This window comes from Phocoena phocoena, chromosome 11 (genome assembly GCF_963924675.1).
Source record: "Phocoena phocoena chromosome 11, mPhoPho1.1, whole genome shotgun sequence".
In the NCBI taxonomy this organism is placed as follows: Eukaryota; Metazoa; Chordata; class Mammalia; order Artiodactyla; family Phocoenidae; genus Phocoena; species Phocoena phocoena.
The window spans coordinates 97948463-98020072 of NC_089229.1; the positions used below are offsets into that span (position 1 = coordinate 97948463).

At 45.5% G+C, this 71610-nt stretch overlaps 3 protein-coding genes and 1 non-coding gene across 4 annotated transcripts in view; 2 read left to right on the top strand and 2 right to left on the bottom strand.

Moving 5' to 3' along the window:
- The first annotated feature begins 4354 nt into the window (after positions 1-4354).
- Positions 4355-12098, top strand: FGF23 (fibroblast growth factor 23). The gene is made up of 3 exons (XM_065888231.1): positions 4355-4550; positions 10202-10305; positions 11664-12098. Exons 1-3 carry the CDS (start codon positions 4355-4357, stop codon positions 12096-12098), a joined length of 735 nt encoding a protein of 244 aa, XP_065744303.1.
- A 9735-nt stretch (positions 12099-21833) lies between these two features.
- TIGAR (TP53 induced glycolysis regulatory phosphatase) lies at positions 21834-45987 on the bottom strand. The gene is made up of 6 exons (XM_065888047.1): positions 45946-45987; positions 39772-39809; positions 36151-36272; positions 26846-26923; positions 23461-23571; positions 21834-22648 (listed from the first exon to the last, which is right to left on the bottom strand). Exons 1-6 carry the CDS (start codon positions 45975-45977, stop codon positions 22220-22222), a joined length of 810 nt encoding a protein of 269 aa, XP_065744119.1. The 5' UTR covers positions 45978-45987; the 3' UTR covers positions 21834-22219.
- TRNAG-UCC (transfer RNA glycine (anticodon UCC)) lies at positions 26981-27053 on the top strand. Its single transcript has one exon. It is a non-coding gene; the product is annotated as a tRNA-Gly (tRNA).
- A 23790-nt stretch (positions 45988-69777) lies between the features above and the next one.
- The window catches only part of CCND2 (cyclin D2), a 22641-nt gene continuing 20808 nt past the window's right edge, over positions 69778-71610 (bottom strand). The window contains exon 5 of the mRNA XM_065887019.1: positions 69778-70113. Coding sequence (XP_065743091.1) covers positions 69964-70113 — 150 coding nt within the window. The 3' untranslated portion in view covers positions 69778-69963. The remainder of the gene's footprint in view (positions 70114-71610) is intronic.

Genomic DNA, 71610 nt, shown 5'->3' on the forward strand with positions numbered 1-71610 from the left:
CCTCTTCGTCTTTATCCATTCATTCAAATGTAGACGGACATTTGGGTTGCTTCCATGTCCTGGCTATTGTAAATAGTGCTGCTATGCACATAGGGGGGCATGTATCTTTTTGAATTGTAGTTTTCTCTGGATATATGCCCAGGAGTGGGATTGCAGGATCATATGGCAGCTCTGTTTTTAGTTTCTTGAGGAATCTCCATACTGTTCTCCCTAGTGGCTGTATCAATTTACATTCCCACCAGCAGTGCAAGAGGGTTCGCTTTTCTCCACACCCTCTCCAGCATTTATTATTTGTAGACTTTTTAATGACGGCCATTCTGACCCGGGTGAGGTGATACCTCATTGTAGTTTTGAGTAGTGAAGTTCTTGAAGTGACCTGCTAGCACTCCTCACAGGACTGTCAGAGCATCAGATGGGATACTGGGTGTGTGTATGCATCGTAGGTTGGGAAGAGCCAGACAGAAGCAATCGGTCTTCTGCCCAGAGCATCGTCAGCGCCTCGAAGAACAGGACTGTGCTTTTTCATTCTTAGGCTTCCCTAAAGACTTTCTGCAAAGCACTAGCCATAGAATAGACTTTCCATAAACAGTTACGTGTGGGTTGATTGGATGCATTAGAGGAAGAGAGAATAGGATTGGATATTAGGAATGGAGCTTTAATCGTCAGGAGAAGAAGACACAGGGTGGCATTTTCAGGAAGGCTGTAGCTCTTCCCCTATGACCCTTCATCCTGGAGGCTTAGACATCCATCTGCCTGACGCCAGGGATTGGATGGGCAAGATGCCAGGGAAACCACTGCTTAAATGATGGAGCCAGAATCATAAAGAGGTGGGAATAGGGAGCAGAGACCTCCATCTGCAGACGGAGCCTTTAGACAGGGTCCAACAAAGCAAAGAAAACTGTGGTCCATCCTGAAACCACCGCCCCATTCCCTGGTCTTTCTTTTACCAAGATTCCTCGAAATTTTTTTCATCATAGTTTAACAACAGTCAAAACAACAATTTTGTTTTTGGAAAATTGTTGAAAACCTTCACATGGAGAGAATACGACCTTGGGAGAGAATTCTCTGCACCTTCTCAGAGAGGATTCTGAGAAGTCAGGGGATGAGGGGAAGGAACGAGCTTGTGGGAATACAGATTTGTCTAGTCCCCAGGCCATATTCAGAGCCTCTATTCTATGACTGTACAGGCAGGGTCTGGACCGGAAGTCCTGCACAGAGCTCCCGGGGCAAATTCTCCCAACGCCAGGGCAGGTGTCCCCCACCTGCTGCATCCCAGGCAGCCACGTGGGATCCATGGACAGAGATATCCAAAACCCACAAGCCACCGGTCTTGTCCTGAGCTTCCTGTTCCCATCTGGTACCAGGGTTTCACACCTGGTTCCCAAGGTCACAGGCTCCCAGATCCTCCGACCTGTGCAGTGACGGTTGATGCCCTCGAGGGGCCAAGAAAAGGAGCACACTTACCCTGGGCTCTGTCATCCTCGCCCTCGGAAGCTTCTGAGGAGATGACACAACTACAAGGCTCCGAGCACTGTACGGACTTAGCATTCCGTGCTAGGACTCCCCAGAAAAGCCCATGTACGTCTTAGGCTGGAATCCTGGAAGGGGATGGACAGTGAGATGTGGCTTGGTCCCTGTGTATTGACCCCAGTGCACAGGAAGGGTGCAAAACCTGTTCCTTGGTAAGAACTGTAGAGTCGGGCTTAGGGGTTACAATCTCTCGGGGAGCTTTGGAAACAAGTGCAAAGAGTCTCACCTTCATTCAGCAGGGCGAAGGATGGTCCTGGGGGAGTTATGGTTGTTCTCTCGGGCAGCCAGGTTGGGAGCCCCCCGCAGGAAGTCTAGCCAGGAGCTGGAAGGTCTGCCATCCCTGCTACTGGGCAAATCCGTACCTCCAAGCTCAATGGTTCCTTATCTCAGGTGGGAAGAATTACTCTGAGATGCTTGCACCTTCCTTCACTCTCACCAAGTGGGGGATCCTTCCTCTCCCCGAGATCAGCCTACTCCCCTGGGCGGTCCTCTGCCTTCAGATGCACCTGCCAGGCATTCAGGGCTGGTGGGGAGTCTTTGGAAGTGACGTAGGCCGGCACATCAGTTCTGTCTCCTAACAGGACACACGGAAGTGGCCAGGGAGGTTCCACCTCCAACCAGTCTGGGACCAGAGCGCATGACCGCATCCTTCTCGCAAGACACCTGCCCTGCCTCCTGCAGCACCTTGGCAGCTGCTGGGAAACCCCCTCTCTGACCCACCCTGCAAGTCTCCCTCAAGCCCCTTTGCCCCCAAGTCCCCCTTGACCACCGTGTCCACCACCGAGGTCTGTCCGTCCTCTGGATGCTCTGGTATGTCGCACCCGTCCTGGTCACCCGACGCCTCTCACGTGGTGGTGCCTTGTATGGAACAAGGTCTTCTCCGCTCACTTGCATCGTGGGCCCCTTGAGGATAAGTTTGCTCTGCTTTGTATCCTGTGGTGAACACACGTACGAACCATTCTGTGACTGTTATGAAAGAAAGCTGTCTCACACATAGCACTGAAGTGTCCTAAATCTTCTCTCTAACCCGGGGGGACCAGCACCCTGTGTCTTAGAGACACATCCTGGGTCCAGGCAAGGAGCACTGTGCCCCTTTGTCTCTCCTGCTCTTGTGGCTTCAGCCCCAACACGGGGACGGCTCAGGACACCCGGATTCAACTCCAACCTCTCCCGGTATGAGCGGCACGTCTTCGGGTGCGTTATTTAAACTGTCTACATCGGCCTCCTAATCTATACGGAGGAAGTACCTGTACCTCTCCAAAGGGTTATTATGAAAAGCGAATGAGTTACTACAAGTAAAGCACAGCATAAATTCCATAAGTGCCAGGTGTCTCTGAGATCGTCGGAGGAGCAGTGGAGGGACCCGGAAGACCCTGTCCCGGCTCTCCTGTTTATTTGTTTTGTGACTCTGGACGTGTGAACCCCAAGAGCTCCATTTCTTCGTGTCGAAACTTAAAATATGGATGACACCTCGGGAGTCTACCTCACAGAGTGGCAGCGAGGTTCAGATGAGCTCATACACGTGAAAATGCTTTGTAAACGATAAAAACACGTTATGGGCAGGATAACAAATGCCACTCCTTTGTGCCTGTGTCTGTGTGACCACCCTTCCCGTGGTGCCTTCTGCGTTAGCTGGGAGCGCCTGGGGCGGGGATCACATCGCTCCCCTCTGCCAGCAGCCCCGATCTCTAGCCTGCCGTCCGCACACGGTCTGCACTCAGTAGAGGGGACGTGGGAGGCGCAACAGTCCCCTCGCAGGTATGTTTTTCTAGAAGGCGTGCAGTGGCTTGCCCCCCAGGGGTGGCCCGTGATAGGACTGTCGCCCCACACGAGAGGGCACATCTAGTCCCAGGAGCCAGGCCCCCCACAGACACTAAACGTGGGGACGCCTGGCCTGCGGCTCTGCTCCCGGGACCCTCCCGGGCTCCGGTCCCTGGGCTTAGCCAGCAGACGTCATCTTCATGAGGTTTCTGAATTCACCTCCACGCTATTGGAGAGACCACAATACCAGTGGGGTCGCCCTCGGCAGTTCAAATCAGGGAAACCGAGCGATCAGACCTCGGCATTCCGTAAAGGAGCAGGGACTCTGAGGCCTTTCTCCTTTCCTCCCGTCTCAAAACCCTCCCCAGGTTGCAACTTTGCTTTTGTGCCTCTGACTCGGTCTCCCACATCTTCACGAAGAGGGGGTCTCAGAGGACGCCACTGCCTGGTACTGACCTGGATTCCTTCTGTATCCCTCAAAACACCCACTTAGGGCTGTGCATAGACAAAGCTCTGGGTGCTTAGTTCCGGATTGGAATTAAAAAGACTGAGAAAAACAAAATGAGTGACTTGATGGGAGATTAGTTGCACAGGCATCTGTTGACTGCATGAGTGAAGCTGGATTTTTTCGGAACCACTGGCTGCCTTCGCATTTCCTGGTGGAAGTGGGGCAGGTCAGCAGACAACCCAGTGTCGTAGATAACTTTTGCCCACACATCATTCACTTTTGGGAGCGTTGGCTTGAAATTGAGGGGTGTGTGTGTGTGTGTGTGTGTGTGTGTGTGTGTGTGTGTGTGTCTGGAACCGACGTGCCTTCCGTGAGCCTCAGAGATCCCTGTATTCTCTTCAAATGGGCTGATTACAACACAGAGGATGTGGACGGTGGAGTTTTTCCTGTTTGATGTCACACTGCTACCCTTTAAAAGTCCGAGGGAAAAAAAGGAGGGAATGCAGCCTAGGAGCCTCAGGCCAGAAACCAGCAAGGAAGAGGAGAAACAGTCCAGGGAGGCCAGGGGCAGAGCCAGGGTCGGGTTTCAGACTCCACACCAGCCAGAGAGCCGCGATGCTGGGGGCCCGCCTGGGCCTCTGGGTCTGCACCCTGGGCTGTGCGGTCCACGCCTATCCCAACACCTCCCCGCTGCTGGGCTCCAGCTGGGGCGGCCTGACCCACCTGTACACGGCCACGGCCAGGAACAGCTACCACCTGCAGATCCACAGGGACGGCCACGTGGATGGCTCACCCCAGCAGACCATCTACAGTAAGTTGGGGCTCCGTCTAGGCTGGGAAGAGGGGGGACTGATCTGTGCCTCCACCTGCAGGGACTTGGGGAGGCCTTGGCTGGACCAGAGGGCTAATCCAGCCTCCTAGCTTCTCGCCCAGGATCCGTGAGTGCATGTGTGTGTGTGCGCGCGTTTAAACCTTGGGAGAAGATTCTGCCACCTCCCCAATTACTGTGTATTGGTTTCTCCCAACCAGAATCATCTCCATCTTAACTAAAGTCCATCTTCCCACAATAGCAGCCACTTTCTCTGTGCCCTGTCCAAAGAGTCAAAAAAACGTACAAAAGACAGGCAAGGAGGCTGGGAGCCAAAGAAGTCAGATCGGTCAGTAGACGCTGAGTTTTGGCTCATGAACTTTGGACTGGGTTAACGGTAGAGGTTGTGAAGATTTCTGTACCAGACCAGGGCTTGGAATAGATAAACCCAGAGGCTCTTTCCAACTCAGAGCTTCTAGTATGCTGGCCTTATAAAAGTTCTCAGGGAAAATGTATTAAAGACTAGACTGTCCAGGAATCCTGTCTTGATGAGTCTGACCCAGTGCATCCATCCATCCGTCCATCCAACAAGCTTACTAGGGGCTTCAGTGGAACCCAGGATGCTATGAGCTGGGGAGTCTTCTCTGTGGAGCTGAAAGGTCCACTTATTAGCAAATTAATCTGGTTGGGAACTCACTGAAAACATGAGACAACCGGAATGTTTTTAAAGATTAGGTTTGTGGAAAGTTGGACCACAGTCCACAATAGTCAATCAATTAGCTGTGTTTCTGATGTCCCCAGAAGGAATAATGGGGTGGGGGGGATGACAGATACTGAAAAAGACAAGGTCTTCTATTTTAGGAAAACCTGTAAAAATTAAGGATCCAGAAAAATGCCAAATGATTCAAAATAGATCCAATCAGAGAAAGGAAAGAGTAAGCACAGTCTCTGTTTAATTAAAGACAATTTCTTATAGGAATAATGACTGGCCCTTTATTGGTGCACTAAATTATTCTGTAATTTTGCTGTGGCCTTGCTATACGCAAGACATTCATTCTGCTAAGAGTCAAAGGACCTTAAACCTGGTAGTGAGAGAGATGCATGTGCAAAGCCAAGAGTTCAGACCTCTTCAGGTGCCCAGTGGATGGTGACAGGGGGTGAAAGAAAGGAGGAAGTTCTCCCCAAATACCATACAGGTTCCAGAACTTAGGGGCACACAGTGGATTCAGGAGTCAACATCCTGGAAGCCAAGTTTGAGTCCCATGGCAAAAATTCTGAAATAAATCTGGATACAGTTGATGCATCCAAAGTATTGCCCGTTTTATTCAATGGATATTTAGCAGAACCTACAACGTGTCTGACGTCGTGAAAAGCTCTGTGGCTTCAAAGGAAGACCAGCCCTTCACGCACCTCCAGGTTTCCAACCTTCGTGTCTCCCAGCTCATGATCAGCTTTGAGGAAACACAGTTTTGCCCTCTCCTGGAAGGCCGCCCTCACTTCAAGATGAGAGGTGATTTAAAACGCAGGACGGTAGATTATGGTAAATTATTTTGATTCCCCTACATGGAAAGGGCTGCAGACAATTAGAGAATGCTTATAAAATTTCTCTATAATCACAGAATCCTTTTGATGAAAGGAAGCCCCCGAAGACACGGCCTGGTGGGGGGAGAGGGAGGGCTGTGAGCGGTGCCCGGAGTGGGTAGGGCTCAGCCCACTGAGTTTGCAGCATGAATCATAGAATTTTCCCTCTTATATCCACCGACCTCAGGCCCCGAGAAGGCACAGAGCGCTAGCTGGAATGAATTAAAATGACTGAGAGGAAGCAAAGTGAATTGAACTGATTTCAGACTTTTTTTTTTTTTACAGAAATGTGATTTTGTTTTGTCATATAAGGAACCTACTAAGCCTTGTGTCTCTGGCAATTAAGGAACCTGGGGAGGGACTGAGTCAGGGGCGGGAGAGAGACACTTCTGCTAGTTTATATAACATTTATACTATTCAGATCAGTTATCATGAGCATTATATATATAGATAGACAGACAGATATACACACTAAGATAAAAAGTTACCCAAAAAGGAAAGAAGAAACACGGATGCCTGTAGCTCCATAGGACAACTAAGTAACAGGCTGGAGAAGGATTTGTAATGACCTCCCCAATGAACGCAAAGCAACGGTTTTACATTGATGGAAAGGTGTGGAGTGTTTCTTCCCCTCCTAATTAGTTACAGATTTCCAGTGAAATGTGGTTCACTTGATTACTGTGCTTTACTGAATTCTTGATTAGTAGTTGAGTGCTCAGCCCATCTTTGGTTTGCTGATCGCTGTAAAATTATCTGCCTACAAGATTCTATATCCTCGTGACTTGCAGCTGGTGTCAGGGAGTGTGTCTCCAATGTCTGTCTCCTTCCTACTATAAACAAGGCTACCCTCCCACTCTCCATGAGCCCCACTTTGTGGCAACAGCAGCAAAGAGATGCTTATTACCCCTGGTTAATATTACTCCCTGGCTTCACTTTACTTCACTTTAATATTACTTCACTTTAATATTCACTTTACTTCACTTTAATATTACTTCACTTTCTTGAAGCCGAACTATCCTTGGGCTCTCTAACCCTTCAAAACGTTATCTTTCTTTTGGGGAGCTCAAAGTCCTTTACACCCATCATCTGATTTATCATTTATTGACCATGAGACTAGAATAGGGCAGATAATTTTCTACTTTTATAGCAGAGATTGAGGCAAAGTGGTAATAGTAACAACCACCGGCATTTAGAAAGTGGGTTTATAGCAGATAAAAATATTATCTCCTTACACCCCGAAGAAGACCAAATGAAGTAAATGATTCTACTCCATATGAGAAAACAGAGGTTCAAGGACTCAGATAACTGGCTTGTGGTCACATAGGCGGTAACTGACGTAGGGGAGACCTGGACCCGGGTCCCCTGCTTCTTCTGTATCATGTGCACAGACACGAAAGGAAATGTCCTTTACACCTGCCGGGCTCCAACAGGTGTGGTCCCAGCGGCCAGTGGTTCGTGCCTTCTTTCTGCCAAATGCTGCCCTTGGGTTGGTGCAGACCTGCCTCAGTCACCTGCACAGGGAGGACAACTGGCTCTTCCATTTGCTGGACTTTTGCACCGGCTCCTGTGCGTTTGATTCAAGCCTGTGCGTCCTCACGGCAGCAGCTCCCGGTGCCCCTGAAGGCTGTCTTCTGTCCTCGACAGCCCTGGAGACAACGCACACTGCTCACAGGGACCCAGGCATCGGCTGGCAGCTGGCAGGGTGTGGGCTTATCGTCAGGGGCAGGCCAGCCATCCTCCACAGGGCCTTCCACCTGCTAAATGTTTTCAAGGCACTTTTTTACAGCATCATCCCATTTGATCCTAGTTGCAACCCCGGGAAGCAGGCAGGAGAGCTGTGATTCTTCTCTCTTCCCAGCTGAGGACTCTGAGGCTTGAGCGATGAGTTGCCCAATGCTACAGAGTTAGTACAGGGCATAACAGGGACCAGAATCTTAGCGCCCCAGTTCCGGGCTCCTGGCTCAGCACCTCTCTCCTGACGCCCTCGGGGGTACCGTGACCTGGGGGCCTCACGGCCGTGGCCTGGATTTCAGCCCTTGATTCCATCTTCTGAGGTTTGTCGTGATGTCAGCTGGAGATGAGCTCCAGGGTTGTGGGCAGAAGATGTTAGGGTCACTCCCCTGAGTTTGAATCTTGCCTTGGTTTCCTCATGATTTAAATTGGGAGGCTGCTACTTCCAATACTAATACTGGTGACGTTAACAACATAGCTGGTTTTGTGGGGGGGGGGGATTATTTTCTTATTTATTTATTTAGTTATTTTTGGCCGCGACCCATGGCATGTGCGATCTTAGTTGCCCGACCAGGGACTGAACCTTCACCCCCTGCAGTGGAAGTGCAGAGTCTTAACCACTGGACCACCAGCAAAGTCCCATAGCAGCTATTTTGAGAGTTTAAAAATGTGTCAGATACTCAGAGTGCAACATCTCAAAAACAGTTACGAAGTGTAATTTTTTTTCCCCCAAGTAGACTGAAAATTCATCAGGCTGGAAACAATTTCTTACATGTTCCTTATGTCTCTCTCAGGCCTTCTCTCAACATCAGCCATAGATCTGAGACTCACAGGCAGACCCCGTTATGGAGCATTTAATATCCTCTGCACCTCCCATGCCCCACCCCACTTCCAGAAGCTTCCCTCAAGCCTAATCCTTAGCCAAACTTGGAAACCGATGACCTCTCCTCTTTGGCCCTCTGCCTGGGCTTGTTCCCAGCCTCATGGCCTCTGCCCCACATCATTCTGACTTCTCTGTGCTCAGCTAGTGTCTAGTACTGCCTGCTGCTTTTGGAGGGCTCTGTACTGAGCCTCCATGGGGTAGATCTGGGCTATGAGTCACCCCACGAGGCACCATCACTTACTGGGCACAGATGCCTGGCGTTTCCACCCTCTCCAGGCTACATTTCTAGAAGACTCGACCCCCTGCCTGGGCTACCTGCCTGGGAACCATGAGGCCAAATGAGATGTGTGGGGAAATTCTGTGGTCGGCAAAGGGAAGAGGCCCCAAGACCTAAAGAGATGATGCTAGTAGAAAATGTCAGGTAATTAAACAGCCTCTGGGGAGGACATCTTGCTGAACTGGCACTCATATCACACCTTTTATGGTCTCATTGTACCCTTGCTACAAAACAGAAACTTTAACTACTCACTGGTACTCGTTAGAATTGCACATACCCATGGGGGTGGGGGGGTCACACTTAAAACTGTTGTCAGTTCCTCAGGGTGTAGGTAGTGTGAATGGGTTTCAGGCCTTCGTCCAGGGCTAGTTTTTGAGAGGGGCTGCACCTGGGGTCACCACCAAGTGAGAAAAGGACCAGGAATAGCGATGAAGAAGCAAGAAGTAATTCCTTGCATCCCAGGATCTACTCGACATGGAAAGATAAACCATCTGCTTCTAAGTGGCTCACCCTAGGGAGGCACTAGACATGTGAACTTATTAAAGCAGGTGAGGAGATACATGCTCTGAGAGAGGCGAGTCGGAGCGGCTGAGAAGAAAGAACAGGTCATTTTGATTAGGGAGATTAGGAAAGTCTCCATAAAATAGTGACATCCGAGCCTGGCCTTGAAGCGTGAGTGACCTCGATAAGCAGAGGGGGGAGGAGAAGATCCATCCGAATACTTGTTCTTGACACATGAAGGGTGCTGACTGCTGTATCACTGACTCCTGCACGGCTCCCTGGGTGGAGGGTCAAGCTGGATGCTTGAAAGACGTCTGGGCGTAGATTTAAAAATCACAAAAGCAGAAGGCTTGGGAGGATGTGACCACCACCACAGACATTAAGAAGTATAAGCCAGGCAAAGGGGAAAATAAAGAGAGTCCAAGCACAGAGAGAAACGTGTTGGTACAGGTGGAAGCAAGCTGGGAGTTCAGGGCGCTCCTTACAGGCAGGAGGAGACGCAGGAGGAAGGTGGGGAGGGGAGAGGGGCGGGGGAGGGGCGGTCAGAAGAAAGAGGCTGAACAAGGACCAGAGGAGGCTTCTGTGAAATCATCACCACCCTTTAGATCAATCAAGGGAGGGTCCTTGGAGGTAGGGGCTGGATGTGAAGCCAGGTTTTGACTTGAATGATTTTCTCCATAGGTGCCCTGATGATCAGATCTGAGGATGCAGGATTCGTGGTGATAACAGGGGTGGTGAGCCGGAGATATCTCTGCATGGACTTCAGAGGCAACATTTTTGGATCTGTGAGTTTCTTTTTGTGCTGGGTAATTCTTTGCAAATAATTATCTCATTGCTCTGGCAAAATGTAGAATTTTATAGCTTAAAGATTCCACTTGCACATTACCTGGGTGATGTTTTCACTGAGTACTTTTTTCCATCTAAGTATCCAATGCTCAGGCTTATACAGCTGAGGTCTGAACCCAGGCCATCACCTGGCTTTGGAGCATCTGGGCTCTCAGTCCCTAGTCCTACCTGCCTTTTGGTCCCCATTTTTTAACTAGCACAGCACCTTGTCTGCAGCCCAGGTCCTCAAGTCACATACGTTCGTGTCGGAAAGTCCATTAGAAAGAAAGGGTGAGAGGCCACTGGGGTCTCATGATCTTGTTACTAGACATCCTTGACCTTGGGCAAGTCCCCTATTTCTCTCAACTTCACTTTCCTCACCTGGAAAGAGTCAAGTGGGATGGACCATGTGCCCTGTGGGGCTCCCCCAAATCAAGATCTGTAACGAACTCCCTCGGCCCCAGCTGTGATGGCTGGTCTTTTGGACTGGTGAGCAAGGGCTTTCCCAAACTACAGGACGCAGCATATCCCAAAGTACGGGGGGGGGGGGGGGGGGGCACTGGACAGAAGCAGGGCTGTGCATCTCAGAAGCTCCTCCCACCAGAAATTCCAAGAGAGCAATTACTTCCTGTTTTACTTCCTGCTGTGTCCCAGCACCCACCATAGTATCTGGCCCAGAGTAGGTAAGTATCTGTTGAACAAATACAGATAAATAAGTACATAAATACCTGTTGACCGCATACAGGCATATGCAGAGTCCTCATCTGTAAGATACTTACTTCGTGGACTTCTGAGGATTAAAGGACATCCTACGTAAAGGCCCTAGCAGGCACTTAGCAAAACGCAGCACCAGTTAGTGGCAGAGTGAGGGCTCACGTAGGTCACCTGGTGATGAAGTTCATGTCCCTTAATTCCCAAACTCTGTTCTGCCTCCGAGGGGGAGTCTCCTTACTTATGTGCGGTCCTACAAACCCCAGCCCACCTTTGTCCAGGTGAGGAGACAGACCGAAGCCACCTCTGAGCCAAAAACAAAAGGCAGAGAGAGGGCAGGCCTCTCCGTCCAGCCCGGCCCCGGGCAGCCAAGTGCCGCCGGCGGGTCCCCAGGCGGCGCCGCGAGCTCCCCAAGCCTGTCCCCACCTGCCAGTCGTAACCGCAGTTTGGAAATGAGTGGAAATCACTTTTGCTCAGCAGGGCACGACGGGGTTAAAGGCAAGGCCCGAGGAGAGTGGGTGGGAGGATTGGGGTCCCGGGATGGAGCTGGTCCCATCCAGCCCTCCGAGGACTTCGGCCTCACCCGGTCGCCCCGCCCCGCTTTCAGCATCACTTCAGCCCCGAGAGCTGCAGGTTCCGGCAGCGGACGCTGGAGAACGGCTACGACGTGTACCACTCGCCGCAGCACCGCTTCCTCGTCAGCCTGGGTCGGGCCAAGCGGGCCTTCCTGCCGGGCACCAACCCGCCCCCGTACGCGCAGTTCCTGTCGCGCAGGAACGAGATCCCGCTGCTGCACTTCGCCACCGCGCGGCCCCGGCGCCACACGCGCAGCGCGCACGACGGCGGGGACCCGCTGAGCGTGCTCAAGCCGCGCGCCCGCGCCACGCCCGCGCCCGCCTCCTGCTCGCAAGAGCGGCCCAGCGCCGAGGACAGCGGCCCTGCGGCCAGCGACCCGCTGGGGGTGCTCCGCGGCCACCGGCTGGACGCGCGCGCCGGGCCGGGGGGCGCCGAGCGCTGCCGGCCCTTCCCCAGCTTCGCTTAGGGCGGCCCAACTCGGAAAGCCAAACCGTCTGGGGCGCGGGCAGGAGGTGGGGCGAACCGGCCCCCCCCTCCCTTAGCGGGAGGTCCCCGGGGATTGCCCTTGGAGGCTGGAGCGGTGGCGCCCCTCGCCTTCCTCCTCCCACCTGGACGCGCTCCTTTGGGAGAGAAGGGGTTCCCTCACCCCCGGCCCTTCCTCTTCCCTCTCCTCTCCTCTCCATCAGTCTAACATTAAGAACAGGGGCTTAGCGAGTTGACCAGCCGGGAGGTGAAGCAGGGAGCCCAAGCCAGCGGCTTCTCCACCGCCACATGCTTTGTGCCATCTGCCTGGACCCTGTTGGCAGGGTTTGAGTTTGCAACCTTGACCTGGGCGATTAACAGCTCGACTGAGCAAAACCCATGAAAATCCTAACCTCAAGCCTTCATTCTTCCTTAAGCATCTCTGGAGAAGGGCCGTCAACAAGACTGGGGGTAGGCTGGTCAAAACTTAGCCAGAATGAGCACCCGGAGGACGGAGGCAGGGATCAAGCTAGAGACACGAGCTCCTTACAGGATGGCCCCTTGCCCTGCTCTGTCCCTCTGTGCAGCCAAAGCCCGGCCCAGAGTGACGATGCGCTTCCCACGTGGCCCCTGCGTCTTGGCCCTACCTTTGGCTTGAGTGAATTGGGCCTGAGGAGGAGTTTTGGTCTTGGCTCCTGAAAATCTACCCTGCTAGGATTTGTTTTTCAAAATGGAAATAAATTCAAACTCTCCCAAGAGGCCCTTAATTAAGCCTCTGCTTTCAGGTTGAGTGGTGATCCATTCTGGATGAATCAGACAAATGTAGCAAGGAGGGTCCTTGTGACAACGGGACTGCTCTGGGTTGGGTTTTTTTGCCAATTGTGTCTTTTTTTTTTTTTTTTTTTTGCGGTACGCGGGCCTCTCACTGTCGCGGCCTCTCCCGTTGCGGAGCACAGGCTCCAGACGCGCAGGCTCAGCGGCCACGGCTCACGGGCCCAGCCACTCCGCGGCATGTGGGACCTTCCCGGACCAGGGCACGAACCCGCGTCCCCTGCATCGGCAGGCGGACTCTCAACCACTGCGCCACCAGGGAAGCCCCAATTTTATCCTTTTGTGAAGTGGCATCGGGGATTCCGGGGAAAGAAGCCCAACCACCAGGGATCACAGTGTAGGAGTCAGGAAAAGCCAGCGCTGTCAGCTCTTCACCATGACCGCAACCCGCCCTGTAGCCGTGGCTAGAGGCTTAGCTAAAACACTCCTAGGCGGGCGTGTCTGGGTCTTACTCCACTTGGGCGTTCTGGGGGCACCAAATGAAGACAGCTTTCAGTCCCAGGAACCCCAGCGCTACCCTGAGGAAAACCAACCCTCGCTTACAGAACAGCTGAGCACCAGGCAGAGGGAGGCTGATACCTTAGTCATCCTCAGGGGCCCCATTTCCTACCTCTATTTAAATGGTCACCTGAAGAGAATATGCACGAGCAGCAGCTCCCTCCCAGTCACCTTCTCCCCCTGCTGCCATCACGCACCCGACCTTAGAAACGGATCCATTCTTTTACTTATGAGAGAAACATTGGCCGACTGCTCTCACCTATGGTTTCAGGCTGATCTTGAAGGATGAGTTCCTATTTCAAAACACTCAGACTGTGTATAATAACTATATAACAGTGCATGGCAACTATTTTCTTTATAGTTTTCATTTTCCGTTCGAGATATTATAGTGTATAAAAGCTACTGGAAACCTAAACGGAGAGGACTTCGGCAGAAAACTGGTTCCTTGGGGTTTTCTCTTTGGCAGAGCTAAGAGGGCCTCACAATGTCTTACGTCACTTAGCACGTGGCAATATTTATTTATTTATTTGGAAGATTTCTGCCTATCGCTCTATATTTATGGATATTTATAAAAATGTAACACCATCTTTTTCCTTTCTTCTTTTAAAAAAATAAAATTTATCTCAGCTTCTCTTAGCTTTTCCTTTTTGTATTACTACACAAAAGTACATAGAACTATGAGAATAAAAGGAATTACAGGAGGAATTATGGGAGGGGAGCGCTGGGAAAATCTAGAGGGAGCAAAGTTGACAAATTTCAGAATTTTAAAATATTCAAGGTTTTCTCCATACACAAATGAACTCAGCAATTTTGCCTAATTCAGACAGAATTATTGAAAACAAGGAAAAGATTTTAATACTGGGTTTCTGATCACTCTAGCTTGTGTTTCCTTTAAAGAGAGGAATTTCTTTTTATTTGAAAAATACCCACAGACACAGCCACCTCAAGATCCCAATAAGCTTCTAAAGAAAGATGACACATTCCAGGCTCTGGAAGAAATAAGGGGAAGCGGCCCACAGTCAAGAGAAAATTCAATCACTAGAAACCAACCGTTAGATGCCCCAGATCTTGGAATTAGCAGCAGGAACTTTAAAGCAGCTATTATAAATATATTTAAGGGTTTTAAAGGAAGGAATGGTAACAAGGAACAAAGAGATCAGGAATCTCAAAAGAGAAAAGAAATAATAAAAAGAACCAAGTAGAAATCAAAAATTGAAAGATACAATATCAGAAATAATAAATTTATTAAATGAGCTTAATAGATTGAAGATGAAAGAACAGTCATTGAAGATAATAAAGTTAACATGTAATCTAATCTGAAGAAAGAAAAAATATGTTAAAAAAATAATGACCAGAGTCTCAGTGATCTGTGTGACAATATCAAACTGTCCAAAACGTGTACGTGGAGTCCCAAGAAAGGAGCGCAAAGAGTTGAGGAATAATATTTGAAGATACAATGGCTGAAATTTCCCCAATTGATGAAAAACAATGTACTGATAAAAGAAGCTCAGCAAACCTCAAGAAAAATAAAAACAAAGAAAGTCACAGTCAAACTGTGATTTGAGTATATCACAAACTTCTGAAAGCAAGGATGAAATCTTGAAAGCTGCTGAAGAAAAATGAAACTTTAGGGATACGTGAACAGCTGTGCACAGCTGATTTCTCACCATCAACAAGGGAAGCCATAAGGCGTTGAAAAGCTTGAAAGAAAATAAAGCTACATGCCCAGAATTACATATCCTGCAAGAACATCCTTCAAAAGTGGGGGGGGGGAAATGAAGGTGAAGTAAAAACTGCGAGAACTTGTTGCCAGGCTGAAGGGAAATAACACCATATAGAAAACAAAGAAGGGCAGCAGAAATAGTAAAAATGTGGGTAAATTCAAACAACTACAAATATGTGATACACTTTCTTCTCTTGGTTTCTTTAAAATACCACTTAAAGCAAGAATTACAACACCGTACTGTGTGGCAGAATTTCCACACAGGATGGGAACGGTAAATGAAAGACTGTAACACTGTATGTGCAAGTCATACAACATGAATTCTAAGGAGACTGTGATAAGAATATATGCATATTATAATTCCTAAAGTACCTCCAATAGTAAAAACAATCAAAGGGGTGTTGACAAAAGCCATTAAAAGTATTAAACGAGAATACTAAAAAAATACTCAATTATCCCAAAAGGAGGCAGCAAAGGAAGAACAGTAGAAGAAAAATCAGAGGGGACCAATAGAAAAATGACAAGACTAAATCCAACCGTATCAATAATTAGATCATATATAAATAAAACACCACAACTAAAGGCGGCAATGGTCAGACTGCATGAAATAAAAACACCCATTTACATGTTGTCTATACAAGATGGACTTGAAAGAAAAGAAGGGAAGGATATTAAATTATTCGCTGCCGTAACAAAATGCCACAGACTGGGTGGCTTAAACAACACAAATTTATCTTCACAGAGCTCTGGAGGCCAGAAGTCCAAGGTCAAGGTGCCAGCAGGTTTCATTCCTTCCGAGGCCTCTCACCTTGGCTCGGAGGCACCACCTTCTCGCTGCGTCCTCACCTGGTCTTTCCACCCTACTCAGGCATCCCTGCTGTCTCTCAGGGTGAACAAATTTACTCTTCTTTTTAGAACCCAAGCCGGACTGGATTAGTACTTTCCTTATTGGCCCCATTTTAACTTAATTGCCTTTTTAAAGGCCCTCTCCCCAAACACATTCACATTCTGAGTTACTTGGGGCTAGGACTTCAACACATGAATTTGGGAGGACATAATCCAGTCCATAACAAATACATACAGTGAAAACAGTAAGCATGAGAAGTATGGGCTTACTATATAAATAGCAAACAAAAAAGGCTTCAAGTTAAGGAATACTGCCATAGGTAAAGAGGAACGTTTCTTAATGACAAAAGGGCCAATCCGTAAGGAAGACATAAAAATCACAAATGTTTATGTCTCTAAAAACAGAGTAACAAAACACATGAAGCAAAACTGACAAAACTGAAGGGAGGAATAGACAAGTACTGATCTGAGGTGGCAATGTGAACACTCCTCTCTCAGTAACTGAGTAAGCAAACAGGCAAAAAATCAGAAAGGATTAGTGGTATCTAAGCGACACTGTTAATGAACTTCATATAACTTACATTTATAGGGCATCAAACCCAACAACTACAGAAGACTACTTTCTGAACAGATGGAATGTCCATCAACATAGACCACATACAGGCCAACAAACAAGTCTCAATTAACTCAAAAGTTCAAAATCTTACAGAGCAAAATAAATGACTGAATAAATAAATAAATAGGGAGAAGAGTACAATCTCTCAGGCAGAGTTCCGAGTGATGTATGTGGATACTGTGTCCTGAAGAAGGCAGCATAAACCCCACTGTGCACAGAGACTTCCTTCCAAAAGGGACAGTCAGAAAAGGGGGAAAGAAGAGCCTCTTTGCCGTGGAGAAACCTCACGAACACTGCCTCAGCCAGGTGATGATCAAGGTCAATATCAAAATCAACACCAACAATCAAACGAAGTAAGTCACGTTGACAGTGTGTCCTCCTGAGATGATGTGATGAAAAATGGTACTTTGCTTCTGTGGTCTTCTCCCAGAAAACCATAACCCCGCTCTAGTCATGAGAAGAACACCAAATTCCAACAGATACACATCCTATAAAACATACTAATCCTCCTCAAAACCGACTGACATATACACACCACTATATATAAAACAGATAACTAATAAGGACCTACTGCACAGCACAGGGAACTCTATTCAATACTCCGTAATGGCCTATATGGGAAAAAGAATCCAAAAGAGAGTGGATACATGTATATGTATAACTGCATCACTTTGCTGTACACCTGAAACTAACACAACGCTGTAAATCAACTAGACGCCAATAAAAACTTTTTAAAAATAAAATAAAAATTTGTATCATGAAAAAAATAAAGTTGACAGTAAAAACAAAAACAAAACAAAAAACTAATTCCAGATAGATTCAGACCTAAACAGGAAAGGTAAAATTATAAAACTTCTAGAAGAAAACAGAGTATCTCTATAGTTAGGGGGTGGGCAAAGATTTCTGAGAACACAGAAAGCAATAACCACAAAACAAACACAGTGGTAAATCAGTCTCATGAAAATGAACACCTTCTCATAAAAAACACTATTCAGAAAATAAAGTTATATTTTATAACAAATATATAGGCTGGCATATTATAAACATATAAAAGCCTATGTGTGTATACATACACACAGACCTGGAGTAAAGGTCTGACAACTTTCTTGTATATTAAGCATACACCCACACCTACGCTACAACCAGCCCAAGAGAAATGAAAACACATATCCAGAAAAGGACTTGTAAAAAAGAAGAATTTGTAGCAGCTTTTTCAAAATACTCCCAAACTGGAAATGGTCCACATGTCACCAATAGAACAGATAAACTGTGGTATTTTCATTCACACAATGGAATTCAATGCAATAATAACAAGGAAGACCTAGATTAAAAGTGAGCACATCCGACACCCAGACCTTGGTTTCTAAATACCATTTCCGCTGAAAGCAAATGGCTCCAGGGCTCTTTGGAGAAAAAGCTGATTCCCAGGACTGAGGCTGGGAAAGAATAAGACGATTCTGGAGCATCTTGTTCGTCAGAAAAGAAAGAAGTGCTTAAAGAATGATGGGAATATCCCAAGAGAACACAAGAAGCAGCTGCGAAGTGTTCCCACAGGACAAATTTGGGACAATCTGAGCATCAAATAATGATAGTACTGGAATTTAAGTCACTGAATAAGAATCCCTGAGTTCATAGGGATATAAATAAATAAGTAGGGGAGAAGGGAAAGTTCTTCCTTACTGTATAATACCAACTAATACATACAGAAACAAAAATAGACATAGAAAATAATCAATGGAGGCTAAAAGTGTGGGTGACAGTTTAATGAGGAACCAGATAAAGTCATTTCATGGAAGACGGACTTGGTGATACCACTCACGCACCTCCTGACAAGGCTCACCAAGGACACATCCTTCCTCGGGTGCTTCTGACAAAGAGGCATACCCTGAATCTAAGGATGAGAAGCATCAGAAAAACCTAATGACTAGCCTCTAATTTTTCTCTTAACAACTGGGTCAAGAAAGACAAAGAAAGGCTAAGGAACAGTTCCAGATCAGAGAAGAACGAAGAGGCATGACAATGAAATGCAGCACGTGGTCCCGGACCGGATGCTGGGTTGGGGGGTGAGGAAACATTAGCCAGAAAGCACACCAATGGAATAACTGACAAAATTTAACTACGGTCTGTTGCCCAGATAATAAATTCTATCAGTATCGACCTTCCTGATGTTGATATTTGTCCTGTGGCTGTATATAAGAACATCTTTGATCTTAAGATTAACGCACATTGAAATTTTGCAGGGGAGAAAGGGCGTGATGTCTCCAACTTACTCTCCAATGTCTCTGGGGGAAAAGACACACACGAGCTTGAACGACAAAGCAAATGGGGCAAAACGTAAGCAAGTGGTGAGTCCGGGTAAAGAGATTAACCCAAGGGGTTTCTTGGATCACTCTCGCCATTTTTCTGTAGGTCTGACATATCAAAACCAAAAGGTTACCAGAACACACATACATAATTATAATTATTCTCCATTTAACATGAGGAAACAGCAGCTCGGGGAATATTAAGAGACTTGCTTGGCCACAATACTAGAAGAACTTGAATACAGGTTTTCTGACCACAAACCTTCCCTGTGTCACTGCCCGGCCCCACCAGACATTAATCCATCAACAGACGACCCCTTGGCACAGGCCACAGAGCCATGCCTCCCTCCCCCATCCCCTCTGCTCTCTGCCCCCGTCTCCTGTTGCCTGCCCAGCGCCCCCCAAGCTCGGGTCCCACACGCAGAGCTCGACCCCTCCTCGGGCCCCTGCGCCCCCCATTCCATCTGGGTTGCTTTCCTCCCACAGATGAGCAGAGTCGCCTTGGGTCCTCCAAGCCCACCCAAGGAAGCCCTTCTGCACGTCCCCCAGAGAAAGCAGCACGCCTCCCTCCGCGGCCGATTCACTTCCTTCCATTGCACTGACCCCAATGACAGGTCATGTATTTATCCTCCCTGACGGGGTATAGGCTCCACAAGGATGGGGACTTGGTCTATTTTTTGTTCGTTGCCATATATTCGCAGTTCTTGTAATAGTCTAACAGTTCTTATAATAGCCTGGCATGTGTGTGCCACGCTCGAAATGTATTTACCAAATGACTAAATCAACGAATAGAGGCATGTGATTCCAATTAAATATGCAACAGAATTTTTCTGGAAATTGACCAGTTGGTTCTAACGTGTGTATAGAATAGAGGCGCTCACCCTACAAGGTACTCAGCCGCAAAGCGACAGTAACTGAGGATGCCAATGTGACGGGAACCCAGAGCTTGCACTCAAACAGAACAGAGTCCACACACTCCAGCAAATGTGGGTAAGTGGGGGTCTGACCGAGAATCACCAGACACCCGGGATAATAGTGACGCTGGGGTAACTGTTTCCCCGTACGGAAAAAAAAAAGTTGAGTTCTGACCTTATACCATACAAGAATAAATTCCAGATAATTTAAAGATTTAACATTTTAAAAAATCCTGTAACACTGTAAGGAAAAGGAGATTAGGATATGACCTCACGGCAGAGAAGGCTCCTTAAAGACACCCGCAACTCCCCCCAAACCATAAAGGACAAGGTATATCGGCGGTTTGACTTCAAAATAAAAAACACGTGAAAAAAATGGATGGTAACACATGCAAGAGATCAGTGAACTGGAGGATATTTGCAAGGTCTCCTGTAACTCACTAAGGAAACGCCCCACAGCCCAACAGAAAACCAGACCGAGAATGTACGGTGGTGACTCGCCAGGGAGGGAAGCCTCATTGTCAACATGCACGTGAAGAAACTGCCCAGACTCCAGCAGTCACAGAAAAGCTCGTTATAACAGCGACACATTTTTCGCTCATCAGATCAACAAAAGTTCATCAGACAAGATTTCCAAAGATGTGGAAACCAGGAACTTTCAAATACTTCTACCGAGACTGAAAAATAGTACAGCCCGCTTCAGAGAACCACTGGCTCTTGTCAAACTGGAGATGCACAGTTTTTATGACACAGCACAAGGCTATTCCACGTAAGCATTGTTTTCTATAAGAAAAGAGTGAATATACTGAAACACCCACTGATAGGAGAATAAAGAAAAAAGGTACTACATTTATTTTGTACAATACAGTGGTTACAAGTAACCAGATCTATCTACACACACCAATACAGAGCCCCAAGATACATGTAATAAGTGAAAATACAGAAGACCAGAAACACCAGAACAATACCATTGTTCCCTTATGACACTAGGTGGCCACGTGAAGGATGGATGGGTATATGGACTCGCGGTGCTGGCTGTCTCTGTAGAGAACAGGAGGGAACAGGACAGCGACAGCTGCTTAAAGGAACTTGGCTTACATCGCAATGTGTTATTTCTTTTTTAAAAAGGGGGGGGATATTACTTCTGGGTGGCAGGGGTGTGGACGTTTACTATCCGTCCTCTTTGGTTACTTTCCGACGTTTCGCCTGCAGTGAGCTTCCTCTGCGCTCAACCACACGCTCTGCTCCCGCACTGGCACGAACGCTGGCAGCGCTGGACGCGCTAAGGACAGCAAGATCCTGAACTTGAAAAATGACTACACGCGATTTCAGCCTGAACTGGCAGCCTCAGTCCTACCCTCTGTGAGCTGAGACTCACGGCGTTCATCAACATGATAATTTAAAAGCAAACTGCGTGGAGAACACGTTCTCCATTTACATGAGGGCCTCAGCGGGACCCCTCTTGTGTACAGAATTAAGGTAACCAAACTCCCTTTTCTCCAGTGCCATCTGGTGGAAACGAGAGGAAACCTCATCTGTACCTCCCACAAAAAAACCACGGTTCTTTTCAGTGAAGCCCCTCTTTTAGTCTGGGGCTACTGTGAAGCAACCGTTTACTTTCTTTATTGCCATCTTCAAACTGAATTCTTCAGCCTACAGCTTAGATAAGAAAGATCTGCTCTTCCCTCTTCCTCCGCTCGGATTCCTTCTTTAAAAATTCTGTAATCAGATGTTGCTTCTTCCTCACGAGACAATCCTGCAACCACAATCCACATTCATCTGCATCTCAAACCCTGCAGAGTAAACAATCCCAACAGGTGATTTCCGTATTAAACATTTAGTGTCGCTTGCTTTTACATAAACTATGACGGCAAGCATTTCTCCTTTAAAGGACTTTTTGAATATAACATATTTTCACATAAATATGGAGTGGAAATTACAAATAGTTCCCTCTTCCAAGGACTGGATGAGACAGTAAAAAAGAAAACATACAGTATCTTACCAAGAGCCAATAAAATAGGCCAGATTTTTCAGACATTAAAGAAAAATACCAAAAAAACCAGGACATTAAAAAAGCAAAAAAACCACAGTAACAGGATTATTACTCCCCCAGTTTGCAACACCGAGTTCCTTCATCCATTTACAATCCAGAGATGTCACTGAGCAGGGCGGTTAAAATTACCCTGGAAAATTCCAACTGTACTCACGAAGAAGTCAATTCTCAATGGTTTTCCACTAGTGTCTCATGTGGCTCTGATTCCACTCGAGCTTTATAACCCGCTCTAACGGACAGCTTTTTCACTGTTTCCAAGCCTGCATCAGCAGAGAGTGGGAATAAAGTCAAAGGCCCCCCTCAGAGGCTCACATTTGTTAGATTTCGATGCAGATTTAAATTTAGTGAATTTTGGTCACCCCGGTCAGGTGGCCCTGTAGGTTCACACACACACACTGGGTGGTTGGTTTCACTTCTCCTTTCTCACAGTTTATGATAAAGACACTCATCCCTGTATTGGGGCTGACTGACGTGAGTTCGGACCTGCTCAGGGTCACCGGGAAGGAACACTTAAGGTCGGTCAGGAAATAATCCAACAGGCTTCTCATGTAGGCGCCGTGACTCACAACTAAGACACTGGCCACTAACCCTGGAGCGCCGCTGTCCGAATTAAACGTGGAGGCACAGTTTTTCCCTAAAGGAAATATCTCTGCCAAAGAACTTTCCAGACAGTCGCTCGGGGCTTCTTGGGAAAACTGTTCATTCTGACCTGCTTCTTTCAGGATCAGCTGACAAAGAAATTCAAAGAAGTCTTTTCCACGCATCTTCACCTACAAGGAAAGAAAAAAAAAGGTGAAATAAAGTGACATTAATGACTGTTTTAAGACGTAAACGGAACTGAGTTTTTCTATACGTCAGCGCCCGTGACTACAGAAGCAGATGGACAAAGGAGAGTAAGATACAATGACTAATTCCTGACTTCAAAGCACTCGGAGTTTAGCTGGGGAAATCTACAAGCAAACAGAAGCCCATAAAATATCGGGAAACTAGGAATACCTAGGAAGCTGCATCGGGCACTTCCGTTCAATTAGAACAACAAGGATAAGAAGCCTTCCCTCACTAAACTAATACAAAGTCTTTACAAGAAATTTATGAAAATTAAAAATGGTGGTGGTGGGGGGAAATCACCAATAACACAACTCAAAAGCAGAACACTCCAGAGCAACGCAAGCAGGGCTCCAATGTCACTTAGAGCTGCAGGCGCAGGAGAGGCCTGATGGTCTTGCCACCCAAGTTGTTGGGTTTTGCCCACCATCCCGCTGACCAGCACCATGCCTGCTTCACCGACTCCACTGCCACTGCAAAGGCTACTCTGCTCCCTTTTCAAGGAGTTTTCTTCACAGACCCATCTAACAACCCATTTCCTCAAATCCATTATCGGTAACGACCTAATACACGAGAAAGACAGGACAGCTCAGAAAGGGAAAAAATGGTATGATGCAGAGTTGTTCTGTGAACCAAACAACTTCCAAACTGCTCAGCTACAATTCAGAGACACCTTGCTTACGCGACGAGTCAAGATTGCAGCTACTTTGACGTTGGCACGCTCATGGACACGGCGACTTTCCCCAGGGCTACGTACCTGGTCCAAGGTCTCTCCTCCGGGCGGAGTGAACACAGGGCACTCCTGCCCAGCTGCTTTGGCCATGGCCCTTAGCTCACTCAGCGGCGAGCCTTCTGCAATCCCATATTTCTGCAACGATCCAACAGACAAAAAGGCCTCAAAGGAATTCGCAATACAACAACTAAGTACATGTTTATGGCAAATTCAGAACAATCATTCCGGAGATGAGCTTAGATTTCTTTGGCTTACTTTAGCCTATCTCCTCGGAGAAAATGCAAACCCAGATCCATGTGACTTCAAAGCTCATTCGCTTTTTAGATTCATAAAAACTGAGTCTCAGCAAAGGACACGCAAGTCACAAAGGAAATGCAAATGGCCAATAAACATGGGAAATCTACCTCACTAGGAATCCAGAGTGTGAAAACTAAGATGACACCTTTCATAAGTTATTAAATCAGAAGACCACAGAGATCACTAACAGCCAGTGCTGATGTGGGAAGAACTCTCTCCTAGATCATTCATGCGAGTATGAATTGGCACAGATTTTCTGGAAGGAAATGTAGCAATACATACAAAAGTCTTTTTAAAAAGTACACACTCAGCAATTCCGTTTCTAGGAAATGTATGAGATATGTGTGTGAAGGCTCAACTACAAAGATGTTTATATTTTAACATGATTTACATCAGTGGGAAATCTAGTCACAGCCTAGATGTCCTAAACTAGGTCAGTAAGTCGTAGCTTGGTCACACACATGACGCAACGGCAATGCCTTAAGAATACAGAGTCATTGATTACGTGATCATACCGATGTGCATTATGGGCACTGAAAACACAGCACGTGAGACGGGCCGGCTATAAAACAACGCACAGAGTAGGAGTGCATTTCGAAAAACACATACACAGACAGACAGACAGACAAAAACAGACAAGAAGGAAAAAGACAGGAGCGCACATACCAAAATATTCAGTGTTTGTGTGTGGTAGAAATTTTAATTGTATTTTTTTCCAAAGTGTTCTTAGTTTTAATTCCCTACAATGACAATGGATTACTTGCATAAGAAAATATTGAAAGAGACAAATCGTCACTTATGGTTTGCACTGATGATGCCAAAAGATTCTAACACCACCATCAGATAAGAAATCCAATAGTGAAATATTACATTTTTATAAGAATACATGCACACTTTACCAGCTGCTCTTCCAATCTTCAAGCCCAATTTCTTACACTCTTAATTGTATCTGGAGCAACCTAACGATTACAAAGAGGGCCATTAAAAGCCATCAGTTGCTTTGTTTTCACAGGAATGGAAGCATCCATTTGTTGAATACTCCAAACGCTTTGCTGGGGCAGTCAGGAGGAGAGGACAGGCGGCTGCACAGCTCCCACCCTTGCTGAGACCGCGGGGTGGTGGGGATACCAAGCAACTGCAAGTGGAAAAGGGCCGAGATGGAGAGAGACTGACAGATAACGGCACGGATGTCTAATCTGGACTCGGGAAACCACCGAGGGCCATAGCCTCTGGCGAGTGGAAGCTGGCCAGGCCTGGGAGCAAGCATTCCAGGCAGCGTGGAGGACAGATGCAGAGGTTCACTGAGCACAGGGTGTTCGGGAGATTCCGGGAAGAGGCTGAGAAGCGAGTGACCAGCGGTCCAGAGCACAGACTCCAGGCCCAGAGGCCTCAGCGTGAATCTGAACTCTGCCACGAATGAGCTCTGGGACCCTGGGCCTGGACTTGACCTCCATGTGCCTCGGTTTCTGCTTCTGTAAAACGGGGGTTAAGAAATGAGGTTTTTACATCTTCCCGGCACCGGGGTTCTTGTGAAGATGAACAAACCCGCGGCTCTTGGAACAGTGGTGGGATGCGGTGAGCGCAGCGCCAATGCCCACTCATGTGACCGCTAAACCCAGGCACTGAGCACCCGGCAAGGGGCAGGAGGCAACAGATCAGACCCCGCAGCTCCCAAGAGCCGGGTCAGAGTTATGACAGCTCCTGAGGGTAGAAGAGAAGCAGTGAACCCGTTTATACAGGGGTGTGGCCACCAAATTCTGCCAAGATTACCCTGGCTGCGGCGTGCCGATCAGACTGGGAAAGCAGGAGACTCGCTGTCCCAGCGCCCCAGGCGACAGGATGCCGAGCGGCAGCAGGAGGGCGGCGGGGGGCTCGCAGAGACATGAAGCGTTCAGGAACTTCTCAGAGGCTGAGCGGACAAGACGAGGACAGGAGGCGCAGTGCGAGAGACGGTGAAGAGCCGGCAGGAGGGTTTCAGCCACTGCGTGAAGCAGGGCCACGTGGAGAGGGGGGCGCATTCCACTGGCCGGATGCGGCCGCGGGGCAGCTGAGCCACAGGCGGCTCGGTGTGTGCACGCAGCTCAGGGAAGAGCCGTGGACTGAAGTCACTGCAGAGGACGAAGTTACCCAGGAGAGAGCACGGATGGAGAAGGGACGGCCCAGCCGCTGACAGCGCTTTCTCCTTCACGTGATGGCGGGCCCTGGGCAGCGTTCCACTGAACTCAGGACATTTTCTTCTTTTAATCTATTCAGATTTAGTTTTGGGGATAGGTGTATTTTTCGTTTTGTTTTGGTCGCGCTTTATTTTAGTTTTTTGGCCACAAAGCGCGGCTTGCGGGATCTTAGCTCCCCGACCAGGGATTGCACCCGCGCCCTCAGTGGTGAAAGTGTGGAGTCCTAACCACTTGACCGCCAGGGAGCTCCCAGGACATTTTTCTTTAACAACGTTCGAGCACTGGCTCCTGGGCACACAGTGAGCCTTTCCAGGGACAGTTTACGCTGGAGCTCTAGCCTATACGCTGAACTGTAACAGTGAACACACGCAAGTTATGAAAAGCAGTTCTTTGAAGATGCCCTGGCCATTCTGTTACATTTCCCTCCAGGGGTAGAGGAAATCATAGGGCTGGCAGGACAGCAACCAGCTTACACGTTAGTATTATAGAGTGCACTAAAAACACTGCTCGAGGAGGAGACTTGGGGCCGAATCTCAGATCTGAAATTGCTGTCTTTTAGCTAAATCACCGTTTCAGGAAGATCCATTTCTGGTAAAGTATATAAAGTTAGCATAAAGAAGTCTATTCATGCTTATAATTATGGGGTAGGATTAGGAGACTGGGAAGAGAACTTTTCACCTTTAACTTTAAACTCTTCTGTACTAAGTTCTCACAAGTATGCCTTGCTTTTATAATTTAAGATGCCTCTTTCCTAGGATTTTAATGATCAAAAAAGACACTTTATGAGAGTAAGTAACAGTGACTGCCACACAGTAGATTCTTCACGTAATAGCTGATATCACATCCCTAGCAGGTAGGCATTTAATTTCTAGCCATGGGATAAACTGAGTTGGTTTACTGATAATTTATGGTAAAAGAACAGTATGTAAGTTACTTACCCTTTCTCGAAGTCTTGAATCATACTTTACTGTCATATCTTTGCAAAATTTGCTCTTCTCCAAAATTCCATGCACGGTCTGCAAATCAAAAGAAAACTATCTCTTTTCTCATAAAAATAATCATTCTTGGGGAGTTCCCTGGTGGTCCAGTGGTTAGGACTCTGCACTTCCACTGCAGGGGGCCTGGGTTCGATCCCTGGTCGGGGAACTGAGATCCCACAAGCTGCACACACAGCCAAAAAAAATATCATTCTGGGAGTGTCAGGATGCTAGCATAGGAAGTCACTGAACCCACCTCCTCCAGAGGACACGGAAAACCCCGTAAGGCTGACAGCAGATTTTCCAGTAGAAACCTTACCAGCCAGAAGGGAGTGGCATAACATACTCCAAGTGCCGAGAATTCCAACCAAGAAGCTTTTCTCTACCCAGCAAGGTTATTCAGAATTGCAGAAGAGATCAAGAGTCTCCCAGAAACAAAAGCTAAAGGAGTTCATCACCACTAAACCCACCCTAGAAAGAAGGAAATATTAAGGGGGGAATGCCCTGGTGGTTCAGCGGTTAAGAATCCACCTGCCAATGCAGGGGACATGGGTTCGAGCCCTGGTCCAGGAAGATCCCACATGCCCCGGAGCAGCTGAGCCCACGCGCCATAACTACTGAGCCTACATTCTAGAGCCTGCGAGCCATGACTACTGAGCCCACGCGCCTAGAGCCCGTGCTCTGCAACAAGAGGAGCCACCGCAATGAGAAGCCCGTGCACCACAACGAAGAGTAGCCCCCGCTCGCCTCGACTAGAGAAAGCCCGCCCACAACAGCAAAGACCCAACGCAGCCAAAAATAAATAAATAATTAAATTTATTAAAAAAAAAAAAGAAAGAAATATTAAGGGGACTTCTTTAAGCTGAAAAGAAATGGCACTAATTAATAATAAGAAAACATATGAAAGCAAAAATCTCACTGGAAAAGGTAAATATATAATAAAGGTAGCAGATCAATCACTTGATGAAGATGAAAGACAAAAGCAGTAAAGTTACAATAATTAGCTAAGGGACGCATAAAATAAGAAGATGTAAAATGTGTCATAAAAGGTACAAAACATGGCAGGGAGGAGTAAAAAGCTAGTTTTGGAATGTGTTCAAATTTAAGTTGCTGCCAACGTAAAACAGGCTACTACTTATATAGGATGTCATGTGTGAACCTCACAGTAACCACAAAGAAAAAATTTACACTAAATACACAAAAGAAAATGAAAAAGGAATCTAAACATAACGTTAAAGAAAACCACCAAACCACAAAGGAAGAGAGAAAGAGAAGAAAGGAGCAGAGAGAAACTACAGAAATAGCCAGAAAACAATGAACAAGATGGCAATAAGTACATACCTCTCAATAATTACTTGAAAGGTAACTCAACTAAATATGCCAATCAAAGATACAGAGTGGCTGAACAGATTAAGAAAAGAGCCATTTATGGGCTGCCTACAAGTGACTCACTTCAGAACAAAGGACACACACAGACTGTAAAAAGATGGGAAAAGATATTCCATGCAGACAGGAATGAAAAGAAAGCTGGAGTGGCTACACTCATATCAGACAAAGTAGACTTTAAAACAAAGATTGTAATAAAAGACAAAGAGAGCATTACATGATAAAGGGGTCATTCCAGCAAGAAGATATAATTTTATAAATGTATATGCACCCAACAGAGGAGCACCAAGATATTTAAAGCAAATATTAATGGACTTAAAGAGAGAAACTGAGAGCAATACAATAATAGTAGGGGACTTTAGCACCCCACTTACACAAATAGGTAGGTCATCCAGACAGAAAATCAGTAAGTAACATCAGTCTTAAATAATGGATTTAATAGATAAAAACAGAACACTCCATCCAAAAGCAGCAAAATATTCTTAAATGCACATGGAACATTCTCCAGGACAGATCACACATTAGGTCACAAAACAAGTCTCAATACATTCAGGAATACTGAAATCATAACAAACACCTTCTCTGACCACAACTGTATGAAACTAGAAATCAAGCACAAGGGAAAAGAACCCAGGAAAAACCCCAAAAATGTGGAGGTGAAACAACATGCTACTGAACAACCAATGGATCATCGAAGAAATCAAAGGAGAAATCAAAAAATACCTAGAGACAAATGGAAACAGAAATACGACATACCAAAATCTATGGGATGCAGCAAAAAACAGTTCTGAGAGAAGTTCACAGCAATACAGATCTACCTTATGAAATAAGGAAAACCCCTAATGATCTAACTTTACACCTAAAGGAACTAGGGGAAAAAAAGAAATAATAAAGATCAGAGTGGAAATAAATAAAATAGAGACCAAAAATAATAGGAAAAGTATCAACAAAAATAAGGGCTGGTTCTTTGAGAAGATAAACAAAATCGACAAACCTATAGCTAGACTAACCAAGAAAAAAGAGAGAGGACCCAAATAAATAAAATCAGAGGTGAAAGAGGAGAGGTTCCAACTGATAACACAGAAATACAAAGGATTGTAAGAGACTACTACAAACAATTATATGCCAACAGATTGAACAACCTAGAAGAAATGGATAAATTCCTAGAAATTTCCATGATTTTAAGACTAAATCATGAAGAAATAAAATATAGGGGTAGACTGATTACTAGTAAGGAGACTGAATCAGCAATCTAAAGTCTTCCAAAAAAAAAAAAAAGCCCAGGACCAGATGGCTTCACTAACCACCTGGAACGCTACAAAACATTCAAAGATTTAATACCTAACCTTCTTGAAATCTTCCCAAAAACTGAAGAGGAGGGAAATCTTCCAAACACATTTTATAAACCCAGAATTACCCCTGACACCAAAACCAGACAAGGACATCACAGAAAGAACTATGGCCAGTATCCCTGATGAACATAAGATGCAAATATCCTCAACAAGATATCAGCGAACCGAATCCAACAATACATTAAAAGGACCATAAACCACGATCAAGTGGGATTTATTCCAGGGATGCAAGGATGGTTCAACATATGCAATCAACTAACATGGTACACCACATTAACTGAAGGATAAAAATCACATGATCATTTCAATAGATGCAGAAAAAGTATTTGACAAAATTCAACACCCATTTATGATTAAAAAAAAAAACAACTCTCAACCAAGTGGGTATAGAGGGAACATACCTCAACGTAATAAAGGCTATATATGACAAGGCCACAGCTAGCATCAGACTCAATGGTGAAAAGCTGAAAGCTTTTCCTCTAAGATCAGGAAGACAAGGATGCCCACCATCACACTTTTATTCAATATAGTTTTGGAAGTCCTAGTCACAGCAATTAGGAAAGAAAGAGAAATCAAAGGCATCCAAATTGGAAAGGAAGAAGTAAAACTGTCAGTTTGCAGATGACATGATACTATATACAGAAAATCCTAAATACTCCATGAAAATACTATTAGAACTAATCAGTGAATTCAGTAAAGTCACAGGATACAAAATTAATATACAGAAATCTATGGTGTTTCTGCACACTAATTAGTGAACTATCAGAAAGAGAAATTAAAATAGTCCCATTTACAGCTGCATCAACAAGAATAAAATACCTAGGAATAAATTTAACCATGGAGGTGAAACCTGTACACTGAACACTATGACACTGATGAAAAAAACTGAAGATACAAATGAATGGAAAGATATTCTGTGTTCATGGACTGGAAGAACTAATATTGTCAAAATGTCTATACTACCCAAAGCAATCTAGATTTGATGCAATCCCTATCAAAATTCCAGTGGCAATATTTCACAGAACTAGAACAAATGATTCTAAAATTTGTACAGAATCTCATAAGATCCCAAATAGCCAAAGCAATCTTAAGAAAGAACAAAGCTGGAGGAATCATGCTCCCTGATTTCAAACTATACTATAAAGCTAGAGTAATCAAAACAGTATGGTACTGTCATAAAAACAGACACATAGATAAATGGAATAGAATAGACAGCCAAAAATAAACCCACGTATATATGGACAATTAATTTACAACAAAGGAGCAAAGAACACACAATGGAGGAAGGACAGTCTCTTCAGCAAATGGTGTTGGGAAAACCAAGCGGCTACATGCAAAAGAGGAGACTACACTACTATCTTACACCCTACGCCAAAGTTATCCCCAAATGGATTAAAGACTTGAATGTAAGGTCTGAAACCATAAAGGCCCTAGAAGAAAACATAGGCATTAGTATTTGCAATGTTTTTGTAGATCTGACTCTAAAGACAAGGGAGCGAAAATAAACAAGTGGGGCTACATTAAGCTAAAAAGCTTCTGCATGGCAAAGGAAACCATCATCAAAATGAGAAAGCAACCTATTGAATGACAGAAGATAACTGCAAATCATATAGCTAAGGGATTAATATCCAAAATATACGGTTGATCCTTGACTATGGGTTTGAACTGCACAGGTCCATGTGTCCATGGATTTTTAAAAATACGTACTACACGATCCTCAGATGTGGAACCGTGGATACACAGGGCTAACTGCAAAGTTATATGCAGATTTTTGACTGCAAGGAGGGTGGGAGCCCCTAAGCCGCACATTGTTCAAGGGTCAACTGTATAAAGAATGCACACCAGTCAACTACAACAGAAACCCAAACAACCCCGTTAAAAAATGGGAGAGCATCTGATTAGACATTTTCCAAAGACACACAGGTGGCCAATAAGCACATGATAAGATGTTCAACATCACTATTGTGGAAATGCAAATTAAAACTACATGAGCTATCACCTCACACCTGCTGGAATGGCTATCATCACAAAGACAAGAGATAAGAAACGCTGGAGAGAAAAAGGAACACTTGTGCACTGTTGGACTGTAAATTGGTGTAGCCACTACGGAAAACAGTACAGAGAGTCCTCAAAAAATTAAGAATAAAACTACCGTATCACCCAGCTATTCCACTTCTGAGTTTCTGATTTTGTTTTTTTTTTTTTTTTGGTCGTGCCATGTGGCTTGCAGGATTCTCAGTTCCCTGACCAGGGATTGAACCTGGGCCATGGCAGTGAAAGCCCGCAATCCTAACCACTAGGCCACCAAGGAACTCCCCCACTTCTGAATATTTATCCAAAGAACACAAAAACACTAATTTGAAGAGCTATATATACCCTTATGTTCATTGCAGCATTATTTGCAATAGCCAAGATATGGAAACAACCTAAGTGTCCACTGATAAATGAATGGATAAAGAAGATGTGGTAGGACTTCCCCGGCGGTGCAGTGGTTAAGAATCCGCCTGCCAATGCAGAGGACACAGGCTCAATCCCTGGTCCAGGAAGATCCCACATGCCGCGGACCAACTAAGCCCATGTGCCGCAACTACTGAGCCTGAGCTCTAGAGCCTGCGAACCACAACTATTGAGGCCGCGTGCCACAGCTACGGAAGCCTGTGTGCCTAGAGCCCGTGGTCCGCAACAAGAGTAGCCCCCGCTCACCACAACTAAAGAAAACCAGGGTGCAGCAACAAAGACCCAACGCAGCCAATAAATAAATGGCTTGTTCGTAAATAACATTTTATTAGAACTCAGCCATTTATGTATCACTTATGGCTGCTTTCACAGTACAATGGCAGAGTTCACAATTGTGACACAGACCATACAGCCCACAAAACTTAAAAATTCAACTAACTAGCCCTTTACAGAAAAAGGTTCTAGTTCATTAGTTCTCCATTCAGGTGTGTCTAAACTGGTTTTAAACCCATCCATTGAATATTAATTTCAGTTATCTTTTCAGTTCTAGAATTTGCATTTGGTTCTTGTTTATAATTTCCAGTTCTCTGCTGAAATTCTCCATGTCATTTTTATCTGTGCATTCAATGATTATTTTAAAGGCTACATCTGATAACTCCAGATACCAGATAACTCCTGTGGCTCTTTCTGCTGCCTTTTGTTTTTGCTCATTTTTGTTCATGTTTCCTTCTCTCATTGCGTACCTGGTTACTCTGACAAGAGACACTGTATTTGCAAAACGGTAGAAATCATTAAAGTCCATAGTCTGCCTTGTTTTTTAACTCCCTTCCAAAAAAACCAGACACTGTTTTACATCGTCAATATTTGTTTATATTTACCTATACCTGTAACAATTTGTTTTGCTCACTATTCTTTTCTGAATCTCAGACATCTCTTCTGGAATTACTTTCCTTCTTCAATTATCCTTTGAAAGTTTCTTTCTAGCTTGTTTGTCTGAAATGTCTTCACCTATTCTCTAGAAAATGTTTTGCTGGTATAAAACTCTAGATTAATCTTTACTATCTCTCAGCACATCAAATTACTGTTGATATTGACACATTTGTTGATAGTCTAATATTGGTCTTTAATGGATAATGTTTTTTCCTTCATAGTCTTTGGAGTTTTGCAATATTGCTGTAAGTGTAGATGTGTGGGTTTAATTCTGACTGGGATTTTTTCTGGATCTGATATTTTGCTATCTTTCAATAACTCTGTAGTTTATTAACCGTGACCTCTTCGAATATTGCCTCTTTCCCATTCTCTCTGATACTTCCTCTCGAAAGACGACAGACCTTCTCATCACATCCTTCTGTCTTAGTCTTATTTTTAATCTGTTTATCACACCGTGCTACACTTCAGTTGCTATCTTACATTTATCTATAAGCAAGTGACCATTTCAGCTATATCTAGTCTATAATTTAGTACAGCCACTGAGGTTTTCATTTTTGGATAAACTTTTTCCATATTTTAAGTAAATTTTATTGAAGTATATTTCAAGTGTACAGGTCACTGAGCTGTGACAGATCTAAGTACCACCAAAATCAAGACAGAGAAGAAGTCTATCAGCCGAAATGATTCCTTCGTGCCCTTGCCAGCCAATGCCTCCCACCCCTGGCCCCCGGCCCGCACTACCTGCTTTATGTGCTCTAGAGTCTCATGTAAATGGAATCACACACTGCACTCTTCCACATCTGCCTTCTTTTGCTCAGATACTGTTCTGGGGACTCCTCTGTGCTGCTGCTCAGGTGTCTTCCACTGTATGAATATACCATGTTCATCTATCCATTAACCTACTGATCAACACATGGGTCGTTTCCACTCTCTGCCCATTACAAATAAAGTTGCCGTTAAACAGTTGTGTACAAGTCTTTGTGTGGACATATATACTCTTACTTCTCTTGGATAAATTTCTGGGACTGAAACTGCTGGATCACAGTTAGTGTATGTTCAACTTTCAAACCGTTTTCCAAAGTAGGTGTTCCATTTTACATTCTCACCAGCAACGTCTTGAGTTCCAGGTGTTCCACATCCTTTATCTTTCTAATTTTAGCCATGCACACGTTGTGTAACGGTGTCTTGCTGTGGTTTTAATATGCGTTTCTGTCGCGATCAGTTATCTCATCTGTTTACTGGCTTTCCCCATATCTCACTTTGTAAAGCGCCCGGTCAAATTCAAACCTTTTGCCTATTTGTCTAATTACTGAGTTGGAGGAATCTTATATATTTATACAGCTAAGAGATATATATTGATAATACATACATGTGTGTCAGATATATACACATATATTACATACATGTAACACAACGTTTACAATTTTCTCCCAATCTGTGTCTTGTTTATACTTTGTCCCAAGATGCCTTTATAAAGATCTTCCCCATTTCCTTATAGAATTTTCATAGATTTAAGCTTTTAGATTTGTTCTATGAACACCCGCAAGTTAGTTTTTGTGGACTGTGTGAGGTGAGAGTCACATCATGCTTTTCTGCTTGGATGGTCCATTGTTTCAACACCCTTTATTGAAAAGACCATCGTTTCAACCACGGAATTACCTTGGCACCTGTGTCAAAAGCCAACTGACCAAAAAGACTAAACGAAAACAACTGACCATATAAGTGAGGGTCCCTCAACTTGTGCTTGAAAGAAAAAGTCTTTATTTTGCCTTAATTTTTGAAAGTATTTTCACTGGGTATGTATTTGGAGATTTTTGAGTCATTATTTCTTCAAAATCTGTCTTTTTACTTTCATACTCACCCTCATCCTTCTCCCCACTTCCCTTCTGAGACTTCAACTACATGTATATTGCACTGCTTGATACTGTCCTCCACGTCACTGAGACTCTTCACTTTCCCTTCTTAGCCTTTTTTCTTTCCACAGTTAATTTTGGAATGTTCAGTTTCCACGTCTTCATGTTCACTGACGTCTTCTTCTACAGTGTAACCTACAGTTAATCCCACCCTATGAAATTTTCATTTCAGAATACTGCATTTTTCACCTGTAGAAGATGAAATTTGGTTCTGCTGTCTCCTACTTCTCACCTCATGCTCCTCTGAGGACAGTTCAGCCTCACTATTAAGGTGTAACATGCTCTCTGTATCCAGCAAAGCCTCCCCTTGCGCTGGTGGGAATTCTGACTCCGCACCCTGTGTGCGCCCCAGGAATTGAGTGGATGACCGCCACCCGCCAGGGACCTTTTCCCTCCCGCCCGAAGCCGTGTTTTCTGCCCTCGTGCAGTTTCAGCCAACCGTCCAACAAAGAATCACGGGGATGCCTACACACGTCTATTGAGTTTTCTCTCTCCAGCACTCTTCCCCACAAATTTTAGTTACTTAAACGCCCCAAATTCCAAGCTCTGTCCCCTCAATCACTGAGACCACTGTCCTCTAGTTGGCTTCTTCTGCCAGAGTCTGGGAATTGCTTCAGCTGGAAAACCAGGACGATCAAGGGCTCACCTGTTTTGTTTCACTTCATTCGGGGATCGCAGCCCACGCTGCCTGGAGTCCAATGTCTGAAAACAGTTGCTTCACAGATTTTGTCCTGTTTTCTAGTTGTTTATGGGGGGAGGCTACATTCCAACCCTGTTATTCCCCCATGGTTGCCACAAAAGTCTCCTCCCACCGACCTTTTAGAAGTTGACTTGGATCTTTCTTAAATCTCTGGGATCATTTTTACAGTAATCTGTTCCTTAAAGATATTTCACACGTCTTTTATTTCTTTAGAGTAACACAGTTGTTTTTCAAACTGTATCTGGATTCTAAAATCTGACGTCTCTGTGGTGTTTCCACTGGCTCTCTCTCACGACACCTTCTTTGCCTTTTTATAGGCCTTTTGTTAGACATTTTCCCCAAGCTACTCTAACTTAAAAATTACCACAATAAAACAAAGCACAAAAGTAAAATGAAGGGAAAAGAAGTAAGTTCTGTCAGGGAGAGGAGGGCTGGGGATGACGTCTCGTGTGAGTTAATTCCCTGCGGACTCTGGCACGACTGCTGAGACTTTTGACTCGACAGCCGCAACCCTGACTCTAAGCTCACCTGCTTTGTCCTCATGAGGTCGCTGGAGAAAATATGAGTAAACTTCACGTTGTTAAGAAATATACCAGCAGCAGCTGCTTGTTTAAATCCAGTTTCTGAAAGAGGCTCATCTATTCCTTGTCCTGTGGTATTAAGAGAAAGAAGAGTAACATTCAAATATATATACATATATATGGGATGCAATAAAAATCACACCTAAGAGAATATAAAGGGCATTTATCTATATTTTATTACAAGATTTCCTTGGGTACTTTTCCACATAACTTTTCAGAGAACTGAAAGCAAGCAAAACTCAGCTAGGATCCTGTAAAAGCTCTTCTGTATCTCCCAGAAGAATGTGTGTCTGGCGAGAACTGGGTAATGAGGAGGCTGCCCCGAGCTCTCCCCCCCACATCGCCCATCACTTCACCGCGTGTTTTATTAACGCTGCCCCTACCTTACGTTTTCAGCTCAGCTGCTGCATTTGGGCAGTCGGATCATCACCTAGAAAAGTTTTCCTTCTTTATCTCCACTGTTCGAATTCAGTAACGTTCAGTATTGCAAGTCATTCTCAATAAACGCTGACAAGTCTTCTACTAATTTAGAGCAAGTAACAGGTCAGCCAATGACTCAACACACAGGAAAATAATCTGTCATGAATGAGAGTTGGCAGAAACAACAAGTAACAGATTTGGAACCACTAATACGTCAGACGTGTACATCAGCAGAGACTATAAACAGAGTCACAAAAATAAGCGACAAGCGATCAAAAACCAGATAGCTTTCCAAAAGAACCAGACAGGTCTTTTAACAGTGAAAAATGGAACTGCTGAGGAGGGGAAGAAAAAACATCCCTCAGTGGATAAAAGGAGATTCATTAAGCTGAGAAGCTTCACAAGCCCAAAGGCAGGGCTGAAGCTGGCCCCTGGCACAGACACGAGGAGACGGAGAAGCACAGATGTGTCAAAGACACGGAGAAAGGACGAGGATTCCTGAGCACATCCAGTGGGGACTCCAGAAAGACAAAAAAGAAAATGGAGAACAGAAGTGAGGGAACACATAAAGCTATGTTTCCTATGACGGAAACACAGTGTACACCAAGAAGGATAAATTACTAAAAAAAAAAAAGTACCTTCCTAGATTTAGTAAGAGAAACTGTAGAATACCAAAATAAAACACAAAGACTTTAAAAGCAGTTACAGAGAAAGACAGATACCCACGGTGGGACACCATTTGGATGAGAGAAGACTTCTGAAGCCCAAAAGCAGCAGATGAATAGCTCCCAGGAGCTAAGAGAGCTGTGAGTCTAGAACTGTCTGGACTAAAAAGACTGAGGAGGATAAAAACAGAATTGTCTGGAATAGAATCAGTTGAAACGATCTTCACCACAAATTGATTTACACAAGAGGACTTTTCAAAAAAGATGCTTCAGGAATGAAGGTCTGAGACGCAAAAGAAATGGCGAGGAGAGAAACTGGCAACTACAGATGCCAATCTAAACAAACACTAGGTAACAAATTAAATAATAACGCCTACACTGCATGGTGAAAAAAGGACAGGACTAAACGGCAGCACACACTTTGTATTTTTTCAGGAGAGATGATATTTCTCTTCCACTTTGTTAGGCACAAATGGTAAAGATATAAAGGCAACCATCAAAAGGATAGAGATGGCTTATTTTGAGGCCAGTAGGGAAAGTAAGAGTGGGCTGGATAAAGAGAAGAAAAAGAAAAGCAGGCACCTAAGAAGTAAAGGTGAGTGAGAAGGAAAGGACTAGATAAAGAAGGGAGAAAAGAACCACAAAGGAAAAGTCCAAACACACCAGAAACCAGAGTCAATGTGGACAGACCACTCTCACCAGTTAACAGAAAGATCATATTTCTTTTCTTTTTTTTTTTTTTAAAGAATCAGAATCAGCTGCCTACCATTTACAAGGTAACGCTTAGGACATCAGTACACAGCAAGGTTGAACGGAAAGGGATAGGAAAATATATATCAGGCAAATCCCAACCCCAAACAGCCGGAGTTGCCATATCACTCTCAGAAATGCAGACTTTATGACAAAAGTCTTAGTAAGGATTGTGAAGATCACTATAAACAATCAGTGTTCCCATTCACCACGAAGACAGAGCAATTTTAAAACTTGTATGTGCCTAATAAATTAGCCTCTAGCTGCATAAAAGCAAAACACATAAAGCACAAGTTGACAGAACTTCAGGTATTAAAGCATGAGCTGGCCATCACAGCGGGAAATTCAACATATCTCACTCATAAATTGACGCTTAGCTCATACAGGCAAATGAGTAAATTTACAAAATTAGTAAAGTATGGAAGATTCGAACAACAAAATCAAGGTCAAGTATTTGATATAGAACTCCATACCCAACAATTAGAAAACGGATTTTTTCTCAAACACACAGTAGTAGGTTTATAAAAACTGACCATGCTAACCAATTTCAAAGATGTATTATCAAAAAACCATATTGTCAGAACACAAAGCAATTACAGTGGAAGCCAATCACAAAAGATGAAGAACAAAACCAAAAAGCCCATTCATTTGGAAATTTAAAAAAAAGTTCTAAATAACTCATGGGTCAACGAAGAAATCCTAACGGAAATTTAAGATACTTGGTGCTGAATACTTACCAGATTACTACAAATCAAAACTGCAGGTATGTGACAAAAAAGTGGTACTTAGAAACATATAAGGCTTGAGGGTTTTAAAAAAATTAAAAAGGAGGCCATAACTTAAAGAACTAAGCATCTAACTTCCAAAGTTAGGAAAACACAAAACAGACCTAAAAAAACAGGTGTAAACACGAAAATTTTATTCATGTTTTACCGTCAGCTTCGAATGAAATGAGACCAAGGAGCAGGGCCCACGGACAAGGCGGTACTGTACGTGAGCCCAGAGGATGCTCTGGGTGGGGCCCAGGTCAATGGGAAATAGAGGTGCGTTTAATTATCAGACTGATTTCCAGAAGAGGGAGGCAAGCACACAGGGTATGAAAATCAGCTTCTGCAAACCCCAGATGTCCCTAACCCAAAAATATAAAACTAAATGCTTGTATAATCCAAGCAGAGAAATAGCATGTCTAGCTGAAAGATATTCTTTAAAAGCCAGGCCAGCTGGATCATAGGGAGATTAAAAGATCTGAACCCAAATTAACAGAACAAGGCAGGGGGCAGAGGACAGTCTATTCAGAATAAAGTAACAACCCCATGTGAGAACAGGAATTCTCTTTTTAAACCATTTCTTTGTTACTACTAAAAATAATATAAGTATCTTAGCAGAAAAATACCATTAACACCAGCCAGTAAATTTTTTGTTTCCAAATATGAAATCATTTAAAATCCTGGCAGATACATTTTAAGACAACTAGACTCAATATAAGTCCTTAATCAGCTTTGAGCTGCCCACGAACAACTTGGAGCACTGTTCTTTACATCTAATTCACTCAAGAGACTCTTGGTTACCATCTGCTCTGATCATATTTCTGTGACCATGATGATTTAATACCGTAATCCCAGTTCACAGTCCAGAGCGGCCCCCGGTCCACCCTACCCCACCGGATCTGATTAACCCATATTTCACATTAATACTAACAGAGAGAGCTAAAATAAGAGTCAGAGCATACCAACCTTGAAGGATTTTCTCCTTGTTAAGTCTTGTTTCTCCACTAAAACAGGGAGGGAAAAAAGCCTTTATTACCAAATTAGGTTATTTTTGAAATGAGGAAAAAAAAATCAGCAACAAAAGGTAATGATACTTGTAAAGACAGCATATTGTACATACGTCAGAATCTAACCTGTAAAGATAAAATTTATTCTAAACTACTGTCTGCAATCATCTATTCTATGTGCCTAATCGATAAGCTAAAAATTTCAAATTGCCCCAAATTCAAATGTATAGATCAACAATCTTAAGTGAACTAAAGGTAGAAAATGCTATTTTAAAAGTAGTATATGTACGTATAAAAAATTTTTGTTAAATAATCTTCTTAAATATGTTGATCAAAACTACTCCCACAGGCATCGGGACCAAAACACAACAGCTGGTCCATCCGTCCGTCCGCTGCGCTGAGCGGACAGGCGCGAGGGACGGAGAGTGGAGCGCAGACCCGCAGACCCCGGCCCTGCCTCCTCGGTCCTGGAGCTGCTCAAAGCTGCTCCACTTTGCAACACCAAGGAATTACAAAAGCAAACCCAACCCACTCTGAAGCAACGCGGAGAGCGATGGGGGGAAGAGGCTGGAGGGGGAAGGTGAGGGTGAGGGCACCTGGACCAGACCAGACAACAGAGTGCAGGTGGGAGCTGGCGTGTGCTGTGCGCACACTGGACAGAAAACTGCAAACGGTGGGGGGAAACACCCCACAGGCCTCTTCAGATCGAGTTATCGCCTCATCTGGAATCAACTGTCCCCACAGCCCGCGTCCACACCCTTTCATGTCGGTGAGAGGTGAAAATCCGTGAGGGGAAACCTCGCTGCCATCTTTCGGGCCCAGGAGCAAGACTGCTTGGCGCTACACTCACCTGCTGGGTTAAGCTCAATGCCTCAGCTTCCTCATCTGTAAAATGGGGACAATAAATGGTCCCAACCTCACAAGATTCTCGGGATGACTGGATGAACACAGGTAAAGCACCCAGAACACTGCTTGGCTTTAGGAAGCACTCAGTAGCTGTATTTAAGTCATTTTTGGACAGACCATGTAGATATCCAAGACTTAATGCATTTTTAATCTTTTAAAAATTATGAAATAAATAGTAAATAATATAATGATAAAGCCAGCAGGCACATAACACCACCCAAGTTAACAGATCACTGCCAGCCTCCAGGACCATAAACAGTGGGATATCTACCTGATGGAATTCGATGCGGCTGTGTCTACGGGAGAGTGATTTACGTAAAGAGATGGAAAAATCACCAAGACATATTCAGCAGAAAAAGCAAGGTACAGAATAATATACAAAGATTGCTACCTTTTTAGAAAGGCCGGACAGGGACTTCCCTGGTGGCACAGTGGTTAAGAATCCGCCTGCCAATGCAGGGGACACAGGTTCGAGCCCTGGTCCGGGAAGATCCCACATGCCGCGGAGCAACTAAGCCCATGTGCCACAACTACTGAGCCTGTGCTCTAGAGCCCGCGAGCCACAACTACTGAAGCCTGCGCGCCTAGAGCCCGTGCTCCGCAACAAGAGAAGCCGCCTTAAGGAGAAGCCCGAGCACTGCAATGAAGACCCAACACAGCCAAAAATAATTTTTAAAAAAAGAGAGAAAGAAGGAAAGAAAAAGAAAGGCAGGACACAAGAGTAAACATTTGCATCTGCACGAGAGATGCCGGGAGGATGCAGAGGCTGTGGTCACCTGCAGGGTGACAGGACAGAAAACTCAGGAGAACTGTTCTGACTTCTAAACGTGTGGATGTAGTGGCTTAAAAAATATACGACAAGTGAGTGAAATTTCACAGCACTACTAGCCACTCACGTGCCAGTATTATCATTCTTGAGGTGAGTATTAATAAAAGATGTCTTGCAGCATTCCAAAACCCATTCAGAATCGTATGAAATGGATATGAAAGAGATTAAGCTCTGCGGTTCAGATGAACAAAGCATCCAGGGAAGTGATGGGGAAGGCACTGCTTCTCATACAGAAAACAGTTCCCAAACACTGGATCCACTTCCTGTCTGTCTCAGCCTCACAGTCTTGCTGAGACCAAGAATAAAAGGGCTGTGCTTCACTTCTGTACGAGTGACGTCCTCTTTAGACAATGGCTTTGTAACCAATTCAATTACCAGCAAAATTTAAAGAACGCCTCCCTGGCCCCCAATCCCGTATTTACTTCTATACGGGAACCTCAGAAGGTTTTGCCCACTTACTGTGGATCACAAGCTCTCTCGCTCATTGTACAAATTGAAAATCAAGGGTGAGAAGAAATTTAATAATTACGCTGGACCAGGTCTTTACAAATCACACAAACGATTTGCCAAGATGATAACTTTTTGTATGCTTACTGAAAAGGTAGCTCAAGATTTTAACTTAATCCCAATAGCTGATTTGATCAAGGATTCATCCTATTAAAAAACAGAATCCCAGTACTTGGATAATTGGTAACGGTGCTGCCCCAGCATCTCACCAATTCCAGCAAAAGGAGAAGAAATAGCTGTGATATAACAGAAGATTTCCTGTAGCTGTAAGTCAGCGGAGACCGCTGCAGGCGTTAGTGCATTATTAATAATCACTCGTGTTCCACGGGGCATTTTTTGCTTTCAAATCACTTTATAAACATTATAGCGTAAGAATCTAGAAAGAGAATTTTTTTTCCAAAAATGTGCACAAATATTTAGTTTTACGGCTTTTATCAGCTTTTTCGAGAGGTCTGTACAAATGCTTGAAGCAACTGTTTAGTTTGTTTGGGGAGTGGGAAAGGAAAGTGGGTAGCTAAAATAGGTTTACTATTAAGCTACGTCCCTAACCGAAGCTTGGCTTGTAGCAGTGGCAGGGAAGGCAGGGGGAGTGGAAAGGTCAGAGGAGTGTATTTTAAAGGAGTCAGGAATAACAGCACTCATTCTCAAAACCTGCAGTGTGACTCACTTCCAAGACAGACGCCCGACTCCGTGAGAACGCAAACACTTAGGCCAGGAAGTCAAGTCTACGACCGGCCGTTTAAAGGCCCACAAATGTGCACCATTTATTTTGTGGGTTATCATGCTGTTCTCCCCTTAAAAAGACACGTTATTTTGTTAGTTCTGCTGTGTATTCTATAGCGTTTCTCTAGAAATCATACAGAAAGCTTAATTTCCCAATCACATCCTTTTTAATCACGCATATACAGCTTTAACCTAATTCCTCCACACCAGTTAATTCATTTGAAAATGGATTAATAATTTGAAAACATAGAAGATTTCAAGCACTAGTAACATGGAGAGTTTCACCAGATGGTCTGGGGGCAAAAATATGTAAAATACTCAATTCATGATATATCTTTGTCTCTATGTAGATTAGGCCTAGTTGCATAGGTTCTCCCGGTTAATCAACCCTACTCCCAGAAAACAAATATCACAGTAACATAACAATTACATGCATCTTGATAAAAGTTGACAGATGATCCAATATTCATTTGGCCTCTGCTTTATTAACAAACAGAACAATGACTAGCATTCATGAAGACTAAGTGCCGACAGAGGCAGAGTAAGAAAAACCAATCAGTTTTGCTGTCAATACCTACACTGACTCAGCATCTTTTTTTTCGAAGCACAGGCTCCGGACGCGCAGGCTCAGCGGCCATGGCTCACGGGCGCAGCCGCTCTGCGGCATGTGGGATCCTCCCGGACCGGGGCACGAACCCGTGTCCCCTGCATCGGCAGGCGGACCCCCAACCACTGCGCCACCAGGGAAGCCCCATGATTCATCATCTTTAAGTAGTTAAAAGTAAAGGAAATTTGCTTTGTAAAAATGTTTAAAGAGCTAGCTAAAAACGGAAGTGAAATGGGATGGTTTTGCAGGCAACCAACTGCAAACTCCTACAAAGAACCTTTCAAGGGAACTAGGGCCTTCGATGTGCCGTGTGGGTGATGGCAGTGCCGACCTGCATATACTGGGGTTTTCAACCGTGCTGAAAGCTCAATCAGACTATGCTACAGCTCAATCAGACTAGTAGACTTGAAGTTTGAATGGTGGGGTATTCTGTTCCAAAAATGATACAACTGGTAACTCTCCCTTTCAAGTATGATGATGAAGACCAACACACAGATGGTAACAGCACAGATTCATAAAGGATTTGGCTGAACTTAAAGAAACTGCATTTAAAAAGTTTTCTTGCATTATCCAAAAATTATCCAACTCTTAAACACACTGAGTTTCAAAGCGTTTGACAGAGTCAGGTAAGAGAAAACTCAAGGTAAATTCCCACTACTGTGCTCAATGATTCAAACTTGCTGATTCCAGTAAGAGTCATTACGTTGAACTCTGGTGATCAATCAAGTTTGAAATTGTTTCTTTTTCTGAAAGAATCATCAATTTTTAGCTTTGAGAACTCTGAAGGAGAAAACTAACCCTATCAATTATTTCAACACTTCCTTTGCACTTTCCCATGAATAAAACAGAGCAAAGTAAACTATTCTTATCACTCTTCACGGTTATATCACAGGAAAGAAAACGTAGCCTCTGAAATGGCTGATGATATTCAAGCAACCTACAAACACTAGGTTTTAACTCTGTAAAGTTGGAGGCAGAAGGGCATAGTGTATAGTTAAGAGGATGGGCCGATTCTATGATGAATTCATTTTAAAAATCAAGCCCTTTTTAAGAAGCAGGGAGGGGATAAAATCCACACTCATGTAACTATTGTTTATTAAGAAACTAAATAGGGATCATCTTGTTTTTCAAGGGGTGGTTTTGTCCAGATTTTCTACAACTTCTGAGTGGCAATTATACACCAGGGACTGTGTCAAGGCATCCAGAAACTTCAGAGGAAAATGAGGGCAATCAAGACGCTAATTCCTGTTCTGCTACTGACTAGCTGGATGACCTTAAGAAGGTCACACGACGGTCATAAAGCCTTCTAAAAATGGAGAGGGTGGGGTGGAAAGAGAGGAGCTCGATTTCTAGCTCAGTCATTAAAATCCTGTGAATCCTAACGGAACAACTTCAGATGGTTGCCAAGATAATCTTCCTATAAAGTAAAAACAGGACCAAAGACGATAGCAGCTAAAGTCAGCTTGACAAGGTTAGACCATATTGCTGTTCTCCACAAGCTCCACGATGTCAAAAACGGCATCTTAGTTACCTGTAACCCTGTAACCCTTAGTTACCTGCTGACACACAGCACCCACTCAGAATGCTGGTCCCATTAACCATACACACAAATTGGAGGACTCACTGCATCTGGATCAGAGCTGTCCTTACAGAAACAAAAGTTAGTTAATTCTCAAGATATATTTCTCCCCCTCCACTGTGCTATACGCTTCACCTTTCTGACATTTCATTATCACGCTAACCCAGTGAAGTGGGTCCTATCACTTCCGCCATTTTATAAATCAGGAATCTGAGGTCGTAGAGATTAAGTCGGTAAAAGGAAGCCCAGGTTACAAGGCTCCTTGCTGGAGCCCAGATTCTAACCTACGTCGATCTTTCTCGAAAAATCTGTGCTCCTGACCTCCCTGAATTCCACCTCCCATTAACACCGGGCCAAGAAGAGTCGAGAAGGAAAAAGGAAGAGACGTAAAGACTTGTCAGCATTTAGCTCCCTGTAACGTAATATGATAAACATATTTATTTGGGGCGATGCAGGCGGCTGAGAGCAGGGCGAGGCCCCCTCTCCTCCCCCAGCGACAGAAGATCTGCGGAGAAGAAGCGAATCTCAGACACAAGCCTGGGGGGCGGAGGCGACCGAGGGGACAGGGACGGAGCCGTCGCAGAGCCTGGAGCGGAAAAGTCGGCCCCGGACCAGTCACTCTGCAGACCCTGGGGGACCGGCCGGGGGCAAACGCGGGGCCCGGGAGGTGCGGCGACAGGGCTGTCTCTTCCGCTTCAGCTGCCACCCGGAGACGGGGGCCCTGACACTCACTCCTCCCGACCTCCCTGTCCCCATCGAACGCGGGACCGCTGCCATCTGACACTTGGCTTCCCGCTCAGCTTCGCTGGGGCAGGAGGGCCGGTAGGGGGTAACTCACAGGAAACACCTTGAAATCGCCAGGCCGAGCCTCGGAGGAGCAAATGGGACGGGCAGGGCGGGGCGGGTGCAGATCTTCGGTCCCCCAGCCCAGCCCGCAACACTCCACGGAGGGGAAAGGGCAGCCCGCGCCGGCCATACTCACTGCCGGACCACTGTCAGAGCGAAGCGCGTCATCCCGCCGGCGCCAGGACAGAGCAAAGCAAAGGCCGCGCACGCCGCCCGAACCGTCACCCACACTCCGCACAAGCCAACCGGCACTGCGCCCGCCGCACCCCGCAGCTTCCGCACCCCGCCACCGGCCGGCTCCGCTGCCATAAGCCGAGGCGGCCGTCACGTCACTCCAGGACGGCCAATCAGGGAGGCCGGGGGCCGGCAGGTCGCGGAGACTGATGTGCGGCGGGGCCCCGCCCAGGGCCGTGGCGCGTGCGCCCCAACGCGCCGGCCCGTGATTGGTGCGCGGCAGGTGCGGCGGCCCCGCCCCGGACCGGGAGGCGGGGCGTGCCCAGGGAAACCCGGTCCTGTAGGCTACGAGCGGCTAAGGGGCTGCTCCTCCGATTGGGGTTGGTCTGATTGGAAGCTGGAGTGCAGCCAGCAGTCCTGCTTCGTGGGTGTACAGCGCCAGACACGTTCGGTCCTGTGGGGTTTGCATTAACCCCGGCACTGGGGGCGTGTAGGGTCAGCAGCGTCTGCGCGCTTAGACTCGCCCGGCTTCAGCCCCCAACTCCGCCTAGACCCGCTCCGGGAGCAAACTCTGGTCTGGCCCTTTGGAGCCCTCGTGTAGACTAGGCCTCGTGCCTGGCCTGCTGAGCCTGATTTTACCAAAGAACCCTGCGAAGCCACTCGATCGAGAATCCCCCCCCACCTTGGTACCTAATCAAGCTCCTCTTCCTCCACTCTCGATTTCTAATCACGTTCCTCATCCCACCCGCCACCCTACCCCCCAATATCTCACCAAGTTCGTCTTGGTCATTTTTTTCCGTTCCCTCCTTCACCCTGCCCCCTGGCTGTAAATCTCCGTTGGTCCCAGTTGTGTTCAGAGCTTCATTCAGTCTGTTTCCCCCATCGCAGTAGTCTGTAGTAAAGTCTTCCCCGCCGGTTTTTAAAGAGGATCTGGTGAATAATTTCTCTTCTAACAGCCTTCAGGGCCTTGAGACAGTTACTTAACCTCTCTAACCCTCCATTACGTGATGGGTAAGATGGGATAACGGCACTCAGCCATGACACAGGTAGAGTGTAATCATGTAAGCTTTACAATTATCTTCCATGCATTGTTACTTATATTCTTATATTTAATAATGCATTTGTTTCCTTAAATCCATTGGAATCATCTAGGATTTTCTGAATGCCAGGCTGCACCCCAGAAAAATTAAAAAGGAATCTCTTTGCGAGGGACCGAGGCATCAGTAATTTTTTAAATCTCCAGCTGTTTCCAGTGTGCAGCCAGTTTTGAGCTAGAAGTTTAAAGCAGTGCTTCTGAGACTTGAACCGTGCACACAAATCACCTGGGGATTTTGTTAAAATGTAGATTCTGATTCAGTAGATCTGGAGTGGGGGACAAATTCAGCACCTCTAACAAGGTCCCAGGGGAAGAGTCCATCTTCAGGGTGAGGTTGGAGGGATCATTCAGAGGTTCCTAACAGGGGGTGGGGATTACCATGGGCATCCACTGCCTGTCCTTAGTAGATACTCCATGTATGTGTTCTGAATGCCTGAATGAACAAAGCTATCAAACAGATTCTTCTGGAAATTTGAACTGAAAAATTAAAGGTAGTAATCTATGAGGGCGAAAGAAGAAAGAAAGCATGGAGATAGAGCCCAAGGCAGTGTGTAGACTGAAGCTATGAAGAAACGGAAACCACCAGCAATACAAGCTTGAAAGCAAAATTACAGAGTAGAAGGTAAGAGCAAGCAAAGATAGTGGGGGAACTGAGTAGACAGACAGAAAGAAGACACAGTGAGCAATGCAGAGACCACCTGGTCCCTACTTCCTCTCTCCAGCTGCCCGAGCACCAGGTACCTTGTAGATTCTGGTTTTTCCAGTAAAACCCCTTTGTGTTAAGATGGTCTGAGTGCATTTCTAAATGTAACTAAAAATAGCCTTCCACTTTGTCTCATTTTATTACTGCAATACCTCTGGAGGGAATGAATTACTATTTCCATTTTACAGATGAAGATATTAAAGCACATAGAGGTTAACTAATTTCCCATCTCTCAGGATCTCAGAACTGAGCTTGGCCGTAGGTAATGCTCCAGGTGGTATCAAAACCATAACTATGGGCTTCCCTGGTGGTGCAGTGGTTGAGAGTCCGCCTGCCAATGCAGGGGACGTGGGTTCGTGCCCCTGTCCGGGAAGATCCCACATGCCGCGGAGCAGCTGGGCCTGTGAGCCATGGCCGCTGAGCCTGCACGTCTGGAGCCTGCGTTCTGCAACGGGAGAGGCCACAACAGTGAGAGGCCCGCGTACCGCACAAAAAACCAAAACAAAACCATAACTATGAGGGTAAGTACTGGATCTTTTCCTTAGTTCCCTGGCTCCTATCAAAATGTTTAGAACAAAGTAGGGGCTCAATTAAAATTTGTGAAATGAATGAATGAGGAATCTCTTTTATCGTCAATTTGTCAAATGAATCAAACATCTAAAAAATTAGCTGATATAAGGGGAGAGAATTGTTTTTGGAGAAATTTAGAAAATTATAAAGTATCAATATTACTGTTTTAATTATCCAAGAACTATGTATAAAAACGATGTTTTCATAAACCTTAACAATCAGGAGAAAACAGTTGAGAAATGAGGATCTTTGAAAGAATGGACGTTATCCTGCATTATCACTCAGCCGTTCAGAGATTACCCTTCAGCTTATAAAATGAACAAGGAGTTCATTTAAGTGTTGTTTAGACAGAAGCTAGAAATAACCACTGCTATACTTTTGTCGAAAACATATCAAATCACATATGCTTTTTTAATGAAAGAGGATGCTTTGTTGTGGCAGCTCATATGATGGAATTCCAAATTAGTCAGGATAGGCCAAGTTATGCTGAGGTAACAAATTCGTCCTGAAATTTCCATGGCTTACCACATAAAAGTTTATTTCTCTCTCATGCTACGTGTGTGACGTGGAGTAAATTTGTGAATTTACTCTGCAAATTCCCTCAGGGACTGGAGTTAACAATGACATTAGTACATGGATTCATGATAACTGTGGCAGGAAATGAGGACAATTGAGGGTCTTGAACCAGTTCTTAGGTGCTTCCTCCATTCACTGTCCAGAGCTACTCACACAACCCAGCTAACTGCAAAGGCGATGGAGAATATGGGGGAACACATAAATGTTTAGTGTGTGGACAATGCCATACGGACCATGCATGTCTGAGTCTCCCAGGTGACCTCACCCAGTGTATAGGTCTTATTTGTGTCTCTGGTCTGCAACTTTCCCCTGATATCCTCATTCATTTTTTCTTCTTCCAGTTTTACTGACATGCAGCACTGTGTAAGTTTAAGGTGTATAACATAACAATTTGACTTACGTACATCATGAAGTGACTGTCACAAGAGGTTTGGTGAACCTCCATCATCTCGCAGACATGAAATTAAAGAAAAAGAAAAAATTGTTTTTCTTGTGATGAGAACTCTTAAATTTACTCTCTTAACTTTCATATATAACACAGCTGTGCTCATCATCTTCGTCCTGTTGTACGCTACATCACTAGTATTTAATCTTATAACTGGAAGTTTGTACCTTTTGACTGCCTTCATCCAATTCTCCCTCCCCTACCCGCCCCCCGCCTCTAGTAATCACAAATCTGATCTCCTTTTTCTTTGAGTTTGTTGTTTGTTTTTCAAGTATAATTGACCTAAAACTCTACGTTAGTTCCTGTTATGCAACATAGTGATTCAATATTTCTGTACATTTCAAAGTGATCACCAAGATAAGTGATTAAACATGTCACCTATATTCGCCACACCATACATTTAAAAAATATATTTATTTATTTGGTAGCACCGGTCTTAGTTGCAGCAGGCAGGCTCCTTAGTTGTGGCATGCGAACTCTTAGTTGCAGCGTGCATTTGGGATGTAGGTCCTTGACCAGGGATCGAACCCCAGCCCCCTGCCTTGGGAACACAGAGTCTTATCCACTGGGCCACCAAGGAAGTCCCCCCTCACTGTACATTTTATACCCATGAATCATTTATTTTGCAACTGGAAGTTTATACCTCTTAATCTCTCTCACCTATGCTTTCCTTCCAGCACCCACTTCCCCTCTGGTAACCACCAGTTTGTTCTCTGTATCTATAAATGTGTTTCTGTTTTGTTATGTTTGTTCATTGGGTTTTTTTATATTCCAGATATAAGTGAAATCATACAGTATTTGTCCTTCTCTGTCTGACTTATTTCAGTTAGCATAATATCCTCTAGGTCAATCTATGTTGTTGCAAATGGCAAGATTTCATTCTTTTTTCTATGGCTGAGTAGTATTCCAATGTGTGTGTGTGTGTGTGTGTGTGTGTGTGTGTGTGTGTGTGTGTATGTTTATTACAGTTTTTTTATCCATTCATCTATTGATGGGCACTTGAGTTGCTTCCATATTTTGCCTATTGTAAACAGTGCTGCTATGAACATTGGGGTGCATGTATCTTTTCAAATTAGTGGTTTCATTTTCTTCAGATATATACCCAGCAGTGGAATTGCTGGATCATATGGTGGTTTTATTTGTAGTCTTTTCAGGAACCTCCATACTGTTCTCCATAGTGGCTGCACCAATTTACATCACACTAACAGTGTAGGAGGGTTCCCTTTTCTCCACACCCTCGTCAACACATCGTCTTTTTGATAATAGCCATTCTGACAGGTGTGAGGTGATATCTCATTGTGGTTTTGATTTGCATTTCCCTGATTATTAGTGATGTTGAGCATCTTTTCGTGGCCCTGTATGTCTTCTTTGGAAAAAATGTCTATTCAGATACTCTGCACATTTTAATCAGGTTGTTTGGGTTTTTTTTTTTTTTTTTTTTGATGTTGAGTTGTATGAGTTCTTTCTGTATTTTGGACATTAACCCACTATCGGATATATCATTGGCAAATATCTTTTTCCCATTCAGTAGATGTCCTTTTTCATTTTGTTTGTAGTTTCCTTTGCTGTGCAAAAGCTTTTTAGTTTGATGTAATCCTATTTGTTTATTTTTGCTTTTGTTTCCCTTTCCTGAGGAGACATATCTAAAAAATATGGGACTTCCCTGGTGGTCCAGTGGGTAAGACTCCACCCTCTCACTGCAGGAGGCCCAGGTTCAATCCCTGGTTGGGGAACTAGATCCCACATGCATGCCGCAACTAAGAGTTTACATGCCACAACTAAGGAGTCTGCATGCCGCAACTAAGAAGTCCGCACGCTGCAACTAAAAAAAAGATCCCACGTGCTGCAATGAAGATCCCGCCTGTCGCAAATAAGACCTGGCACAGCCTAAAAAAATAAATAAATAAACTTTTAAAAAATATGTTTCAAATAAATGCCATTAAAAAACAATAATAAAAAATTAAAAATATTACTAACACTGATATCAAAGAGCTTACTGCCTATGTTTTCTTCTAGAAGTTTTATGGCTTCAGGTTGTATAATTAAGCTGTATATTTAATCCATTTTGAATTTATTCTTGTGCATGGTGGGAGAGAACAGTCCAGTTTGCTGCTTTTGCATGTAGCAGTTCAGTTTACCCAACACCATTTATTGAAGAGGCTGTCTTTCTCCCATTGTCTATTCTTGTCTCCTTTGTCATAGATTAATTGTGTATGTAAGTATGGGTTCACTTCTGAGCTCTCTGTTCTGTTCCATTGATCTATGTGTGTGTGTTTGTGCCAGATCATACTGTTTTGATTACTCATGCTTTGTAGTATAGTTTGAAATCGGGGAGCATAATACCGTCAACTTTGTTCTTCTTTTTCAAGATTGTTTGGCTATTCAGGGTCTTTTGTGATTCAATACAAATTTTAGAATTATTTCTTCCAGATCTGTGAAAAAATGCCATTGGTATTTTGATATGGATTGCATTGAATCTGTAGATTGCTTTGGGTAGTATGGTCATTTTAACAATATTAATTCTTCCAATCCATGGACACAGTATATCTTTCCATCAGTCTATGTTGTCTTCAATTTCCTTCATCAGTGTCTTACAGTTTTCTGAGTACAGGTCTTTTACCTCCTTAGTTAGATTTATTCCTAGTTATTTTGTTCATTTTGATGCAATGGTAAGTGGAATTGTTTCCTTAATTTCTCTTTCTGATAGTTCATTTTTAGTGTATAGAAAAGCAATAGATTTCTGTATATTAGTTTTATATCTTGCTGAATTCGTCAATGATCTCTAGTAGTTTTTTGGTGGTGTCTTTAGGATTTTCTATGCATAGTATCATGTCATCTGCAAACAGTGACAGTTTTACCTTCTCCTTTCCAACTTGGATTCATTTTATTGCTTTTTCTTGTCTGACTGCTATGGCTAAGGTTTTCAATACTATGTTGAATAAAAGTGTCAAGAGTGGGCATTCTTGTCTTCTTCCTGATCTTAGAGGAAAGGCTTTCAGCTTTTCACCCTGGAGTATGATGTTAAATGCGGGCTTATCATATATGGCTTTTATTAAATGTTGAGGTATGTTCCCGCTATACCCACTTTGTTGAGAGTTTTTATCGTGAATTGATGTTGAACTTTGTCAAAAGCTTTTTCTGCGTCTATTGAGATGATGATATGATTTTTATTCTTCAATTTGTAACGTGGTGTGTCACATCAATTGATTTGTGGATATTGAACTATCCTTGTGTCCCTGGGATAAATCCCACTTGATCGTGGTTTATGATCCTTTCAATGTATTGTCGAATTCAGTTTGCTAATATTTTCTTGAGGATTTCTGCATCTCTGTTCATCAGTGATATTGGCCTGTAATTTTCTTTGTTCTTTTTTTTTTTCTGTGATATCTTTTTCTGGTTTTGGTATCACGGTGATACTGGCCTCATAGAATGAGTTCAGAAGCATTCCTTCCTCTGCAGTTTTTTGGAGTAGTTTGAGGAAGATAGGTCCTAGAGTCTCTGGCTGTAGGACCTGGGGTTCCAGAGCTCGTGTTGACCTGCTGGTAGGTGGAGCCAGGTCCAAGAATCTCTGGCTGCAGGGCCCAGGGGCCCTGGGGCTGGTGTTGACACCTAGCTACTGCTTGGCCTGAGGCATCCTAGTACTGTTGCCTGCAGGCTGGTGGGTGTGGTTGAGTCCCAATGCTGATAAACTCAAGGGAGGATTCCAGAATGGCAGCCGCCGGCACCTGTGTCCACGTGGTGGAACAAGCTCCCCAGAATGGCTGCTGCCATTGTCCGTGTCCCCATTCTGGGGCCTCGTCTTCCTGGTGCTGGGCTGGGGAGCCTGATGTGGGGCTCAAACCGCTCGCTCCTTGGGGAGAACCTCTGCAATTGTAACTATCCTCTGGTTTGTGGGTCACTCCCTCACAGGTGTATAGGTCCTGACTGTACTACATCTCTGCCCCTCCCACCCATTTTGTTCTGGTTCCTTTTTAAAATCTTCAGTTGTAGAAGATCTTTTCTGTAGTCTTCCTATCTTCCTCATCAATAGTTGCTCTGTAAATAGTTGTAATGTTGGTGTGCCCCTGGCAGGAGGTGGGCTCAGGGGCTTCCTACTCTGCCATCTCGGCTGCTCTCTCCTCTGCTCATTCATTTATCCAGTGACCTGCTCGGCATCTTCCCTGGGATCTCTAGTATAGGCATCTCAAGCTAACTTTATCCATGAAGAACCTTTGATTTTTGCCTCCAAAGCCTGCTCACTCCTCTCATCTCAGTAAATGGCAGTACCTCCACCATTGCTCACGTAATCCTGATCCTTCACTGTAACCTTGCATTCCCCATCAGTGTCATCACAAATTTCTGTAGGTTCAATAGTACAGCGAGTGCTGGACTTTTGCTTTTATTTTCAAATAAAGATCTAATCCCAGTCTTCACTGAGGATAAGCCAAGTGTGAAAATACCTGATCTATCTGGAATGTGGGATAGGGGAGGCTAGTGAGGGTTGGAGTCCGTTTCCAGGGCATCTAAATGGTTTCAACAATAAATTGGGACTGAAAATAATCCTATTGCGACCAAACGTTGGCCTGTTGGTTACTCAGAGTCAGTGAAATTTCTGTTCTTCTTGTTTATAAATATATATTTTTAAACTGAAGGTTTTCCCTCATTCTGATAGTAAGACTAAAATATATACGGTCTTAAATCTCCAGGACTTCAGAGCTCTTTAAAGATACACGTCTTTGAAATTTGCAGAGACTTGTTGCGTGAATTTGTCCCCAGTCCTGTGGTGTAAATGTTTCATGTACGTTTGTGAAGAATGCGGATTCACTCATTATATGGTGCCGAGTTCTATATGTGTCTGAAAGAATTGTGTTGTTAATTGTGTTGTTCAAATCTTCAATAAGAAATGAAAGGAAGGAAGGGCAGGAGGAAAGAAGGAAGGAAGGGAGGGAGGAATTTAAAACCTAAAAAAGAAGTTTCTGTGGGCTCTCCCACCAAATTATGGCTTGAATCCACCACTTCTCCTTGTGGCTTTACTACATCCTCCACTAACCCTCCATCATCTCTTGTGTGAACAACTGTTAACATAGCTTGTCTGGAGTCTGTTCACCTAGCTCTGCTGCCTGCACTCTTGTACCCCATAAACCCTCCCCTCCTCAGCCAGCAAAGCGATAGCTCTGTAACCATCTCATGTCACCCCCCTGCTGGAAAATTCTCTCACGGATTCTCATTGCCACTGAAGTCCCAGCCCCTCCGAGGCCTAGGTGACTTGGCCTCTCTCTGGTTCTCCCATTTCCCTCCCCACGGCCCCTCCTCACCGAGCTCCAGCCATAACTTAGGCTTCCCTCTGTTCCTGGGCCACGTCATGCTCACTCCTGCCTCAGGGCCTTTGCATTCTCAGTTCCTTCTGCCGACAAAGCCCTTTCCCAAGATACTTGCATGGCCTACCTCCTTCTAGCCTTCAGATCTTAACTCAGAAGTTAAGGCCTTCCTTCCAGCCCCCGCCCAGTCACTATGTGTTACCCTATCTTAGAGCACTTAGGCCTGAAATTATATCATCTATTTACTGTTTTCACAGGTTTATTGCCTGTCTCTCTCTGCCGGAATGTAGGTTTTTTTGAAGAAAGGGACCCTCTTGTTCTCTTATACGTCTTTAGCACCTGGAATGGTGACAGTCACGTTGTAGAAGCCCAATCAGTATTTGTCATCCATAGAAATCATGTTCCTAAGGAATATCTAATGATACCGGTAAGTGGTTAAATGGAAAAAAAAAAAAAGAAAAGAAACTATTCAATAGGATAGAAAACTATTCACTGTGAGGCTGATTTTATAAGAAAAGACACACACATTATAACAAGATAAGAGGAAACGTATAGGTTGTGTCAGGGGTTTGTCTAGGTGATATTTATAATGTTAAAAATGCTTCTGCTATTCTTCTGTTAAAGAACTTTTCAGCTGTATGTGTATAATTAAGATTTTTTTCATAAAGAAAATTACCCAGAGGGCAGATAGGGGAGAACGCATATATTGTTGTATGTATGTGGTCACGCATATATACTGAGGCAGGCCAAAGTTCTAATGTAAAAGCACTTACTAGAGTAAAACTCTGAATATTCAAAAAGAAGTCTGAGTCGGTGGGTATGTGTGCTCCTGGGATTTGTTCTGTTTACTTACGATTGTTATGTTAGGATTCTAACATGAAGCTCGTCAAGGCTCATCAGAATAGAGACAAGAAGATTTTAAGGCTAAAAATGGGCAGACAAAACAGACATCAGGTATTAGTATAAACTAACAAGAGTCTTCAGGACCAACTGAGAATTGTGGTTTTGCAATTACCCAAGTTATTTCTAACCCCACGACTTTGCTTTTTCCTCCTATTGCTTTTAAGTTGGAAATTGTTGTGGTTTATGCAAATTTAATAAAAGAGAAGGTCTTGGACTTTTATTGGCAGGGATTTTCTTACACCACCCACTGTCATAATTGATTACATGCTGTACCCTGATGGAAGAACAGAATTTCTAGGCCAACAAAAAAAAAAAATCACAAATACACGGTAAACCATCTGTTTGTCCAGCGACTGAGAAATAACAATGTGAGCAGTGATCCAAGCCGGAAGGGGCTGCCGGTCCAGCTGTGCCCGGTCCTCCATCAGCCTGAGGTCTGAAGGTGGAGGGAGATTGGTTCTGGCAGTCGCTCTGTCAGCATCTGACATCTGTCACCCAGAGTTCCCCATGATTGCTGGTTCCAAAAAATCATATCTGCCAGACAGCTTTTCTACTGATGGACAGTCGAAGGAGGCCTTGTCAGCCTGCTTCTGGGGACCTCCCTTTTATCTGAATTCATGTATCCAATAATCCCTTTTCATGCCTTGCCTTACAGCCTGTCACTTAGCAGGGAAAAGAACTTCCCCTAAGCCCAGGTTCATTGCTGTTGGGAAGAATGGCAGCAGAATGAAGGGGATACTATGGAAGTTGTAAATGCTTATGGTTTCATAAGCATTTACAACTTCCATAGTTGTAAATGCTTCATAGGCTGTGGATGAGAGCGGTCTCTCCTCCATCAGGAGCCACAGGAAAACACTGCCCCCCCCCCACCGCCCCTGCCTTTTTGGAAAATTAACATTTGCATTGTTAACGCCTTTAAAAATAATTAACAAGGTACTTGATGTGTTTGCATATACAGTGTCTGCTGGGAATTGTTTCCAGGACCTTCCTCGGATAACAATCCGTGGATGTCCAAGTCCCTTATATACGGTGGCACAGTATTTGCACGTCACCTGTGCACATCCTCCCGTATACTTTGAATCGTGGCTAGTTTACTTAGAATACCTAACACAATGGAAGGGCTATGGAAGTAGTCGCCAGCGCTCTGCAGACTCACGCTTTGCTTTTGGGAACTTCTGGAATTTTTTCTCAAACATTTTCAATCTTCGGCTGAACCTGTGGATGTGGAAGGACTGTATTCAGATGCTTGTTGAAGCTTCCAATGTATCAGGCGCTGGACATAGACTACCTCATTTAATCTTTTCAATAATCCAGCAAGGTTTCCCAGCTAACAAGCGGCAGCCCTGGGATTCAAACACAGATCTTCTTGCTTAAGGGACATTCCCTCTCCACTGTGGCATCCTGACTTTCCCTGTCACCACATTTGTGACAATTTTTATGTAACAGATAAATGTACAATACTGTCAGTAACACTCCAGACAGACAGCAAGCAGTGGGGGGTATTGGGAGGATCCCCCCCCACCCCAGACACCTGACAGAGTGCTAAGGAAAACCCTGGAGTCCTGTTCTCCTGGTCCAAGTATCTGGAAAGATGTAGGATGTGAGGCAAGTAGAGCCATAGGAAGTGCCCTATCGAAGCAAACCTTCTGTAGACTCTTCATTCTGATCTATAGGGGTGTATGGAAGACGGAAGTGAATGATTTGCTATCAGAACATCTGAGGTGTCAAGACTTTCCAGGAAGGTACTGACCAAGGTATCCAGAAGGTATCCAGACTCGTTAAGCCCAGCCACGAATGGAAAACTGCACAAGCCAAGAGCTCCCTCAGCACGTTAACACCTCCGTTGCTGGGCAACCCTTTGCTGAGAACAGCAGGGAGCCCTTGCAGGGTTCAGGTTATTGTATCCATGGTAGGATACATTTTTTGAAACAGTACCAGTGTATTTCTTCCAGCATTTGCGTTGCATTTTTGGCCCTTTATCCCGTGTCCCCTTTTCAGGGAAGGGAAGGTGACAGAGAGCCAGGGAAATGACCACCTGGAGGATAAAGAAAGTAATCTTGACATGAGCAAAGTTGAGAGACTGTGATGAGGTCTTCCCTGATCCCTGGACCAGAAAGATTCTCTGGACTGTTGGGGGAGGGGAAATGATGAGAGCAGCGATGTTGGTGGGTCCCTGAGGAATAAGGACAAACTAAAGATGTGATTTTTTTTTTTTTTTTTTGGCTGCGTTGGGTCTTCGTTGCTGCACGCGGGCTCTCTCTAGTTGTGGCGAGCAGGGGCTACTCTTCGTTCTGGTGCGTGGGCTTCTCAATGCGGTGGCTTCTCTTGTTGCAGAGCACAGGCTCTAGGCATGCGGGCTTCAGCAGTTGCGGAACGTGGGCTCAGTAGTTGTGGCTCGTGGGCTCCAGAGCACAGGCTCAGTAGCTGTGGTGCATGGGCTTAGTTGCTCCGTGGCATGTGGGATCTTCCCGGACCAGGGCTCGAACCCGTGTCCCCTGCATTGGCAGGTGGATTCTTAACCACTGCACCACCAGGGAAGTCCCAAGATACGATTTTTTTAAAATGACATACGTTTGCGGTGTTGGTAGGAGAGCAGAACCCCCGCCCCTTCCCAGGCAGAGCGCCCCTGGAGGTGGCGAGACCCCCACAGAAGCAGTGGCTTTGCAGAGCCTTAGACAGAGTCTGGGGTAATCTTTTGGCTCCAGGCCCCAGCATAGTATGGGAGCAGCAGAATGTTTCTTTTCCATCCAGAAGAAAACCACAGTTACAGTGTTTGCAATTTTCTTTAAAATATTTTGGAATATGCAGCCCATGTGTGTGATTTCGGTAAGTTATAACCCAGATGCTACAACCATTCTGCCTTAGCCACCTGGCACTGCTGTAACAGAAGACCACAGACCTGGGGGCTTCAACAGCCAACATGTATTTCTCACAGTTCTGGAGGCTGGAAGTCCGAGGTCAGGGTGCCAGCACGGTCGGGTTCTAGTGAGAGCCGTCTTCTGGTTGCAGACCGCCAGCTTCTCACTGTGTCCTCACATGGCAGAGACAGAAGAGACAGCTAGGCTTCTGGCTCTGCTTATAAGAGCACTCATCCCATTCATGGGGGCTCCACCCTCAGGACCTCATTATCCCCCAAAGGCCCCACCTCCAGATACCATCTCACCGGGAATTAGGTTCCAACATATGACTTTGGGGGGACACAAACATTCAGTCTGAAACACATTCTAATCAAGAATGGACAGTCTAGGGCTTCCCTGGTGGCGCAGTGGTTGAGAGTCCGCCTGCCGATGCAGGGGACGCGGGTTCGTGCCCCGGTCCGGGAGGATCCCACATGCCGCGGAGCGGCTGGGCCCGTGAGCCGTGGCCGCTGAGCCTGCGCGTCCGGAGCCTGTGCTCCGCAGCGGGAGAGGCCACAGCTGTGAGAGGCCCGCGTACCACACACACAAAAAAAAGAACGGACAGTTCTAAGGTTGGTGCATTGGTATCCTAATCAGGAGAACCACAGCCCACGGGAACTTCTATCTGTTTCGATTGCAATGGATACTTAATTAGCATCGTGAATTTCAGAAAATAGATGTTGTTGGTGCAAATGGTAACGTGTGCAACACAAGTTAGACGGGGGCCTCGCTGAAATTGTGTGTATTGGCTGACACGTTTTAGGGACCCCCCCTCCCCACCAAATGACCAGTAAAGGGTCTAGAGAGACTGGCCTCCATCCTCGGGGTGCTGCTGGCCGAGCCTCGTCTCTCTAACAGCCCTCCATCCGGCCGTGGGATTGGGAGGCCCTCTGGTTGCTCCTTGCTGACTGTAAAGGAAGAGAACCCTTCCTTTGGAACACTTGCCTGGAGGAGGGAAGCCTTCCTGCGAGGTGGTGGGGGAGGCAGAGCCGCACAATGTGGCGGAAGATTCTGGGTCCCAGTCCTAGCCTGACCCTTGCTGCGAGCTGTGTGTCCCTCGAGTCACTGGGCTACAAGACGAGGTGTCAGATTCATCGGGGGTCGTGAGGGTCATGAGACGCTTGTGAAAGCTCTTTGAAGATTGCACTTAGCTGCTAGGAAGTCTCCCTCATCTCAGAGCTTAAGCTGGCGGTATTGAGTGGCTAAACCATCGATACCTGTCTGGAAAACGAACTTTTGAGAAGACTGAATTAGGTGCCTCTCTCACACTCCGCTTTATTTATTTATTTTTTAACCTCCTATTTTATATTGGAGTGTAGCCGATTAACAACGCTGTGACAGTTTCAGGGGCACAGCAGAGCGACTCAGCTGTACATATACATGTATCCACTCTCCCCCAGAATCCCCTCTCACCCAGGCTGCCACATAACATTGAGCAGAGTTCCCTGTGCTATACGGTAGGTCCTCGTTGTTTATCCTTTTTAAATATAGCAGTGTGTACTTGTCAATCCCAAACTCCCTATCCCTTCCCTGCACCCTTCCCCCACTGTTAACCATAAGTTCATTCTCTAAGTCTGTGAGTCCGTTTGTTTTGTAGATACGTTCATTTGTATCATTTCTTTCTAGAGTCCACATATAAGCGATATCACATGATATTTGTCTTTCTCTGTCTGACTTACTTCACTCAGTATGACAATCTCTAGGTCCACCCACGTCTCCACAAATGACCCAATTTCGTTCCTTTTTATGGCTGAGTAATATTCCATTGTATATATGTACCACATCTTCTTTATCCATTCCTCTGTCAATGGACATTTAGGTTGCTTCCATGTCTTGGCTCCTGTAAACAGCGCTGCAATGAACATTGGGGTGCATGTATCCTTTTGGACCATGTTTTTCTCCAGATATATGCCCAGGAGTGGGATTGCTGGGTCATATGGTAGTTCTATTTTTAGTTTCTTATGGAAACCCCATACTGTCCTCCATAGTGGCTGCACCAATTTATCACACTCTGCTTCAGCCTTGACAATAGCTAACATTTATCAAGCTCTGGCTCTGTGCCAGGCACTGTGGACGTGTTAAAACGAGTAACTCAGGAGGTACTGTGAGCGTTGGACTCCATCTCAAAGATGAAGAAACCGAGTCATGGAGGGGCTCAGCAGTGATGCCCGAGGTTACACAGCCAGTGGGTGGTCCAGGGGTGGGAGGGGAAGCGGGGGAAGAGGGGATCCCAGAGCAGGCACTTGTGTTCGCTACCACTGTATGAAATAGCAGCCGTCCTGTGACTCCTTGTCTGTTTCTGCAGGGAGTGCGAAGACATCGTACCTGGAACACTAGGTGCCAGAAACACATTTGTCGAATGGGGTGTTTGGTGCAGGATATGCCCGGCCCATGACCAGCCCTCACTTATTGAATGAACAAACAGTGTCCGAGAGCCCCACGTGTAAGAAGGGGTGGCGAGAAGTCATCATTGTTGATGGTTGGGATGATTGAAACAGTCTTGGGATTTGTACTTTTCAACAGATCCAAAAATCTCACAGGTTTATCTTCTTATGGGGTGAATATAGTGGTAGGAGAACTGAAAGTGGCTCCCCAAACAAACAAGCAACAGAGAAAAAGCTGATCTTCAAGCTGGCCTACCTGCAGACCTCAGTGTGGGCTGACTCGGGGGTCTCAGAGGAAGTTCAAGAATCGGGCCCAGCTCCCGGTTATCTGATAACTAATAGCCCATGAAGAGATAACAGAGCAGAGATGACAAAGCCTAATGAGGAATGCAGGTCTTTTTCACTTGGGGTAGAAAAGTAAAGGGAGGGTCCCAAGCCTGCTCTGCTCTCCCCGGGGCTTATGGGGATCCTGTTTCATAGCTGGAGGTGGGACAGGCTGCAAAGCTGCAGACTTCTTGGGGGACAGGCGGCTGACGTCAGTGAGGGAAGCAGGTTCCACGGTGGGGGGGTGGGCGGGGGGAAGGGGTCAGACTGTCTTCAGCAGCAGCCCTGACTGCCTTGCAGGCCTGTCTTTTGCCAGAAATGTATTTTCCAAGAGGAGTTAAAAATCCTTACTTTTACGGGAAAGTTCTCATCTCATATTGGCCCGTAAGTCATGATGAGAGTCAAACTAAACACGCCCGCAGGCTGGATTTGGTTTACAGGCGCCGTTTCTCTCTCTGACTTAGACACTGAAAAGAATGGCAAGAAGTCACGAATAGCACCAGCCCCTCCCAGGTGGAGTCAGGATATGGCAGTGCTGACAGGTGCAGGGGAGGGAGCTGCCGCCGTCCCGCTCACCTGCGGGAGGTAGGAGCCACCCTACACCTGGCTGCCCCCCTTCTCTCTGTTAAGTTGCTCCCGCCTGTGGCATTAGCGCCACCTACTGGACTTTCCAGGAAGTGCTCTATGTTGACACCCACCAAGGCCAGAGGGAGGAAGGAGATGGGGTTCCAGGGCAAGTCGCCAGCAATGAAATGGAAGCTGTGTTTTGGATAAGCATAAACGCCAAGCTCCCGTGGGATGCTGAGGCACGGTCCGAGGCAAATCAGCAGGGCTGTCTTGCTGTGTCCTCAGGCCGCCCAGTTTTGCTTACCCACCCGATGGGATCTGACCCTCCACGGCAGCAGGAGGCCTGCAAGCCCAAGCCATCGGCTCAGAACGGCCAGACGTACTTCTCAGGAGGAATTAGGTACATGGGAATCGACGTCTGTGGCCCAGTTCATCCCGTTTCACGAGGATAACATCTGTGTTCATGGTGTTTAAAATCCGTTATATTTTGCATACTCTTCAAGCTCTGAGTATTTTCCCATCACTTTTAAAATCACTTCCCATCCCCTTATTTTTGGAAAAAAGTCAAACTCTGTTTCCAAACTCTCCTGCATCTTTCCACACGTGTTTTCCTAAAACTCATTTGCTTGAGGGACCCAACCCATGTTGTCAGAAATTGCCCCCTGCCACCCAGGGCATCGGCGTTTGCCGTCAAGAGCTGTGTGCAGTCTTGGGGGCGTGTGTGTGTTGTGTCCCACGGAAACCCTCTTAAAACCAGGGGGCATGGGTTTTGTCTGCTCTGCTCTTCCTTGCCGGCCCAGTGTAGACCCTGCACACGCGTGTCGGCTGTGGCCAGTCAGCTCTTTGTGATGTGCTGACCCTTCCCCCTGGCATGTTTGTTGCCGTTGCTGATGTAAGAGCAGGGCAGAAATGATCTGGTGTAATACCCAGCTCTGAATGTTCGCCTCATGGCAGCAGGTTGAGAACATCACTAAGGCAACTGGAACTTTCATTTTGGTGTGACCTCTGTGTCCTGACTTAAAAGTCCCAGATCTCCGCAAAGTCGTTAGAAAAGTTAGTCACTAGAGCATGAACAAAAGACCTGGGATTTCGAAGTCTCCACTCCATCACTAACTTCCACTCGCAGAAAGGGCCCTTTTGTCTCAGGTTTGAGGTTTTCCACTTATAAGATGAAACGGATCTGAGAGTGTGTTGTGAAGGGGCCGTTGGATTGACCCAGAGCCAGCTGTGTGGGATGGAATACTTGCTTCTTCAGCGGCCTTCCCACCTGCAACACCCGTAGCCCCGGATGGGAGAATCCAGCCTTGCTGGATGGAACTCCTTATGGAGCGGTGTTGGAGTGTTATTAATGGACATGGCACCAACGCTGCAGGGCGAACAGATCGGGAGGGGAGGGAGGGAGGGAACTGGCTGGACAGCAGGTCATGCAGAAGAGGATTCCAAGGATGGTTAAGAGTGGCAACCAGAGGCCTTGGAAACTCCAGAGAGGTCCAGCGGACTCCACTAGGCAGAAACCCAAGAAAAACGTTATCCCTACTTTTCCCCAAGAACACTGGAAATCAGTGGGGGATGGAGACAAAGAGGAATTTCGAGAGTCCCTGTAAGATGAAACATCCTATAGAGTGGAGCTCCTTGGGAGTAACAGGGAATGTTTTCATCTGGACTTTTGCACCGTGACCAGTATTTATCTTCCCACTTGCAACTCAGGTCAGAATGAAACTGGAAAACAGCCTTCAGTGACTTTTTTCTTTTTCCTTAGGAACTAGGTTATTATTTTGTGTCTGTGTAGCTCTATTTCCTTTAATATTTCATTGTTTAACTCTCACAGAAATTCACTTATGTTTTTACTTTTATTTTCACATTTAAACACATTTTATATTGGAGTATAGTTGATGTACAATGTTGTGTTAGTTTCAGGTGTACAGCAAAGCGATTGTTATACATATACATGTAACTCTTCTTTTTTCAGATTCTTCTCCCATATAGGTTATTACAGAGTATTGAGTAGAGTTCCCTGTGCTCTACAGTAGGACCTTGTTGATTATCTGTTTTATATAGTGTGTATATGTTAATCCCAACCTCCTAATTTATCCCTCCCTACCACCTTTCCCCTTTGGTAACCACGTTTGCTTTCTAAGTCTGTGAGTTTCTGTTTCTGTTTTGTAGATAAATTCATTTGTATCATTTCTTTAGATTCCACATGTAAGTGTTATCATGTGATATTTGTCTTTTTCTGACTTATTTCACTCGGTATGATCATCTCTAGGTCCAACCATGTTGCTGTAAATGGCATTATTCATTCTTTTTTTACGGCTGAGTAATATTCCACTGCATATATGTACCACATCTTCTTTATCCATTCAGTGACTTTGAAGGAGACAGGGAACTACAGAGAAAATGAATTTTCATAGTAACATCAACAGGGCCTGACCCACCACTCTTGGGAAAGAGGCTGGTCTGAGTCGCTGAGGTCGCGGAGCAATGGGCAATTTGTTTAAGTGTGGACTTTCCCACCCCTTTCCCAGGCTCTACCTCACCACCCTCCCACCAAGGCAGAGGGAGTCCAGTCCTCACAGGAGGGATACAGAGAGGGAGGGGTCAGGAAGCAGGTGGGAGCCGGGAAGAGCTGCAGGCAACCGGGAAAAGCTGCGGAGGTTGGGTTCTCCAGAGACACGCCCTCCCCTCCCCGCCAAGCCAGGAGATACTCACACCCAGGAGTGAGTAGCTGGCAATAATCAGAAGATTAGCATCTGAGGTCTGGTCAGGACAGCAGTGACTGACCCACCTTCTGAAGGTGGCCTGAGGCTTCTGGTTTATAAGAGGGTTGTACAGGTGACCCAAAAGTTAAAAAAAAAAAAGGTCATCAATTGGTTGCACCGCAAATGACACACAGAGATGACCCTCCAGGTTAGGATTTGCATTTTACCCCAGCACCAACTGCGGCCAACAGAGTCCTGACTCAAGAAAGTTGTGTTCCACGCTGAGGATCGCTGGTTAAGAAAGAAGTCAAAAGAGCCAGAGAATTTAGGTCAAGGTGAGTTTATTGTCCAAATAGCATAACCTAATTGCATCCAAAACCATTTTCAAATCCATCTTTAAGCTAGTCAGAAAAACAGGTTATTATTTTTAAAAATCACTTAACACCGAACAGATAGGACCTCTGAAAAGGCAGCTTGACTATACCATGTCACCATCATGGCCAATACAACATTTTTTTTCCCATACTTCCTAAAAACCTTCCGTGTATACTCATCACGCGACTTCCGCACTTGCTCGCATGCCGACCAAATAAACACCCACACCTCTTACAGAGTACATGGTGAGAGAATAAAACTGACGGGATATGGCATTACACTCAGTTTAAAGCAAAAAAAAAAAATTTATAATAATAATAAAAGAAAGTCCAAGACGAGAAACTGTAACTGAGAGAGAGAGAGAGAGAGAGAGATCTGAGGTACGTGGTAATGAACATAATGGAAAAAATCCAATGGCCTGGTGATCTGCCGGGGATTTCAGAGCTGGCCAGCAGTAAGAAACACAACCAATTAAAAAAACAAAACAAAAGAAACCACGAGAACTTTTTTTTTTTTTAAAGGATAGGCACCTGTCAAAATACACTGGCTACTGTAATGGCTACAGTCAGTAAGGCACTTTTTTCCCCAAAGTAGGCTGCAGGCAAAGGGATAAATGTGGCAGCTCCAGCATGCGTGTGTATGTTTGCCGATGGCTTCTGGAAACCCAAGCCAAGAATCGGGTCTGACAGCCCAGCCAAGTCTAAAAGCAGAGACACACAGATACAGAACGGTGGTTCTGGCTGAAGTGACGGTTCTGGGTCATTTAGAATCCAGAATCATGAAAAGCCAAGTGGGATGAGGAAGCCATACACGTCCTCTTGAATCTCCCGGCCCGATTTTGTACAAACTGGTGACAGGAACTGCCCCGAGCTCACTGTGCTCCGTAGCTACAGAGCGTCTGCTGGCTGAAAGGGACTTTACCGTCTCAGCAGTAATTTCCCTTTTAAAGCTATTCTCAGGGTCGGACCGTCTCAAAGATAAACAAAGAGGAATCCTTTTGGCTTAGAAGCCAGCTGGCTTACTCAGAATTCCCCCCCCGCCCCGTTCTTACTTCCCATTTCCACTCTACCAATATTCTCTTCTTGAGCTAGAAAATTATTTACATGAGATAAGGTGCGAGTCTATTTCTTCTCCCAGCCCTGACCCCTGTGGCCCGTGGAGGGAAAATGCCCCTGCCCTCTTTGAGAAAGTCATCCAATCCTGCTACCGTCCGCAGCCCCTTCGGAAGGGAAGCCCCCGATGCCCGCAGCCGAGGTGGCGTCCCCTCGGAGCCACGCGTGCCCGACTCGGATGCTGAAGGAGGCCGAACCGGGCCTCCACTGCGGCACACGCACCAACAGGGACCCGGCTGGGGGACGCAGTGGGCTGCTCAGTGGGGTGGGGCAGTTCCAGAGGACAGCCTCCCCGGACAGAAGCCCCTTCTCTCAGCCTGGCGGGGGGGGGGGGGGGGGGGGGGTGCATCGGTCCCCTGCCCCCACCTGCAGGCTTCTCGGCTGTTATGAACCCGCATGGAACTGAATTATGCTTAGCATATATTTTTGGCATACAAGGATTTTCCCCCGTAGGATTTGGCCAAAATTTGGCAGGTTAGGGGAACAACTTAGCTCCCACTGATGGAGAAAAACATAAACAAACAAACAACCAAAAAAAACAACCAAAAAAAAAACCATACAGAGGAGGAAGTAAAGAAGAGGGAGAAAGACAACAAGGTAGAAAAAGACCAGAATAGGTTTGGAACCCTCTTAGTGGGAGGAAAGAGAAAAAAATGCATGGGGAGAAGTGAACTCCTCTGGGACAAAAACTCCTACCGAGGAAACCAATCCAAGGAGCGGGTATAAGCCAGTTCAGCAAAGCCGGGATCCCTTCTTTTGTGTTGAGAGAGCAGGCAGAAAAGCTAAACTACCTGGCACCCTCCTCACCAGCAACCCTACACCTCCCATCACACTAGGCCCTGAGGATGGGAAGAAGACAAAGCCAGAAGGCCCCAGTGGCCCCCTGGGGGCTCCAGGGCTGGGAAGAAGAAAAAACCAGAAGGCCCCAGTGGCCCCTTGGGGGCTCCAGGGAAAGTGGAAAGTGAAGGACTCTGGGGGAGTCTGTTGGCCTGTTTCCTTATTTGTCAGGTTCTCTCATTTGCTGCTTCCCTTTGAGCTTAGCGGCTGGTCACTGTTCAAGGGATCTGTACCTGGCTTTCTCTTTAGGTTCCAAGACTCCCAAGAACTCTAGGGTCCATGCATTCCTCCATCCTGTGGAACCCCTCAGGGCCTAGAAGAGTGGCCTGTGCAAAGTGTGCTCCCGATAAAACACAGGCTGCTCAGCCTTCCTCTCCAAAACCTCAGAATACAGCACCCACTGGCCCACCAGAAATCCCTAGAATGTCAGGGTCACGTAACTCACCAAGTCCTGAACCCTTCTAACACACTTCAAGGGAGACTGACGCATCTGGGACTGCATATCTCTGCAGAGAAGCAGCCTCCCTACCTCCCTTCGACCACCAATCCAATACTCATCTGACCCATTTTTCCAACCATGCCAATTCAACGCACGATCTAAAACCTGAAAACCATTTAGTGCCACTTAGCAAGGACCTGGCTGCGCTTGCCTGCCGCAGGCCGGACAGGCGGGAGCGGTTGCCGTGGCAACCCTACCTGCTGCAGGTTCAGACCTAGGAGACCCTCCGAGATCATCCTGAACGGGGGCTGCCCGTATCCGGGAAGGGGCCAGAGAGAGGGGAAACGTTCGTTCCAGATGAAAGGACCCAAAGCAGATGAGAGCCCTGCTTTAGAAAGGCCTGCAAGATGAGACTCTCCAGATAGCCTGCTGCAATTCTCTAGTCTGTGTCCTGAGCGCTGGTACCCACGTGGTACCTACTCCACTGCATCAACCTCAGTGCTGAGTGTCAGCCTTGCGGGGGAGGGGAAATCCCTTGGTTCAATTGCATTTTTTCCATCATGATGAGGATACCAGAGTCAGAATGGAAGCCTGATGACCTTCACCACGGAAGAGGTCCCTGGGCGTGAGAGACCCTGGGGCCAAATCCTCCACCTGCCACCTGGGAGGGGCCGCACAGCCTCTTCCCCCCGCCTTCTGCCTTCCCTGACTAATGGGCTCCCAAGCAGAAACTGTCCGGTTGTGAGGTATTATGAGAACAAAAATGTGAACCATTTTCTTTTGTAGCTATTGATTTTGTCCAGTACACCTGAGGTAAAGAATACTCTGTCTTTGAAGGATGTGACCAGAGAGGAAAAAAAAAAAAAAAAAAAAAAAAAATCCATGAATACGCTACCAGAAGAAAACAAACTATGTATGGAAGGGCTTTTCCAGTACGAAGAACTCCTATCTCAACCATCTACTTCAGGACTTGGAAATTTAAGCGGGAAAATAATATATTATAAAATTGTTTATAAGATAGCAGCACACTCGGTGAAACATTACAGCTATAGGTACTGTTAACGTGGATAACAATGAATGATCTCGGCTTCTTAGCAGCGCAAAAAAAAAAAATAATAAAAAACTGAACATAATAAAATGAAAAATAAGAGACCCTTAGATTTTTCTCCATCTTAAACCCTTATACTATGAAACAAGGCAGAATCTGTGTATAAAACAATTCTTCAGAGTAGCCCTGTTCTGATTTTTATTTTTACTTAAAAAGGCAAATATTTTAATAGCTTCATTACCTGTCAATTATAATTGTGCAAAAAAAAAAAAAGTTGGTGCTTCAACCTCTCTGCTAACTGAATGCCTCTAAGACGTGGAGAGGAAAAAAAATTCAAGTACGCTGAATGCAACCTTGCAATGAAATCAACAAAAAAACGGAAACGGGAACGAAATGCCACACTGATGACCCGCTGTCTGTCTTTGCACCAGCAATAACGCTTTTTTCCATGTCCAAAGGAGGAGTATAGAGGTGGGAATTAAGATCCTTCTGTGCCATCAAAATGGTAACAGAGCTTTGTTTTTAGGAATGTTGTGATGGGGATTTCAGCGGAAGAGGATGTGTCTTGAGTTCCGGTGGGGATGCCAGAGAGTGTCAGATACAGGACAGCAACCCAACTGGGGGCAGGAGGGGAGGGGGCACAGGAGGAGAAGGGAGGCATCAACTCTGCATGATTTGCATAAACCATCCCATCTATCCCTCGGGAACAATTTTTAAAAGTGCTTTTCGAATGGAATGGTTTATACCAAAACGCTCACCTGTGGACCAGACACGCCAATCAGCACCAAAGAATTCGTTTGTTTCCTAATGAGGGATGCCAAGGTCACATTACTCTCTTGAACACATCAGGAGAAAAGTTTCCATTCCAGATCCCACCCTCGGGCTCCATCTGCCTCCATCTCATAGGAGTTTGGGGGATGGCCCGTCGCTAGATTTTGCCCCTTTTAGATAAAAATTGGGTGGTGTCTGCAACGAACCATGTTTGGAAGAAGAAGCAAGATGTCGAAAAACGTGAAACCCCAGGATCCAATCACCTGTGTCCAACGGGCAAACATCACCTCTTTTAGGTAGCAGCTACTGTAGACAGCAAGAGTTGTCACTAGACGCCCAGCAACGCTCCTGACTTAGTAACAAACAGGTGGTCGGGAGGAAGGGCGCTTCTCCATCCAAAACGGTTCGATCGCACTGAGATCCTTTTGTAACTCCCTCCCCATCCTGTCCCTCCTTATTTCTAACTCCTTCTCGAGTTCATTGCTTTGCAATCTAATCCTGCCATAGTGGCGTCTGCAATTCCTCGAAAGTATCCTACCAGGGGTATATACATGCTAGCTCATAACAGGAAAAAAGAAAAGTCTCTAATTTGTTCCCATAGTGCAGGCATACATTTTCGCTAGCTACTCTGCAGGTTCTCCTGTAAGCGTTTTACTATGACTTTTAACATCATCAAACAATAATAACTGTTCGCATATATACGGGATTCCCTTCTGTTGTACTTCAAATAGGCACCAAATGCTTTTACTGATTCCGTGTTTATAGGACCTTTATCTCTCACTTCTAAAAGATCTTTCAATATGATCTAGGTGGGGGCAGGTTTTTTTTTTTTTTTTTTTTTAAGTTTCATTCTAAAACATTAAGAGAACAAAACACAACCGGAGAGAAGGAGAGAGCAGATTGGACGCTCCTCTCCCATTCGGCCTGCCCGACATCCTCACAGGTCAATATCCCGCACGTCTGTAGGGGTGCTGGCTTGGTCCAGCTCGTCCTCCGACTTGGATCCGTCGCCCTGGTCCTGACGGTACTGCTGCAGGCTGTTTAGCAGCACCACCTCAATCTGCTCCTGGCAGGCTTTGAGGCAATCCTAGAGGAAGAACGGTCCAGACCAGAGCTGTTAGCAAAGGCAACAGTACGCAGAGCAACTGACGAAGTCTGCGCTCGCTTTCCAGTAGAAAGAAAGCTGAAATGTACAGGAGATGCATCCTTCCGGTGCCGGAACCTCACCGCTCCAAGTGGGGTCCACGGACCGGCAGCATCAGCACCATCTGGGAGCTTGTTAGAAATGCAGAACCTAGGACTTCCCCGGTGGTCCAGTGGTTAAGCATCCACCTTCCAATGCAGGGGACGCGGGTTTGAGCCCTGGTCGGGGAACTAAGATCCCACAGGCCGCGGGGCAGCTAAGCCCACGGTGCCACAACTACCGAGCCCGTGCGCTCCGGAGCCCACACGCCAAAACCAGAGACAAGCCTGTGTGCTGCGATGAAAGATCCCGAGGGCCACGACGAAGACCGGATGCAGCCTAATTAATTAATTAAAAAAAGAAAAAAGAAGTGCAGAACCTCATCCCTCTCCAGACCAGTCAGATCAGAATCTGCATTTTAGCAGAAGCCCGGGTGAATTGTACGCACAGGACCTGCGCACCACTGGCCAAGGTGAGCAGCTGTTTGTGGCCACACGGTGCCTGGTAATCCAAGGGCCAACGAGATGCTTCCCGCCTGGGGACACTGGGAGGTGAGAAGGAAAAGGGGAAGGCCAGCCGTACAGACAGTGTGACCGCACCAGACTACCCAAGGGATAGATAAGAGAATGGACTGAACTACACTGACCCTCAGAGCGACTGCGGAACCGCTTAAAAACAAGCAATCTGGCTTTCGCTTATTTACCGTTCCCTCAACTCTCATAAAAATACAACACAGAAATGTTTTCAAAATCCTGGACACTTGAGCCGTCTAATTTGGGAATAGGCAAAAAAAAAAAAAAAACAAAACCCTGCAGCATTGCTTTGATATTAGTCTGTATTTGGTCGGGAAGATGCACGATGTGTTAATCTCAGGCAGGTGTCTCTGTTAGCTGGGTGGCACGGGACACAGCGGCAATTCGTGGGTGTCCCTAGGGAGGGATGGTGGTTGGTAGTAAGTAGCAAGTGGGAGGTGAGCTGAAGAAATTGCTCTTAGGAGCTATTTCCCAACATCTCTCCTTGGCAAGCCTGCTTTCCTGTGCCCTCGTAAGCAGCACAGACACATGGAAAGTGTGTTAAATCCACTCTGCCCGGGTCTTTCCACAGTTTAATGTACGTTTCCCTTGTGCTTGTTTCACCATGCAGCTGCCCAGGGGTTACTGTTTGCCGAGCACCAAAGCGTTATCTCTGTTTTCCCAAGATCTAAAAATAAAGTTGGGGTTCTTAGGAACACCGTTTCCATTCCCTTCTCATCTCTCATCCATTTCAGCTTTGTATGAAATTCAAGATTGGGAGCAAAGGCAGACCGAGCACTAAGGGCAGAGATGAAATTTCACCTGCAATGAATTAAGAGTGACTAGAAGGCAGTGCTATTTGCTGTCGCCCCACCAGACTTGCAGGCAG

Excerpts from the sequence above, each read along its gene's own strand:
- FGF23 (XM_065888231.1), top strand. The coding sequence starts at position 4,355 with ATGCTGGGGGCCCGCCTGGGCCTCTGGGTCTGCACCCTGGGCTGTGCG. Across the intron at positions 4,551-10,201 it reads ACCCCAGCAGACCATCTACA|GTGCCCTGATGATCAGATCT; the intron begins GTAAGTTGGGGC and ends TTTTCTCCATAG. Across the intron at positions 10,306-11,663 it reads GAGGCAACATTTTTGGATCT|CATCACTTCAGCCCCGAGAG; the intron begins GTGAGTTTCTTT and ends CCCCGCTTTCAG.
- TIGAR (XM_065888047.1), bottom strand. The coding sequence starts at position 45,977 with ATGACGCGCTTCGCTCTGACAGTGGTCCGGCA. Across the intron at positions 26,924-36,150 it reads ACCTCATGAGGACAAAGCAG|ACCGTGCATGGAATTTTGGA; the intron begins GTGAGCTTAGAG and ends TTTGATTTGCAG. Across the intron at positions 23,572-26,845 it reads ATTCAAGACTTCGAGAAAGG|AAATATGGGATTGCAGAAGG; the intron begins GTAAGTAACTTA and ends GGATCGTTGCAG.